The 72,089-nt window shown below is 38.8% G+C and overlaps 2 protein-coding genes across 3 annotated transcripts; one reads left to right on the forward strand and one right to left on the reverse strand.

Moving 5' to 3' along the window:
• Positions 1–417: 417 nt before the first annotated feature.
• Positions 418–37,617, reverse strand: GK (glycerol kinase). Of its 2 annotated transcripts, XM_056327671.1 has the most exons (20): positions 37,396–37,617; positions 28,928–29,001; positions 28,163–28,269; positions 27,518–27,595; positions 26,462–26,541; positions 25,319–25,456; positions 24,718–24,827; positions 24,055–24,121; positions 21,954–21,989; positions 21,291–21,358; positions 19,695–19,737; positions 18,926–19,006; positions 16,925–17,003; positions 14,971–15,067; positions 13,116–13,200; positions 9,786–9,906; positions 8,740–8,883; positions 7,677–7,757; positions 6,008–6,094; positions 418–2,856 (listed from the first exon to the last, which is right to left on the reverse strand). In XM_056327671.1, the coding sequence occupies exons 1-20, from the start codon at positions 37,471–37,473 to the stop codon at positions 2,843–2,845; spliced, it is 1,668 nt and encodes a 555-aa protein (XP_056183646.1). In that variant the 5' UTR covers positions 37,474–37,617; the 3' UTR covers positions 418–2,842. The 2 variants fall into 2 exon arrangements, with proteins under 2 accessions (XP_056183646.1, XP_056183647.1); XM_056327672.1 differs by lacking the exon at positions 6,008–6,094.
• A 21,485-nt stretch (positions 37,618–59,102) lies between these two features.
• Positions 59,103–68,400, forward strand: TASL (TLR adaptor interacting with endolysosomal SLC15A4). Its single transcript, XM_056329430.1, has 2 exons — positions 59,103–59,307; positions 66,283–68,400. The coding sequence occupies exon 2, from the start codon at positions 66,289–66,291 to the stop codon at positions 67,165–67,167; it is 879 nt and encodes a 292-aa protein (XP_056185405.1). The 5' UTR covers positions 59,103–59,307; positions 66,283–66,288; the 3' UTR covers positions 67,168–68,400.
• Positions 68,401–72,089: the final 3,689 nt, after the last annotated feature.

The raw sequence follows: 72,089 nt of genomic DNA on the forward strand, positions 1-72,089 counted from the left end.
ATAGTGGCTTTTTAATCTGCAGCAATTACCAGACAAAGGTGTAAGACCAAAACCCCTTTGGCGTATTGGCGCCACCAAGCAATCATGTTTGAGACCTTCGGATCAAACCTGTATTACGACTGTGTTCCTTCCTGTTGTTTTGCTTGCATTTTCCTGCTTTTTCTTGAGTATGGAGGGACTTGAGGAAATGTAATTTCTGATTCAGACCTTGAAACTGATTATACCACTGAAAAGCAGAACACAGCGCTGCATGTGTTTGATCCGCGTAGCTGAGCAAGTTAAAGTGTGTGTCTGTGATACTTACAGAGGGTGCTCTATCATAAAATAAGTGTCAATGTGTACCAATGACTCATGTAAAAAAGATTCCTGAAAATGTGTTTGAAAGGTGATGTGCAAGAAAAAAACTGACAGCTCACATCAATTTACTTATGGTATTTTAATACCAAGTTAACGCATTTCTCAAGTAAGAACTTATAAATCTGGTAATTTATAGAAAAAAATAAATCACAGCTTCACAAAAAGCTAACTTTCAACAGTTTGTCCCCTCCCCGCCAACACACAGTTTACAATATATTTCAACTATGTTGGTAGAAAGTTAACAGTAGTGTGAAATTCTTTAAAAATATTTGCAACGGCAATTGAAAATAAAATAATGAATTTTACTCAGTGAAAAAGTAATAGGAATTGCGTTTCCCAGTATAAGATAAATCAGAAAAGCAGCAAAAAACCTCCCTCCTACTTGCTATGTGCTACCTTCCCCCCCCAATACATCACTGGCAAAGGCAACACTTCAACATTAATCGTTCCCAGGTTGAGTACTTTTTGGCAAGAAGACACACTCACAAGTTCAGTGTTTGAGGTGTGTGCTTGCCCTCACCCTGTGTGCTGCAAAGGCTGCTGTCACTCCTGTTCCCTGGGGTCAGGTGGGATCAGCCACAGCTCTGAGTGTAAAGATTTTTTCATGGGTTCATGTTCATTTTTCACTCTTTTTCAACTCTCCAATACACTGGAAACCCCAGAAATTTTAGTTGCCACACCTCACCTTCGAGTATTTACAGGAGATACAGGATTTGAATGATGTTGTTATATTTTCACCTGTGTAAAAGAACCCCCTCTGTTAAATTTATACATGCAGCCACCGGACGAAAAATGTTCCTTCTCTAACTTCTTAATTAAAAGTCACATTTTCAAAGGTCATTGCACTTGATAATAAAAAGGCAATTAATATGCATTTGATATTAAATATATTGTACAGATCTGAACTTCTGTGCAATCCATTGCTTCAGACACACATATTTAACATCTTTTTAAAAACTAAGCCTCTAATCATAATGTAACAAAGAAAAACAAACTTTGTTAGAGACTGTATTTTAAAAGAACTTTAACAACAAACGCACACAAAAACCGCTCCCTTTAACTCCTAGTGCATTTAAACACATCTTTGAAATTCTCCATGTCGTTCCCACACTTCACCTCGCTATCATTCTGTACCATTCGAATGACGCTATACAAGAATGCATTTTCTCTGACCTAACCAATAAGGCTGGCATTTGTCACACTGTTGGTACAAAGAGGAAAGCTGAAGATAAGATTATTGCCTCACTCCTTCACCTGCGGAAGACGAAGTTTCCAAGTGGACGCAACTCAGCTGTCACACACATTGCCTGTGGACTCTAGTGGCCCGTTTCAGGTGCCAAGTGCTTACTCTTCCAAGTCAGGGTTTTGGGTTATCCCAGTATATTTTGCAACAACTTGCTGTTAGAACTATGGACATGAAAACTCAGTGGAAGATTTTGGTCCCTGAGATATACTAAATGAGATTAAGAACTGAAGCACTGATACTTAATTTGGAGTGGACCCTCTTTAAGGAAAACTAGGTTAGCTTCAACTTTCAAAAGTTTAACAAATAGTGACTAAAATATCCTTAAGCAGGATGACAGAATATATGCAGTATTGGTCAAGAAAAGTGCACTGTACAGAGCAGTTTTAAGTGTTATCAGCTGCTGAGGACCAAGAAGCTGTCCTGTCAACAGCATGCTGCATCAAATCTGTCTTTCCAAACTAACAGAAAAGCACAAGAACATAAAAGATGGCCTTAGCCAAAACATTTAGTTACTCGTATCTCTTTATAGCTATGGAACTTAAGTGTCTTAAATACAACCAGCAAACTGACTACGTCAGCCAGAGGCCAACCCAAACTTTCTAACTTTGTAACTGATCATTTCAAGAGTGCTCTGTGGACTGTATCAGCAGCGTCTTCGTTGCCAAACCAGTGGCAATGCATGCTGCTGATAACAGGCTTTGAGCTAGTGTTTAAAAGGTTTGTACCCTTGAATGTGTTTCAGACCAGCAGCCACTACAATAAAACATCTTTGGCAACCACAGACATATGAAAGGTAATTCACAGCAGCTGGAAGAATTGTAAGATGCTTACAAAGTTCTATAGCACATCATTAACTTTCTGCAGGGTGTTGTATAAAGTACGAAACCCCTGAAAAGGATAGCTCAACATCTGACATTACCTCAGAAGCTTCAGGGGTTTGTTATACCAACACTCAAACAAATCTAGGGCTTGTGAAGTTTTAGAGGATGATATGCAATAGTCCACACAAAGGCCTCCAGTGCAGTAGGAGCTGATGGGGAAGGAAGCAGAGTAATGAAGGGTCGAAAACTTAAGTTTCAGTGTACCACTGGGAGGTTACTCAGGGGCTGCCAACAGACGGATTCGTGAATGGATTTAGTCACACAAGTAGTATAATCACATTGGTGGTGGGATCTCTTCAGACACAAAACAAAACGAAACAAAAAAAGCAGTTGCATCCAGAGAGTCCACTAAGCAGTCTCATTTACCAGTACCTTAAATAAGAAAGAATATGCATTAGTAACATAGAATTTACTCTGAAACATTAATAACATTCTGTAACACAGCTGAGCTATTAGAGGAACCGAGTATAAACACATTTTGTTTTCAATTACTGCAATTATAAATTAGTTATATCTTGTGGCACCAGATAAACCAGCAGTTAAGTGTGTGGGATGTGCATATAGTAGGAGAGAAGAGACCACACTATTAAGATGGGTAAATTTTTAACAAGCAGAATTGACGAAAGGTACTCTAAATTAATTTTTTTCTGAATACGAGTTCAGGTTTCAGAAATTTGGGAAACACTATTGCAACCAACTATTGCAGAAATAGTGATACCTGTATGTAAATTAGTATGCAATTTGGCAGTAACTCACAACGCAAGAAACTAATAAGGAAAAACAGAATCTTAAAAAACCCCTAAAGCATATTTAAGCAGGAAGAATATAGTATTACTATCAGTACTGACCCCTTATTCTGTGAGAATAAAGTCAAAGAACTTTATACCCCAGTACTTCAGATGTCACACAAGATCCTGTAGAGAGCAAACCCCTGCTTACACCTCACTTCAGAGGTGCCAATTTAAGCATGCAAAGGCAATTGCTTAAATTTGAGCCTGATAAAGTACAGTACTGCTTTCAGTTAACTCCCAACCCCCACAAAAAGCCAACTACAGAATATGTTGAAATCCCTCAGATGCCCACGTCTAAAACTAGTGTGAAAAACTTAGCAGACTCTTAGCATAGGGACTCCAGCTACTACACGCAACTCACTTGACTAGTGAAATAAAACAAAATACTGGTCCTTTCTCCCCTGGGATAGAAGAAGAATGAAGATAAGCTACAAGTAACTGACTCAATTTTGATAACATTATGAAATGACACCATAAAATACAGCGGTTTTTCATACTCAGTCATCAGGTGCTGCATGAAAAGGCTGTTAGTTTAATGGTTCTGTAAATGGGTTTTTGCCATGTTAGTGTTCTCTCTTCTGCCACAGCAGATTTTTCGTTCGCATGTCAGTATTTGTAAAATCATGGCCCTGCCCTAGAGAGACATGCTCAACAACAGCACTGCTGCCATGCAAGACTTACTGCTGTTCCAGCACATGAAGGATGAATTCAGTCCTCAGTAGATTCAATCCTCAAACCTACTATACTGATGACTGCGTTGGAGTTCCAGTGTTTCATTAAAAGATAAAATGTAACAAATTAATTAATGGAGCTCCTGTATTGAATTAGAAGGAAAGTCTGGTCAGCTAGTTCCAGCTTTTAAAAGCAAAAGGGTATTTGTACCAGAGTAAATGTCTAAGGGGGAAGCAGCCCTGCTCCAATCAGCCACACAAATTCTATATATCATGTTCTACCCTAACACACAGCTGAGCAATACAACTTGTACATGGTCATCACTGACGCTATTCCTTTTTAGACAACATCATTCGTAAAACAAGTAAGAGCTGGAAATTACTTGCAACTTCTCCTGTTCCCAAGCTTACCAAGTAAACAATAGGCCCATATATTGGTATATAAAGTAACTATATTGGTATATATAGTAAATATATATATATATATATATATATAGTAATGGTAACTATACCAATAGTTACTGTTATCTGAAAACAAGGCCAAAAATGGGTTCTGAAGGGCAGAGTGAGCTGAGTATGTTTTTCACCTGTGGGTCAGAAAGGCAATGACAAGCTCAGGGAACGGAGAAAAAACCTCACCTTTTGTTAACAGTTCCAGCAGCGCAAGTTTAGATATTTATATGCAGGTTACTGATTAGTTGTTTTTTAAAAAGCAATAAACCCAGAATTTAAGTTGCTTATCTACCCACTTAGCAGTGTTCTTCATATTATTTTAGGTATCCTCTATGTGGTGAGAACCTGACCTGTAATTAATACTCAAGCTGCTTAGTTTAGCTTGTTAAAAATTTACCCACTTATTCACAGCTGGTTTTATTTTATTCTTCATAATAAAGATTGTTCTCCTTCCCAGATAGATACATTACAGAGTTAGTAAATCAATGTCAATCCATTTGTTCAGTTTCATTTTTGCCTAGCGTTTGTTTAGTTTGATTTTAGTTCTCCTACAAGCTCAGACAGTCTCTTCCATGCAAGTAAAAATACAATTGAATAGTTAATTCAGGCTGAATACTTAGAAACAAAATACAAACACATCACAGGAGCATGCTGGAGTCCTCAACTGTCTGTTTAATTAACATCCCCCACCCATCCCGCCAAAACCACAACCAAGAAAGAAAACTAAACAATCTCCTCCAAAAAGCTTACTAAGCAGCAACAATGGCTATACTGTAAAATATTTTGACATGAAATTATGAAACACAACAAAAAGACCAAAAGACATCACCATATAAACTTCTTTTTCTTACCGTAAGAATATCTTAATGAAATGTCTTACTTCTGGCATAAGTAACTAACACTGTCTCCCAGATCAAGAACTTTCTTTTGAAATAAAACATATATTAATAGGTTGAAGATGCATCTTCATTGCATATGCACACAGTCCCTTTCCCCAGTTTTGCAGATAGGCCTTTTAGGGTCTCTTCTCTTTACACAAAACGAATTCACTTATCCATCAAAAGCAAAGTACAAAAAGAATATTCTATAGATTTAGCAGATGAAGATTTCTAACCATGCAATAGTTCCAAGGGGACCAGAAAAATGAAGGGGGTACATGAAGCCTTTCAGGAACAGAAGAAAAGTCTTCATTTTATTTAAACAAGAGACTCAAAATAATTTTAAACATTATGAGAAGAAATACAGGATAAAGGACAGAACCTTATTCTAACTGCAATGCACACTGTTATGCAGGCAATGCAAAACCTGTATCACTTTTGTAAATCGTGTACAGTCTGCAGAGCTAGACAAAGGGAGGGAGAGTTCAAGGTTTCATGTGCATCTAACAACTATGAATTTCATGGCACGTGAGGATGAATTCAAGATGGCATTCTCTTGGTTCCCTTAGGTACCATATGTTTAATTCACACCCTCAAACACTCGTGTGCATGGACAACAAAAAGCATCAGTCATTTTTGCTAAAAATAAACAAGATGGAATACAAAAAACCCCAACACTTAAACTAGTGTAGACAGCTTTTAAAGTGATCTAGTTCAAATAATAACTAACCTGAGACGTACTTTGCTCCGATTAACATTATCATGCTACTCATAATAAAAAACCCCAAAGGCAGACTACAGAAGATACTAGTGTCACCTGATGTCATCCAGGGGAGGGTGTTTCCAGTCAAGCAAATCAAAAGAGAAATATATATATAAATTGCAATATATATTTTTAAAATCATATGAACAGCAAAAAGTAACAAATATAGTGACATTTGCAGAAAAACTAAAAAAAGATTATGCATAACCCCCACAATAATTTTAAACAGGCTCTCAAAATAAGAGGTAAAATCCAAATTCCACTGTAGCACTATCTAGGTGGAGCCCATTTCTAGTATTCTTCAATCTCAAAATACTCCTAGTAGGCGGAAGACAAAGTTTCAAAGCAAGAACTAAGGAAAGTAACATTTCCTCCCTGACAGTGTTAAACCAGATAATCACTGAGGATGTTTTGATAAACATACCCTTTTTCACATCACCTGAAGAACAAGAGCTATTTTTATATTCTGCAAGGCAGAATTTTGTATCCTTCAAAAGGAGATAAAGACATGTAAGTAGGATAAGCATCAAGCACTTGGGATTTTAGGATACATAACAGAGGGTTGGTTAGATGTAATGCTACTAAATCATGGTGGACAATACTGAAGTGAATCTTATTACTCCTGCCAAGTTACCTATTTCCCTTCCAAACAGCCTTGATGAAATTGTTTGTATAACCATGATGTGAAAGGAAATAGTTAAATCAATTTATAAGATGGTAAAAAGAAAATTTTAGCTTTGGCTAAAATAAGCCAATACTTTACATATATATATATATATATATAATGTAATAATAAAGTAAGAGACTTCACGCAGCCTGAGGGCTGCAACTGTGGATTGTTGGGGGAGTTTACATTTCAAGGATTCTTTACTTAATACTTTTCATTCTAATAGTTTTTTCAACAAAAGAAAATGAAATGAAGATAAAGCCCATAAATGATGTGTTGTAGGATAATTCAGGACTAAAAACTTATCCTGAAATATAAAATTACAGATCATGGAAGACTGCAGGTTTTGTGCAATTCAAACTTGATGGATGAAAAAGCCCTCTACTTCACAAGAAAGATCTTGTTCAGTCTCTCAAAAGTGTTCGTATATTTTCTGTGTGTGAACAATAAGTCTGCAATTCTTTACTTCCAAGATAAATGCTCGTTCTTAGCTCTTGTGGGTCAAACAGATTTTGATGTGGCTATCAATCCCTCCTTCCTATATAGCAAATAAAAAAGGCAAGATATAGCAAGAAAAATCACAGGATGAAACTCTTCTCCTTTGCAACATGAGGTTATAGTATAAGAAAGTTTATGAAATCCCTGCACTGTCATAGAATTGTGCTGTATCTATTCTTCTAGGTAAGACTTTTGTAAACCAACGCTATTCTGCAAAACCAGAAGTTAGCCTTGATTTCATGTCCTCTGTTTTTAGAGCCCTGCAAGATACTGCTTCTGTCCTCCTTTCAAGATGAAGACCTATCTATCTACTTTCCTACTTTGTTTCCACAGTGGTTTTAAGTAATAATTTTTAGATCATTGGAATAGTCCAGAGATGGCATGAACAGAAAAGGTCACCAAACTCCAAATTAACTACCTAGGCTAACTGTCTAATTATTAATACTTGACCTGCATTAATTTCTGGTTTACCATTTGAAGGAGCTTCAGATGTCTCCCAGCCCATAGATTTCAACACAGCTTTCTTCCATCTGGCATAGCGAAATTCACTTTCTGAAATTGAGAAATCAGCAAACAGAAAAACCTCTCAACGGATATGAATACAACTACAAGTATTTAAGCAAAGACTACAATATTAGCTTTCTACTCTTTTGCACAGTATAATTTGTCTGGACAGAACAAGTATTATAAAATGCTGTTTTGAATACCAAAAAAACCAACCCAAAACAGACCAACCCCAAACTCCAGAGTTATGCACAGTAAGGAGAAATAAACTTTAAAATCAATTTTCTGCTTGCTCACCAATAAGGAGATTTATAAGTAGAATAATATGAAGCAATTGCTATTCATGTAGAAGCCCTTCAGTGTTGAAAATACTGTTTTGAACTAGGGATTATATCAGTATTTATACACAAAACAGTAAGACAAAATTCTGTACCAAAAGTTAAGAAAGAATTGCTAAGACAAAAATGTATTTGTCTCGCATATGGATTAATTATGTCAAGTAAATACTTTCCATCTCTAGAAGCACTTAAGTACTGACGAAAAAGACAGTTAGCTAAAAAATGGTAATTAATGTAGGCTTTTTAAAGCCAAAAGTCCCCCCCGAAACAGTCAGTCTGTCCTTCCTACATCTGTGAAAACTCACAAATGCATAGGAGCTTTAGCAGACATCCTTCTCAGAAAAACTTTCAAGATTTCTTTGATTTTACTTGCTATAAATCAAAAGCTACTAACTGCAATGCCCAGTGCCAAGTTTCCTTCAAAAAGAAGAAAAAAAACCCCAAACACATTCCCCTATAGTTATGCTGTTTTAATCATTTTCCAATCTTACTAGTCAATAAGTGGAGAAAACAGCAAGTGAAATGCACTTTTCTCTAAGCCAAACACTGTGAAGCTGATCTTCAGCATTTGTGAAGATACTCATATATAGCAGTTTTTATATCAATGTGAGACTGCAACAAAGAAAACCCCTAATTTGTTGGACACTAAATATTAAGTTTGCAACTTCTTAGACAATATGAAAGTGTTTTACCTTCTGGGTTGATCTGTGGTTCAAATCGTTCACATGTCACTGCTGTCAAATCTCCAGGATTCAGACTCCAAATTCCAACTCCTTCCGCGGCTCCTGCTGCCATAGCAGCTCCTAGAGCTGTTGTTTCAGGCATTGATGGCTTTACTGAAGTAAATGACAGAGGTGGCCATGATGATTTTTAATGAAAGTCACCTTGATGACATCAGAACTAAAGACTTATATATCTAGAATGATACATATTTTGTAGAACTGCTATATGTTTCCTTTAAGTTTACCAACTGCAAACCTCATTTTATTGCCATTCACATGGTTATGAAGTTAACTTCACCTATCAGTCATTCAAGTCTTTGAAATATCTCAGCTCACTACTTCCTTCAAGACAGAATTATGCAATTGCACACTTTCATACCATGTGCAGGGCTGCTGACCTCAGCCATGTTTCCCTAGAGTACTCCTGTTAACAATATACTATTTTTTGTCTTCTCCATCCCTCCTCAAAGCAGTGATCACTGGCTAAGTTATCAGTCTTGTTCCCATGCTCTAGATACTGTGTTATTAAAAGCATTTCTATTTAAAAGAGGCATCTTAAGAGTGTACTGACTAGCTTGTTGGCCTTCCACAGATGATATGGAAGACCATCCCACCCCACATGAGCAGTGGAGGTGTGAAGTTCTGATTTATCTCTGAGCAAGATTCTCAGGGCCAACATGTTGCAGGAGACCATTAATTTCACTGATTTTAAAACTGTCAAATGTTTAGACATTGATATAACAACTTCAATACCATTATAGTGCTGTAATATTTCAATAAAATAAGGAAGTCAGTGATACTCTATGAAAGTGAATCTCAAAACTGGATGCAAGATCTAGAAACTTTTTCTGACTACCCCCCCAAAAACCCCCAGCAAACAACACAACTTCCTCAAGCAGCAGCAAAAGACCAGCAACAACAACAAAGCAAGCCATCCAGTTTGCCCTCATTACCCATTACAAACCAATATTGTTTTCAGCTTTAAAAAGAAAATAGGAGTTGTAATTTCATCTTACCTACTGGAATACAGAGAATGTCTGACTGGAGTTGCATGAGAACTTTGTTATTGGTCATTCCTCCATCTACTTGTAACTGATTTAGTGGTATCCCACAGTCCTTGTTTATGGCATCTAAAATCTTAAGAGTAATATATGTTACGATTTAATTGCAGAGAAATCCATGATACCTTCTGAGTATAAAATACAGATAATTCAGCATTTGCTGAAGAAGAGTGTTAAGTAGATAATTCCCCTCCCCTATACATCACGAGGGCAAAACAAAGGTAGTGACAATACAGTTTTGCTTAACACAGAGCAAATGCATTCTGTTTATTACAGAAATTGTACTCTAGGAGATGGTTCTCCTCTGATGCTCTATATCTAGCCTGTGTTGCTTAAATGGTCTGAGAAGAATTTTGAAGAAAAGCTGATGACAACTATAACATTTATCAAAGCTAACAAAGGAAGAAGTAACACTAAATGGAGTCCTCTAGCTCATTACAGTTTGTCTAGATACTTTCTCTAATTTGACGTATTAAAGAACTGAAAAATTAAAAAGTTTGAACTAGCGATCTGGAAGACACTTCAGGAGGAACTGCTGAATGTTTAACTATTTTGAAAGAGCTGCCTCTTTTTCAATTAGCTGTTGAAAATCCAGAATTTCACATTACACAAGATAGACTTCAAAAATAAACAGTGTAATTTTTTGAAAAATTATGTTTCCTTCTTTTGGGCACAGTGGATAGCTGAAAATAAATGAAAAGTGTTAAAGTGTTTTCAAGGGACAATTAATCAAGAGTGGAGCATTTAATTCACTGATACCTATCAATACGGTTTTTAAAGGGTTTCCTAAAAATGTAAGATTTGCCTCAAACCTTAGCTACTGGTAACATCACAGCATTATCCTACAAGCACCTACTAAATGCAGGATAGTGCGGTTTCTAGGGTTTTGTAAAAGCTGTTAATTAAATGTCATTTACCTTTTTTAAGGTTGGTGCATAATTTTTGTTGACAAAGTTAGGCATTAACTAGTGCAGAATGATTTGCTCTTTCTAATTTTTTGATTTATTTGAAAAAAAACACAGAGGTGTGCTTTTTTGAGCTTTAAATGACAAATCAACATAGACCACAAAAAACACTAAAGGTACAACACATTCTATGCTGTTTTGTAGTCCATGAAGTACTCAGTTATACAATCCTTACTGGGAAAAATCAATGTTTTTTTTAAAATGGAAGAAATAAATTTTAGGTTTGTAAGGTAGTAAAAATTACATAAAGATGAGTTGTCAAGTAGACTCTACCCACTCTCAGAAAGTAAGTCAGCAAGGTCCTTTATCAAAAAGTCTTTAAAAGAACTAAAGAAACTGCCACAGCATAAACAATGGTTAAAAATCTAGAAGGTAAGAGTAAGGCCAATTTTTATGGTGGCAGCACCTGTCCATGGGCCTGCACTGTCCAATAAATTAGAAATAACCTGGAATACAGGATTTGTAGCACAGCAGCAAAGTTTGTTGGCACTACTAAGCAAGTACTGCTCCCCACCACTTATTTCCTTCTCATGTATCATTTTACATTTGTCTATGCCGATTTCACCTGCCATTTTCACCATTCAGAACTTCAACAGTGCCTCATCATCTCAGCTTTACATACATGTACTGTTGGAGGCTCTGGCTTTGTTTACCACTGTGCAAGGGCATGTTGGATCATACCATGCACTCAGCAGAGATTAAAAAAAATGAAAAGAATGCTAGAAATCAGGAAGGGATGAAGGAACAAACCAAATCATGATCATGCTGCTACTATCTCTATTGAGGTCAGAAGAAGGAACAGAGACTTAGATGGATTGGATGGCACAACAGAAGAAGCAAGAACTCCAATGAACATGAAATTTGAGGGTTTGCCTGAAGGATACAAAAGAGTTCCATTTTAAAAGGAATTAAGCCAAAAGAACTTTGTTTCTGACAACACAAAACTAACAAGTATCTTTGAAAAATGTTTATGTATTTTATCTGTGTCATAAGGACTTAATCTGTCAATTTATGTGTCCAGAGGCCTGATCAGGCGCTCCTGTCATTGTGATAAAACCACACTGACTAAAGTATAAGGAAGTATTAGATCTAACAGTTAACTTTACTCTTACTCAGCCTGCGAACTTTATTCCCCTCCCTCCTACTCCCAGCCACATACTCTGCCTCTTGTTCTGATATTTGCTACATTCGTGGTGAGGCAGTTGAGGTCATTAATCCAGCAGAAAAAAAGCCTAGCAAAAAGAGGGATAATTTTCTGCTGGAAAGTTCATTGAGCTGTCACATGAGAGGGAATGGATGGGAAGAGGGACATGGAAAGAGGAGCACACAACAAACTAGACTGTCAGTTCAGTTCCCTGTAACTTTACCCTGACTTCTAGTAGCAGAATTAGAGATATATCCTACTTCCAAGCTCCTTCATGACTTTCTGAGGACTCAGAGGCCATTAGCACAGCTTCAAAAGCAGACAGCTGGGTGAAATCTCTGGCTGTCTTTTTCCACATGAGTACCTTTTATTCTGTCACTACAGAAACAGCAAGCTGCTTTCCTCCTCTCACAGTTTTAGCTGGGTGTTATTTTAAAACTCAGTACATTTAAATAACAGCAGTTTAAAAACATGCAATCAAATTCAGGTTTGACTGTTACCCTTTGGGTTCTATGGATTTCATTTTCTCCTGTATTTGTATGGAACACAGGGAGCGTAAATTGACAGTAGATGGTGACATAAAGATTCTAAAGCTCAGATACTGATATAAACCCCTCTGATTTGGTTGGAGGATTAAATTCTTCTGTGAGAATTTGAGTTTGCTGTTGCAGAACGCCAGCTAAGGCAATACAAAGTATAATGGGGAAGAAGTGAATTCAGATTACCCTCGGTATGTTTGCTGCTGTCTTGCTCTAACTCATTTTTGTTCTTGTTTATTGGAAGCACCGTAAGCCACCCCCATCACAGCAGACAATATAAAATGTAGTTTCCTACACAGATGCAACTTTTTAGTTATAGCACTGGCCTTGTCATTTGCTGTTTCTATGTTCTGTCTCTCAAAGCATTCACAAAATACATTCACCTTATTTCAAGTGCTGATAAAAAGCAGCACTGCCACTCCAAAATAATGTACTACCCAACCACCTAATTGTAGCTAAACCCACAGGAACAATCTTTCAATGTTAGCACCACATAGAGAAAAGAATAGCATCTAAGTACAATATAAAGCATATGATTAATCTTCATTAAATCTTTAAAATCTTCTCTCTTCCTGAAGAGCTACAGTCCCTGTTATCATACTAACTTAAATGAGTTTAGGAGTCAATTTGCCTTTACCTCTCGTGTTTGAAAGCAGACTGCTTCTAGTGCAGCAAAGGCGATGTGGTTTTTATTTGTAAACTGAGTAAGGCCACAGATAATACTGTTGAAAAGAAAAAAAGAAACCAGTTAGGACATACTTCTTTACCAGACATACACCGTTACTTCAGACCTAGGCCTTCTAATTCAAAGTTCATCAGTTCCATTGCATGACTGCCTTCTAATATTAAAAAGCTTGTGCCTCTTTAATCTAAACTTTCTCATCCTTATTTTCCTGACAAACATGCTTTCAGTGACCAATTGATACAATTGCTATAAACTTAAAATGTATTGCCAATCTGCATGCAGATGGGTGCATATTCACCCATAACCACACAAACACACACACAAGCTCCAGTCTTTCTTTAAGAAATGGAAATGCACGATCAAGGCCGATTTTTCTTTAAAAAATAGTATTGCTGATCACTAAAACCTTAAGAAATTCTCTAGTGCTTTCAGTTCTTAAGGAAAAGCCCAGCTGGGTCAGTGCTGTGCTCTAAATGCTTAATGTCATTTTCAGATCTATTCTGATCATTAGTTGCTTCTGCACCTTCAAAGAGATTTTTGGATATGGAAATTATGCTACATGTAACCACGAGTAAGCTGAATTCTGCCAATGTAGTCTGAACTGCAGAGCAAATAATCATCCTTTCATTCTTTTTTGACATCTGAGGAATAGTAGCATACTACACAGAAATGCTGCTGTATTTGCTGCTGGATACATGCAAGTTCAAAGATACTAAAGGACATTTTTAGTTGTTACCACTCCAAATATCAGCTTTTAACAGTTAAAAAGTTAAGCACTGTGATCTGAAAAACTAAAAACATCCATATCAATGATTTATTTCTTCCTGATGTACAAAATGCATCTAAGTTCTAAAGATCCAACTACTTGAAACCTTGGAAACTAGATATTCTTTAAGATTTTTTTTTCTCACTTTAGGCAAGTTATTTTATATTCAAATTTGTTATGCTTCTGTGACTCCCATGGCATGTTCTGATTCCAGCAACAGTAGGCAAGCTCACAACAGCAGAAAAGACGAACAGAAGGTTATTGATTGAACTAGTAGCTCTAACTAGTAGCAGCTAGTTAAGTCTTAACAACCAGGAAAGGGAATGGCAGGAGAGGGGAAAAGAGTGTTCAACAGACTGGAAAGAAAGCTGAACTTAAGAGGAAGGAGAGGGAGAAGAAGTGGGTAGGAATTAAGTATATTATATATACATGATTATTTTTTATATATATATATAATATTTTAATATATGTGTGTGTGTGTATATATATACATATACTTATATATAAAATATGTATAATTTGAGATAGTAAATGCAGCAGCCACCAGAAACTGAGCTCAAAAAACACCTATCAGCACTAAATTCTTCACTTTCTTTTGTTGCCTGATGCCTCACAGTATGCAGACCTTCTTTTCCTCTTTAGTGAGATGAAAATCTTTTCAGAACCAGAAATGTGTGAAGAAGAAAAGTTGGCCTCATTAGGGCAAGAATCATAGAACTATCTTGCACTTGTCTTTCGAAATGCACAAACAAGCCCATGTGTTTTCCCTGCCCACCTCCTACTTTATTTTGGAGGGCAGGGAAAGGCGTGTGAGTAGCTGAGCTAGCTAATCCTTCTTTCTCTCCCAGAAGCAGTTGCTGGTTTGAACAGCAAAGTACAAAGGAGAAACACAGCACTTGCTTGAAGATACCACAGAGAATGATCTACCCAGACATGTCAAAGGAACAAAAAGAACAATTTCACATACCTGGAAGGACTAGTGATATTATTTGTAAAAACATTAAATCCCTCGGCAAATGCAGTGGTTAGTTAGATCCTTACCCCCTTGCACTGGGTTCCCAGTATGGTGCATACAGTCCTGAAAATGCTGGCACAAAGTAGCAGCCGTAAGAAGTCCCCACTTCCGCGGCCAGTTTTTCTAATGCACACACACAAACAGCCTTCGCTTAGCTCTTCACAACTGTTCCAACATGTAAATATGACACTTAAAGGTGTTATCATTTAAGTAGGGAAGATACTCAGAATATGTTAGGTAGCTACAAAAATAATCAAGCCACACACAAGTAGAAAATACAACTAACTCTGGCACACCCTGCTCCTCATTAACAAGCTTTCCATTTGCAACAATATAAATGGAAGATGGGGCATAGGGAGTTTGAAAAATGTACAATGTAAAATGAAAAATTAAAACTGAAAACCAAAATCGTGTACTCAATATTCTGACCTAGATACTGTGAGGTTTTCAAAGGGTACCCTGTGGGTAAAGAATGTACCCTTCAAAGCAGTCCAAAAGGTCACATTTTACTTGCTTTTAAGTCAAAGTAAGCAAGGGAAACTGGATCAAGACCAAAGGGATTTAAGAATTAAATTCCCATTAATTTCAAATGGATTTAGAGTTCTAAATTCTTGGCTTATGTATATAATCACAAGGTCAGCTACAAGAAAATCTAAAGTTTCTCAATATCTGAGTAATAACTTTAGATATCAGAAGTCCCCAAAATTAAAATATTTTAATTTTTAAAATTATATTAAACCACCTAGAACTGCAAAAGAAGTAATGCTAATGTGCAGCTCCTTCCTATAACAAGAAAGTATTTTTTTTCAGCTTCTGTAAATTTCCTCTGTTTGTATTGATCAGAGAAGCATAGCAATAGAGAAAAAAAGTCTTTTTAAAATGGCAATTTCACACAGGCTCCACTTAAAAAAGGAGTGAAGGGAGAAGTACGAACACATTAAAGGTAAATAGGGAGAGATGATGAAATCCCACGGGACTTCAAAACCACTGACAAGATTAAAGTTTTTGAAACTCAGACCTTCCAAAGGTCTAGTCAAACGCGTGAAGCCAAGAGGTATTACACTGTTTCAACAGCTGGCTAATTCATGTGACGGTAGTTTATATTCTTCTGTATCATCTGTAAGGCTTTCTTACAGAGAAACAGATTGACATTTTCAGTTTTTGCTTCATCTTTGAAGTTCTACGTAAAATTTGAATTCTAAATTTTTTCACCTTTGAATAAGACATCAAATTATTAAAATATGTAATTAATTGCTTTTTAATCCTAAATCTCATTAAGTCTGTCACTTTGAAACTGTTACACTTGCACGCTTCCACCATTTTCTCCTTTTTCAAAGTTTGATATATTCCTAGTTTCTATGCCACACACCAGCTTGTTTCAGTTCAGCTCAAGCAGAAAACATCAGCTACCCAAATGCTAAAGGATTACTGTATTCTTAGCCAAAACAGATTACCATCCTCCCCGATTCCTTTAAGAGGGAGCTGTGCAAACTGAGGTTCTTAACTCAACAGATATGAAGCCTTTACATAAACAATTGCACACATACGGCTTTAGGTTCTCATGTTTATGACAGGAATGAATATGTAGGTTTAGGATCAAATATGCTCTAGCTTCTGTAGTAGAGACTTAAATACTCTTGGTTCTGGAAAATTCATTGTTGTATGAAACTAGGAAATACACTGTAAGTATAACATCTTCCTGAATATCCGCTTGCTAGGGAAACTACTAAAAAGTACAGCTTGCAATAGAACAAAGCTGATGAAGGGTTTCAAAGACTATTGATATGCTATATGAAATACATGTATCAATAAACAGTAATTTCATGGATGCAAAGCAAATTGTTCAAACACAGCAAAATATATGCATCTTCCAGCTTTTCTTTCCTTGAATATTTTGAGCTTTCATTCAACATCAGAGACGTCAAGACATTGGTAATGAAAACTTAAAAAACTGAACAGCTCCCAATTGTGAATACTCACCAACTTCCTGTGAAGTCTTAACGATACCTAGATTGTCCCTCAGCCAACGAACAACAGCACCAGCTATTGCAACAGATCCCTGAAGGAAATAAAATTACCACATTAGGAGACAACAACTGGTAGCTTCATGTTCCTTTTTACAAGACTGCAGAGGAGGGGTACCTGCAGCCTCCAATTGCAGGCTTATAGTCACAGCTTAAAGTACTCCCAAGAATGCTCACAAACAAAACACACGTTTCTCAGCAGCTGGAGACTGCCATGTAAAACCAGCAGTCTGTTACACAGGCTCCATGTAGGAAAGGTGCATATTACATGATTTTTTCCATAGGGGGGAGTTACCATGATATTTCCTAAGCATTCTTCTTGTCTCTCTAATTTCGCCCTTCTCCTGAATATATCGTTACAAGGCCCAGAAGCCTCAGTCTTCTTTTTCTGACGAATTAAGATTTTTATGCTTTGATTTAAAAACCCAAGACTGATTACATCTAGATTCTAAATACAGAAGCTCAGACAGAGAGAAAATTTAGGCACTTGCATTTGCCAGAAAAATTGCTGTTGCCTCAGCAAATGGCCCTGAATGGCTCCACCATATCATAGATGGCTCCCATCTCACTTCCAGGTCCAAATGGACTTCTCTACAAGTCCCAAGTCTGCCAGACCAAGCTTCAAGTAAAATGGGAGCAGCATCATATTTTCATTCAAAGCCTTTGCTTGAAGGAGCAGGGGTGTTTTCTACCCACCTATTAGAGTTACAAGACAGGGGTTTGATTAAAAGAAAAGGCTGAATCCACATTTTTTGACTCTTGGGAAAGTGTCTTAACCAGCAAATTATAGAAGATTCTAGCATGGACACAGGAGAAAGGACACTTAATATCTTTTGTGGAAGCCATTTCTTCAGACAGTATCATTAAAGACTTGGAGATGAGGAAGAAGCAAAGTTACACATGCACATGTTTCAGCATGCAGAAATACAAACCACTCTCAAGACAATTCCAGTTCTTGCTTTAAGAACATGGGTTAGAAACAAACGAAACCTCTCACACACTCTCACAAAGTCAAAACCCAAAGTTTGCCAGAACATGGCAAATGCAACATCAACTTTCCTTAGGGAAGGAAAAGGAAATGAAGTCAGCCTCCCACATTCTAGTAAAGTAATATAAACCACAAACTATTCTCCCAATGAAGAAAATCCTGTGTGTTGTCTTTGTGTGTTTCACATGGAAAACAGGCTCCCTACAAAAGCTCAATAGCAGCAGAGAATTCAGTATGTGTGTTTTGAGAATAACTATTAGATCAAGCCCACTAAGCAGCGCAGATGGAAGAATTCTGTCATTCCTGATGAAGCTTTGGTGCCAAGTAGATGTTCAGCTGATCTGTGCTTCAGAAGCAGAGCCTTAGAACAATAGACCCAGAAGTTAAAGTAAAAATACCATTTTCTACAGAATTTGGATGCCCTCAGAGTTGTGTGGAGAACTGAGGAACTAAATTCTGGAATTAAGCACCTAAGTCTTAGTACGTAAAAAAAAAGCTCAATTGTTAGAGGATTCTTGTCCCAGGAATTTGATTCAGATTTTTAAAAGTTAGAAGTAAAATGCATTAGAATGAAATAAAACCCAAAGCATTTCATTATGACTTTTGTTATGAAAGGATAAGTGAAACACTAGTACCTTTTCCCCTCTCTCTTAAACCCAATTTTAGTATAAAAACTTTTTATTTATTTATAACATTTATTAAAGATTTGAAAGACTGTGTAACAGAAAAATGTTTTAGCCATCATGCCCCCAAAATATAAATAATGCAATGTAGAAATACTGTTATTAGATTACATGATACAGATTAGAGATAGGGATAACCAAAACCCCACGTAAGCCTTGAGGCACACAAGCTACAACACAAAGCTATTTTCATTTCCATACAACTGAAGACAATATTAGGATACTAGAAAACAGGAGTAAATGAGAACATGTATCATTACAAAGAGGAAGAAATTATTGGACTTACCTCTAGTGCATAACAAACAGGTTTGTCTCTGCCTAGTTTGTAAGCTATTGTGGTTAGAAGACCATGCTCAGAAAACACAGACTAAATGGGGAAAAGGAAAAGAAGAGGTAAAGCATGAACAAAGGCAGAAAATATTTAAATAAAAATATTCAAATGATAATAAACAAGAGACAAAACCTTCACTGGCAAAAAAATGGAATATGGAAAGTTTAACAAAGTAAATTATCAGTCACTCTAAATAAACACCTAAGATAGAAGCCTCTCATCACTGGTGTTAATTCTTGCTTCCACAAGCTGCCCCAGGTCTCTCCATCCTCCTTATAGCAAAGAATTGAGGATCTTTAGAAGGAGATGTGAATGAGAAGGAAACTAAAGCTTTGCATTATTTATTCAACTAGAACTACAAAGAAATAATGGGAGAATATGAAGGGAAGAAATAAAATAGCCAAGACAAGGAGAAAAGCATATGGTTAAGTAACACAACACTCAGCACTTCTGGGTGCATTTTAGGAACATACACAGGGAAACAGCAAGAAACTTGCTATGAAAAGTTATTTTTTGGAAACTTAAGGAGCTAGGAAATGGAGTCTTACTGAAACACCTTGAACAAATTATTACTTTCTATTCTTTCACAGTTCAGTATGAACTTTTCCTTATCTGTAGCAATAGAATTGTTGTTAATAAGTTTAAGAAAGGCTAATATTTTGTTGTACTCAAGAACGTAAATATTAAGATTGTAAAAAAAATTGAACTAAAAAGTGCAACTGACCTTCTGACCTGTATTGCACAGCAAGAAACATCCTGTTCCATACCTAACATGAAAGCAAAGTTAAGTTAAAACTAGGATGTTTAAAGGATAACCTGTTACTGCAATTCATGAATCCATGACTCCTCTGTGGAGAATCAAGGCACCACTTTTTGCCCTTTGAAGGTTATGTTACCATTAACTTGATGATAAAACCACCCTTAAAATTTGATTTAAATGCAACCTGCAGCTGAAAAACCTAGTCCCACACCTCTCGCTCTAGCTGTTTCTTGTATAATACTTGATCAAGGAGCAGATACAGCTGAAGACTAAGTGTGAATTCCTCTTTGGTCACAGTATTTACCTACTTCAATTTAAGCTGATTATGAAAGATACTTTATAAAATAAATATTTCACAATATTAAATTCAAGCTTTTAAAGGGGAAAATGCAAGGAACTTCGTTCCTGTCACAAGGAAAAGGGTTTTCTTTAAACATACTCAGTTCAAAAAGTTCTAAAAATGGTATGTTTCTCATTCAAAGACCACATCACATGTATGTGTGCAAACACACACGTAAGGGCACAGTTTAATAAAAGCAGTACAAAATACTTATAATTCATTCTTATTCTAAGAAAGTATGAGTTCCCTACCTTTTTAATACCCTGAAAATTAATAGCTCAAAATAGTCCCGAGATAGTCTTCAGTTAAATTTGAGAGAAAAAGGCTAAAGCAGTTACACATATAAGTTTAAAAAAATCTCACTTTTACCATTTGGTTTAGCTTGTTTTATTTCAAAAGGTCCCTTGTGGTATAAGAGTATTTCTTACAAAAATTAACTGTGATAATATTACTTAGAACCATGTTTGTTCTACTAAAATAAAAGGCCACTAACTATTAAATTTGTGTAGAAATGCAAAAGATAAAGTGAAGGTTAATTAGCAACAAGTATATATTAATGTGTAATTAACTCTGTGAAAGTCCCATACTGTGCATGTACCTACATGCTTAGTTAAGCACATGGTGGTAAATGGAACAGTAAGTCATTTAAGCAGAGAGCTTTTCCTCAAATGAATGTTTGATTACACCAGTTGCCTGATTTAACTGATCAGCTATTTTAAACAAGGGACACTAAGAGACTGAGAAACAGAAAAAAAAAAGAGTAGAATTCTCCACACTGAGCTAGACACAGAAGCAAAACTAGGCACTGCAACTGAAGTGAACCTTTCCCATCTACAATTCTGTGGGTTTTTATCATTCAAGTCTATGCAATCTAACACACATTTCCTGTATTTGTTTAACTTTAGGTCACAATTTAAATGAAACTGCAACTGTTTTAATCTGTGTTTCAGAGATTTTTAAAATGAAAAATCCGTCACAGAGATCTTTCCTTACAGTGACTTTGTTCCAAAGTATACCTCACAAACCATGTAACTTTAGTAACTTCAATACTTTATATGAAAGTCAGGACACTGTTTACTTTGTAGGTCCACACAGTCAAAAGTTAGAGCTGTAGTTATGTGGTAACTACAAAAGCATTTGGCAGTTAGCTTGAAAGAGAATATAATACTAAATTCAAAACAGAACAGTGTGTTTACCTTACAACTTTCATAATAACTTACGTATTTTTTGCCTGCCCATTTTGAAAACACATTTGCCCAACAAGAGCAGCAGACTGGTCACCCAAGCACTGAAAAGGGAGATTTTTATTTTAGCAAATGGGTGCACATGAATCATATGCATGAAAAAGGAACATGAACAGACACATTTAACTATAACTAATCTGTTAGCAACACACAGGTAACTGAAAGTGAGGAAAAGTCTATAGAGAGAACCTGTACTTTTTACTGCTGTTCCCCTTTGTAAGAACTGCCAGTAAAATGTGTCATGCTACTTAGGTGAACAATTTAAAGAACTCCAAACAAACATTTACTATCTCTATGGATATTGTATTGGAAAAAGCTGAGAATCTGCCCAACACTTCCGGATTTTGTACATACTGAACTCTTTTTATATATAAAGCAGAGCTTGCTTCCATTTTGTAACATTACTCATTTACTTAGAGATCCTAAGTTTCCAACACACTACAATAAGCACTACACATATGCAATAAAGCTGTCAGACCTTAACTTAATAATGAAGAATCTAGTCAATTAATAATTCAACTTCAAAAGTTTACTTCGTGAACCTCAATTTGTAGCAGGATTCACCCATGTAAAAGCTTTTCCCACTGTTCATGCATTATCAAGTTCTCATGACAGAATCAGAGTTGAAGTAGGACTTACCCCGGAAATTGGTACACCTGTCAAAGCTCCAGATTTCTGATTTGCAAGAAGAGAAAGAAAAGCTCCAAATTAGCTTTCCATGACTACAATTTAAGGCAATGAAAAAGAAGCTAAACTTATAATGCTCAAAGGAAAACAAGCATCACAAAAGCAACATGGTTCAGTTGAGGTGTACGCTGGACTTCAGCTTAAAGCAGCTTATGCCTAAACTACTAAAAAATAGCAGGAAACTTACAGGTGTACTTTATGTCACCTCAGCAGTTCTCAACATAAATTTTGATTAAATCATAGTGCACAGAATATTAGGTTCAGTGTAATCTGTGCAGTCAGTGTAAAGCATGAAAAGCAAAAGTGCAAAATGGTGAAGTGACTAGAAAAAAGGTGAGAGTGACGACACAATAAGCAAAGACAGATGCCTCATTTTTAAGATACAGCATTTTAAGTCTCATGTAGTGTTTCAGTTGCAACAGGTATCGTAAGAAATTTACACTTCTTTAAGTTGTTTCTTTGTGCAATTGTGAAAATGCATTTTCAGTGAAGCCATGCAAATGCATTTCTGATTTGAATACTTTTTTCTTTAACACTCATTTTAATTAACTGGATTTAAGGTAATTCAATTTATAAATGCATGGATTTTGTGTTTCACTATAATTGAATGAATATTTGTAGACAGAATGGCCTGATTTTCTCATTTATAAAATGAAACAGCTAATGTTTACTAGCCAGTAGCTGGTTTTTTTCACTTCACTATAAAAAGAAATACTCAACAGCTTGCAAATTAAGGCAAACACATACATCAAGATTACATTTTAGAAACACCTTTGGCATGAACTCTAATTGTAGTATCTCGTATTTGGAAATGTCCACTCAATTTATCAGTCTAGAAAGTGTGCTTTTGCTAATCCTTAAACCAATGGAAATGTACAGCATCTGAACAGAATGGGTAAGATATAGGTGGTCAGCCTAATGGAAGCCTCTTACTCACCAGGCTAGGACAGATTTTCTACAGCCAGCAAAACGAAGAAAAAGAAAAGGATAGGGGAAGAGAAACAGAAGTTGATTTAAAGCGACCAGCTATTCTGTTTCAGTTGCTAGGTAGTGTCTTTTTCCATTTACCTCACTCATTCAGCTTAATACAACTCACTCTCATCCGACCAGCACATTAATGAAAGTCAGCAATGACTTTCACAATGAGTGGCATCTCCATTAACAGAACAGCAAAAATACTTACATTTCAGGCAAGTTAAGCTACATTTTAAATAAAAATCACATAACTTGTCTTAATCACAAAATGCCTGTGTGTTCTTAGTAAACAGAGCAAACTATGAGGGAAAAGAATGCAAAATTACAACATCCAGTTTATCTGATTCTGAAGCTAATAAATTAGATGCCACTGTATCAGAAAAGTTGGTACTGCATCAAAGTAAACTTGAAACCTCAGCCTCATGACAACAATTAATGATTTAGTCCTAAGTAATATTCACAGTTGCACTGGGAGCAATGTGATTAAAAAGACATCACAATTATTCCAAAATATTTTTTTTTACTGAGTGTTATGGAAATATACAGGGCAAGAGAAATGTATTTTTCAAAAAGCAGGCAATCTACGGTGTCACTTATGATTTTCCATTTCACAGAAACTGACTGATCTTGCCTTCAGTTATTTGGAAATAAGACATTACACATCTTGTCCAGTCTTCTTAGATCATGAAGACTTCCACAGCGACTTTCATCTCTTCTTTTCAGTTGTACAAGAAGTAAAGAAGTAACAGCCGTCTCAATCTTTTTATCTACTGATTATACATTGCATTCTGATGGGTAGTTTCTAAATCAGTAAGTGACTGTAATAAAAATCAAATTTTTATCCTTATCAAAAACCTCTCCCATCTTTTTTGTGTGTTTGACACTTAAAAGAGAAAACAACAAATATTCAACTTCATATAATATTATACAACAGTAGATAATGACATACTAAACATAAGTAAAAATATATTGGTCTAAAAAAAGCTGTTAGTCTTAATCTATGGCAATTCTGTCAAATCTATATTGGTATAGTTACATTTTTACAAGATTAACTTCATACATACACAAGTAAACATACCATCAGCCCATAAATCTCAGAGGAGCTTCGTACTTTTGGGAGTATTTCCATAGGAATGTCAAAGAACCTGAACACAATACAAAATAATATATATGGTCAGTGCTAAATCAGAAAGCATTTCGCTTTTGTTTTCTTAAATAAGTTTAAGCTATAAAGAAAAAAAACACTATAAAAGGAACTTTCGATTTCTATGGTTTAATCCATCACTGTGTTCTTCCACTTTTTACAGTACATGACACTGAATTATGGAGTAAAGCATTTGAGTATTTTGAAGACATATCCAACTCTTCTACGTGGGAAGTCATTCCTCTTCCAACAATATCTTTATAATAATTGTTGCTAATAAATTTAAACTTAAAATAGAGACACTGTCATTGTAACTGTCTTACAAATTTGGTTAAGGAATAAAGAAAGTATTAACTACCACCGTTTCCATGAACCAGTCTTCCAGCTACAGAACAAATCTGCTACTTTTAATTAATCTAGACAGCTGTAATTTGGACATCTGGAGAGCAATGAATCTTAATTACCAATGGTAACAGTAAATAGAACAGTAATTGCTGATTGAAGTCTAGGTAAAAGATTCTTGCTATTAAATGCTTTCTTCACACATAATGTATAGAATCCATTTAAATAACAGTATTACTGAAAAACTGAGCTTACTGGCAGAGCTCAGGATCCCATTCCAAGGAATGAATGTTGAACAACATTGTTCTACTGGCATTGGTTACGTCTGTACAGTGAACGCCTCCATTCTTTCCACCTGTCAAACTCTGAACAAAAAAAAAAATATTATTTGCCAAGAAAAGATACAGGTTTACTTCAACAAATTACAAAAAAATTTTCTAAATTCACAAAGTTTTGAGCTTGGGAGTGAGAACTCTGACATTTCTACAACTAAAGAGGAAGACCTGTTAATAATGGGAAAAAGGCATGAAACAGAAAATAAAGGTACAACATGGATTCTTTTATTGCGAAGGTGGCTAAGACACCTTTCTAAAGCCCAAGATTTTTCCAAAGCATGAGCAAAATTTTACAGCAACCTATTAATGGTAAACTACACATAAGCATAAAAAAAATACAGTGATACAGGGTCAATGAAAGTTCATCTTGTAAGGAATTTTAATGGAATTTCTTTAGTTCCTTGTACTCGCATCACTGTGTGATCAGGAGGCATCATGGGTCACACAGTACTTTGCACAGAAATTTGCAGGATATGGCCATTCATTTTAAAAAGAGTGATAATAAACTCACAAATACATACCCATATAAGCCATGAATCGATAGTGCCAAACATAGCTCTTCCATCATCAACTGCTTGCTTAATCTCCTCCACATTATCCAAAAGCCACCGAAGTTTCACTGCACTAAAATAAGTGCTAAGTGGAAGACCAGTCCTAAACTGTAAAATAAATTTTAAAAAAAGTAATTAAACACTATTAAAGTATCTTTTCCATGAATACTGTAGTTATACATATAAAAATGGTCATAGTAAGTAAAAAAACGCAGACACAAAACTCAGAGAAATTACACAATCTTATTTAAATAAGTACTAAGCACACAATACACAAGTCTGAAAATACCAAAACCATTAATGGACAAAGATCAAAGCTGATGTAACTGCAGTTCAATGACCATTTATGTGGAAATAGCTGTTTGCAGAAGTCCTGTCTTATCTAGGTTATCTCTGTAGGACTAGACAGCAAGGGTCAACAACGAAAATGAGCAGCATGACACAGGAAAGATGGAATTTGTATTCCACTAGAACTGAAAAATCAAGTAAGTTTATATGCTTTTTGACATCCATTTCCTGTCTATAAGAAAATATATATAATATATAAAATATATAATATTTATCCAGTCAATCAAGGAAAATAGAAATCAAAGAATTACGACACCTTTTTGCAAGCAATTACTTTCCAAATTGTTATATATGCCCATATTAAAAAAAGAAGTAATTTGCTCTTTATAAACTATCTTCCCAATTCTCAGAATGCTTACAATTAATTTCAATATTAAGATGAGAATAGGCATAAGATGAGAAAGGGTAAAAAAATTCACATCAATGAATTATTTTCCAAGTAGTTTTTTTTCTACTTGCTCTTGATTTTTGTGTGTGATCTTTACCTCTCATTGGATAGGTAGCACATGATTAAGTCTCACTAACGATTACTGGTTTAACTTCTCCAGTGAGATAAGTAAGGAGTGTTAACCACTTATTTTGAGGAAAATAAACATTTTGCAGCCTCAGATTGGTGTGTAGCATTAAGCAAATTTTTTATTATTTGACAAGGTAAGAAAGGACTAGAAGCTACAACTGACTTACTTTGTTTTGGGGAATTTTAAGCACGCATCTCCAGAACATTAGAGTTCAGATACTATTTAAATGCTTTGCAAAATCTCTTACCTTAAAAAAGGCTTTATTTTTCCCTGGAATTCTTTTAAGAAGCCGTTCAACTGTTGACTGGGTTCTAAGGTCAAGCCACACTAAAACCACAAATAATTAAGTGATCAACTAATTTAATACACAAAAAGTAACATGTAGAAGCTGCTTCTACAAAACTAGAGCTCTTGTCAGTAAATTCCTGTCTTTATTTTTAGCTTTTCATGTAGCTGAAAGAATATTGTATTGCCTTTGTATTTTAAATGCACTGTTGTAAAAATTAAAAATGGTTAGATAAACTGATTTAGAAGAACAAATGGTATGAAAAATCAAACAGGATTTTCCACATAACAGGATATATACTTTTCTCAATCACAGCATAAGCAAAATACTACTTCGTTTACAGTGGATGACTGTCATTAAACTAAGAGGTTAAAACAAATAGCAGGTTGATTATTTACTATTCCTATGAAAACTTTGAACTCAAGTGCTATGTCAGAGTTATCAAGGTACAAGCAGGCTTAAGATAAAGCTGTTAACATATATTTGAATATAGAAGAGTCCTGATTTTTCAGTGATACTAAGCTAAACTAAATCTGGCACTTGACATGACTTATAAGAGTAAATCTATGCAATTACCATTTCTCAGCTGACATGATCTGAAAAGCTAAGTTAGGTTAAAAATTAAGATCCAAAACAATATTTAAACCTACTGGAAATGCTTTTCCTTTAAAGTTAAATCAAAAGCATCCTGAAAATTTAGTAGGCTTTTTAATTTAGGAGGAAGTGATTGGGGTGCAAGTAAAAGCTTCATTACATGTCAGGGATGTACAAAACCCCTCAGGAACGGTTTTTTTTATTAAAAGCCATTAAGTGATTTATTAAGCAATAATTTTAACAGAGTAGGTTTTTCTTAGTTGCACTGGTATATATAAACACAGAGCTTATGACACAGGTATCAAAAAATCAAGGAAGTGAAGAGGCAAGGCCACAGTGAGATCTGCACAGAAAACTAGGAAAGCATTTTTCTACAACATGCTCATTTTATGATTTTACATATTCAGAAAGCATAGTAGTTACCAATAGCATTATAAAGAGGTTCTCCAGTTGTCTTGTCCCAAACCACTGTTGTTTCTCTCTGATTGCTGACTCCAATGGCTTCAGGACAAAATAGAAAGAAGTATCCTTTTCAGAAGGTTTGTTTTCCCCTTTTGGGGAGTGAGGGAGGGAAAGGAGAGGTGGAAAGGAGGGAGGAACAGGTAAGGAGAAGAGGAAAGTAAATGGGAAATAAAAAGATTCCAACTTTTTCATGCTACAATTTAGAAATGCTACTTCTAAAAGCTCATCATTCAACATTTGCTGCTTAACTTAGGTGCTCTAAATCTTTTTTTTTTTGCTACAAATTGAGACAACACAAGCACCGACAGGGAAACTAGCTTTTCCCAATAAATCCCAATTTAAATTTCAGAATCTCTGAATTCATCACTTGTCTCTGTGATTTTGCAAGATTAGATTAAGTCTACTTTGTAGATTCTGCATTGCTAATCTACACAAAGGATTTGCTTTCACATTGCTTCAACCAAACTGCTCTCAATGCCAATTTAGCTTTTCTCTGAGGTCAGCACATGCTGCCACCTTTCTATTTATTGACTTAAAAACTAGAGAATTTGACTTGCTCAACCATGAGTATGTTAAAGCCCTCAGTTACCCTTAAGTAAGGAATACCTCTTATGTTAGTGATGTCTATGTTCAGTTGTTGCAGTTTCTCACAGGTCCTCTCCACACATTCATGGACAGACTTTAGTATTTCCTTTGGATCTTGTTCCACCCACCTTTAACAAAAAGTAAACACCAGTTAATAAAAAGACAAAAAATTACATTTAGGGGGAAAAAAAGAAATTATACTCTGAAAAAACAGCTAAGCATTTTGACACAAACATTAACTACAAAGTATGTTTTACATATCTGGAAATTGTGCAATGAACTTCAAACCCTTTTAAAAGAGTAAGTTGTATTTTCACAACAAAACCATCTGCAGAAAACAAAGAATTTTGCTTTGTTTTATTCTATACTTCTGCTTTGGCAGCAAATGGCAGGTCAGTTAAGAACAAACAAAAAAAAAACCCACCTCAGAGAACAAACTAATCAATTTCTATGGACTAAACTGAAGACTACGATTAAACTGTAAAAATGTCCAGCTTTACCACTTTAAAAAAGACTTTAAGTCTCATTTAAACTTTAAAGTTTAAATTTTAAATGTGTTAATGAGTGGTCAGAGTAAAATGCTAAGTATTTTTAGTTTACTTAAATCAGAGCACATGCCAGACACCCAATGTGAGTTTTTTATGCCACTTTTCCGACTACAGTCTTTTATAGCAGATACTATGTTCTTAATGATTATTAATCAACTTCACTTTTGATCATTCATAGATAAATATACATAAGCTTTACCAATATGTACACAAATTAAAAACCACCGAAAATTCATACCCTTCTTTAGGGAATTTCTGCTGTATCTCAACTTGATGGTGACTCAAGAGCTCTGCTGTTTTTGCATTAAAAACCTGCAAATAAATTACATGACAGGATTTCCTATGAACACAGAAGTTTAAACAACAATAAATGAACATTTATTATTTTGAATAAATACAGTGCTGTGATAATTGATAGTAATTGTCTATTATCAACCCAAATATCCATATAACCTGGGTTCAGATAGATGATTTTTGTAATTAAGGTAAGCAAAGAATATTTTAGTAAGCTTTGCTGTCCATTATAACTGCTGTTTTTTCTTGATGGATTGGGAAAGAACCATATTTTTTTCTTGTAGAGGTTGTGGAAATTAAACTGATGATGCATTTTAGAACACACCTCCCAGTAAAACACCCACTGCTAGTCATAATAACATTTCTTTAGTTTCTGCACTGATACTCCAATGCCAGAACTATGCCTTTTCTTGGGTTAGCTCACATTTAGGAAGAGTGATTTTAAGAGACAGACAATCACATGTAGTTTCAAAATGACAAAGGGGACCAAACTGAAGAAAGAAAAAGCACCTAGGCAGAATCCAGTTTATTTCAAAACAAACTACAAATACAGAGCTTGTGAACTATCTGACAATAAAAGAATGTCACTGCAGCAACACAATACATTAAAAAAGAAGAAAATGCAGAAGTGACTTAGATTTGAATACATTGCAATAAAAAACAGCAGAGAATCCTGAGGACTATACTAATGGCTGTTCTTAAGGCATCACAAGTTAGAGGCTCTGCCTTGCAGTAAAAGCTCAGCTAGAATACACAACAGTCTTAATTAACCATCAGTGGCCTGTTTCCAAAAGTAATCTACTGTGGCCAAGCTAAGATGACACCCAATAAAACATCCAACTTCATTGTACCATGAGTAAACCAGCATAACTGACTGGGCAATGATGAAGTTCCTGTGAGAACAGCTCTTGCTCACTAGCATCATGCAGAATCTTTTGAAGAACACTCAGGGACCTAGAAAGTAAAATCTAACAGCAGCTTCAGGTGAACTGCAAAACATGCCAGTGGCACACCATCCTGTCTTTTTTTATGGCAAGCAGAGGAGGGTTGGCTTTAGAAACCACTCGTGCTAAGGTACAAAACTCAGTTATACCCATCCACTCTGTGGGACATAACTGAAGTTTTTCTAGACTTCCTTGGTAATGCTCTCCTCTCATTCCACAAATTCTAAGACTTTCTCTTAAAGCTTTTAATCCATAAACTCTTGATTTCATTTAGAAAGTACAGTTTACTCTGAAACTATTAGAACAATTCTGACAAAGTGCAGATGAAAGTTCCAATTCTCCAGTTTCTTTGAAACTTTAAAGTGTTATCTTTAGAGTGAAACTTTGATGACTAGAAACATTCTATATATATATATTAGAATCATAGAATAATTCAGGCTGAAAGGGACCTTGAGAGATCTCTAGTACAACCTCCTGCTCAAAGCAGGGTCAGCTGTGAGATTAGACCAGGTTGCTCAAGGATTTTTTCTAGGCAGGTATTGAAAACCTCCAAGGATGGAAAGACTACAACCTCTCTGGAAAATACTAGAAGTTATTTTTTCCCCTCCACTGCCAAAAAGACAAGTTTTTAAAAGGTACTAGTTTGTCCTTTTCTGTTGTCAGTTGGAAAGATTAGATAGAAAAAGCACCACTATTCTTTTTACCATATTTACTTGTACAAATTTAATCTACACCTCAGGCTTGACATGAAGATATCCTAACAAAAGGGTAAGCTCTGTCAGTACTTAGATGTTTGGAAGGAATTAGTATAATGGGATACAGGTCTTAAAACACTGTGCAACATAGTTAGTAGGAGAGATAAGGTTTTGCATGTACGCAGAAAAATTTTTTACTTGAAACTGCTTTTCTGCCTAAAGCATAGTAACATTTACTAAGTTTTTATAATAAAGATAGCAGAAGACTTTTTATTGAACCTGTATGTATCTGCTCTACTAGCAATGTCAAATATCGTTCAGTAATCATTCACCATTAATCATTCAGTATTCCTTGAAACAGAAGGCAGTACATAAAGATTCCTACTGTTAGCAGGAAATAAATACAGATTCAATTAGACAAGGTCATTCATTGAACCTGGAGTGTGTGGCCTGCTCTAAAATAAAAATAAATATATATATATTTACATATATAAATATAAAAATAGAATAAAATAAAAAAAAGGTGAAGCTCTAGCACAGCAAAATGTTTTGCTTCCTTCTAAACAAGCTGCTCAAATAGCAATAAATTATCAACTGAAGCAATAACACTATAAATGCATAATTTTTTTCATGCCCATCGAGAAGAACTAGGTAAACATGCTTTCCTAATCCATCAGGAACAAAACTGCAAGCTTCTGACATCCTCAACAAAAGCATCAGACATTCCCTGTACCTCAAAGCAAGGGATTAAAACCTTTCACTGGGAACAATACCATGTTCTACACTGATAAACAGAATTCTGATACACAAAAGAATGCCAAACATAAATGAGTCATTACAATTAAACCTAGAAGACGATAAACAAAGTAGGGAATAAATAGAATGCGACCTGCCCTCCTTCCCTGCCCAAGTCTTCGACGAGCGAGGGGAAGCAAGCAGCCGACTCAGTATGAGTGATAAAGCAAGCTCCGATTTATTACGGCGCAATTATGATATTTATACATTTCCAGTTAATTATGCCTACTAGTCATATGTTGATAGGCTAAGCCCTAACGGTTACGTCTTCATACGGCCTCCTACTTGCGGTTTCTGCGGTTAACTGGTCACATAGCTCAGCTCCGTGCTCTACGTGCCTTCCTCAAAGTTAGTTGCTACATCTTCTGCAAGCTCAGCATTGACCTTTTCCTTATCTTCCTTGTCCATTGTCCATTATTGCAGTAACTTTTTTACTGCGGCCTAGTCTGGTTCACTCCAAACTCATGTCAAGTGCTGTGTCACACAGTCCTTCCATGGATCCGTGGCCGTTTTCTCTCATCCATTCTGCAACACAAGTCCCCGTCCCCTGCCTGCCCCCCCTCTAAAAAAAAAACAACAACCGACAACAAACCAACCATAGCCCTGATGCCAAAAAAAAACCAACCCTAAACAATTGTTTCTCTCTGACAGTGGTAAGAGAGATAAAGAGGTGACAATGGGTAATTCAGGTAAGGTCAATACATTCCTGTTGAAACAAGTTTGAGGTGTATTTCTGTCAGTGCTTTCTTTCCTTTCATATCCATTAAGAACTGGTTCCAGTTTATGGTACTGATCTCTCACTTTTTGTAGGGGGGATGGAAGTCAAAGTCAGTTTTGCCCTCATTTTATGAGCAGTACTCACAAAATAATTGCCTAGGTTATTCGGACATGCAGAGCTATCCGCAAAGACTGAAAACCACCAGATATGTACTGAATTCTTGGGTGACAGATTAAAGACAATAAATAAAAAACATCCTCCTTCCACTCCCAACAAATTATCATACAAAGAATTAGAGCTTGAGCATTGAATCTCAAGAGTGAAGGAGAGAAGAAAGACCTATTTAGCTATGCTGTCCGTAAGCAAGCACACAAGCACTGGGCTGATCACTGAATTTGAGCTCTTTATAGGGTCTCTAGTGTAACACATGACATCATATGAAGGGGTGCAAACAGTTGCATGGTATTACACCAAGTCTTTATGACCTTAGTGGAAAAGAATTCAGATCAATCAGCTGTAACAATTTTCAAAGAATGAAAAGAAATAAGACAAACAGAAACATGAGGCTCAGGGAAGTGATGCAAGAAGCTGCACAGCTGAAATTACAATAATGAAGACAGATTTTAGAAGTAACTTTCCATGCTTTGCCAGGTAACTGCCTGCAGAAATGCTACTTCTGTTAGTTTATGCTATACTTTCATGAGCTCCTGTTAAGCTAGAAATGTTACAGCTTTGCAGGCAAGCAAGCTCAGAGCTGGAGTTCTGAAAACGCACTGAAATCAACCCAGCTGGGGGAAGGATGACAGACAAACGTAACTCCACCTTTAGCATTTAACTAGAATTATCAGGCAATCAGAATTTGTGTACGTACGTACAGTTTAACAAGTCTCCTAGAAATTATCTTGCTTGGAAGGCTCCTAATGAACACACCTCCCTCCCCCCCTCAAGGAGGCGCTTATGATTATGGGAATAAAAAGTAAAAATTGCAATACATTTTAAGTGATAAAAACTAAGACTTAGGGAAAAACTGAAGTATTTGAAATATTTTCAACCCTTCTTGTTAACTATACAATCAAGTTTTGCTTTTTCCCAAAAGGTCATGTTACCTCAGTAGAAGAGTGAAATAGATTCCCCTCTGAAGGGTAAGCTCAATGGGTACACCAATTTTTTCCTTATCTAAACCCAGGTTTTGTTTCCTGAAAAGAATGCTTACAGTGTGATATAGCTTTATTGGGATGCTTCTTTGGGAAATGAAGGAAGAAACACTCCACTCAGGTGGAAAAAAAATTGTCTGTGGCTGACTGACAAACCTAGGACCTGAAGTTCTGTACATGTATGTGTACACTGTATGTGTACTTTCGATTCTTGCTGTTCCTGGATAGAATGCCAGAAAGACTTCAACCCGCAAATAGCTTTCAAGAGATCAGGCAGTGGCTCAGCCAGCCATTAGCTTCTGATCCCAAGACTTTTAGCAAAAGAAGTTAACAGTGGATTTTTATGATAGGATTCTTGAAAAAAATAAAATCAAACACAAGAGAAGCACGTATTTGATGAAAATATTTGGCCAAATATCTAGACCAGAATTTATTCACGTGGGTACACTTGTTTAGCCTACTCAATTTATTTTCCTGCTTGATATCTTACAGAAAATGAGCCTTAGGCAATTGGACTGGTACTCAAAGCACTGCACTCTCCCTGGTAACTCTGAATCTGTTATCCAGGTTCAACCTAACTTTACAGGAAAGCTGAGATCTCAAAAATAATTACAGCTTATTTTGCAAAAGCAAGTAGCTTAGCAAAGATCCAAATTAAGGTTTCCAGAGGGTAAAACCACAGCACAAGCTAAAACTGTATGTGTATTGTGTGTGAGAGGCAAGGATAAATGAGGAGTGACAGTAACAGAAATGTACCTACATTCTGGTGCTTCTTTATCATCTATCTGTGTTCGTACAGTCTCGTTCACGTAAGCAAGAGAATCTCTCAAAACTTGTGTCTATATATAGCATAATTATTTCTAAAAGGAATCTCTGGAGGTTGTCTAGGCCAACTCACTGCTCAGGTAAGCTTAAATTTAAAGTCAGACCAGTTTGGTCAAGGCCTTTTCTCATCCAGGTGTTGAGTATCTGCAAGGATGGAAATTCCACAGGCTTTCTGCACCCCTGATCCGGAGCCCCTCATAAGTCAAAATTTTTTTCTTTACATCTGTTTGAAACTTCACTTGCTGCAACTTCTGTTCACTGCATGTTGCCTTTTTCTGTGCATGTCTGAGAAAAGGTTGGCTCTGTATTCTCTACAGACTGTGGTTAGACAGCTGAAGACACTGCCTTAGACTCCCCTATGAAGAAACAACCCCTGATCTCCCAAGTTCTCCTCGTGTGCCTTGTGCTACAGCACAGTGATCATGTTAGTGACCATTTGTTGGACAAACCCCAGTTCTTCCGATTCTCTCTTCCTCTGGGGAGGCCAAAACCAGCCACAGCGTTCCAGATGCTGCCTCTTACGTGCCATGCAGATGGCAATAATCACTTTTGTTGATCTGCAGTCTGTACTTTTCTTCATGTGGTTAATCTTCACCACAAGGACGCGCTGCTCACTTATATTAAACTTGCTGTCCAGCAGGCATCTGGGTCCTTTTCCAACAAGCTGCTTCTTAGCATTCTGTCCCAAGCGCCAAACTTTGTTGAACTTCATGAAGCTTCTGCCAGGCCCCTTCTCCAACTGGAATTCCAGTCAACTGCTTCTTCTGGTCTGTAGTCACCTGTAAACTTGAAAGGGCATTCCAACCCATCCCCCAGGTGGTTGATGAAAATACTATAGTATATCAGCCCTTTTACAAGTGGAACACCACTTGTAAATTGGCCACCTGTAACTGTAAGTTTAGACTGAACTGTTGACACCACCCTTTGGCCGCAAAGGAGAAGCCAGTTTTTCACCCAGACATCTTTAACCCAGTAAGTCTTCCATCTTAAAAAACTAGGTAACCGTTGCACTGTACTACTGAACAGACATGTGCAAAGTAACCAACACTTTGATTCTGACTGGTGACTTGGTGAAGATTAAAATTGTTGGAAGCCCTGAAGAAAAAAAATGTAGAGAGATCAATGAGAAAGGTATGCAAAACAACTAAGACAGTAAAAGATGGAGAGATAGTAAGAGAGACAGGGAAACAACTCAGGCAAAAAGAACACCACATCACATTTTGGCTTAAAATAATTCAAAGCAAAAATCTCCCTTCTAACTGTAGCAATCTCTTTCCAGCACAGAATTCTCCAGATATATGTGCTATTATCTGTGTAATTGATGCAACTTGTAGTAGATTCCTGCACACTTTGCCCTTTTCCTCCCCCCACCCCATGTTCTGATTCAGTTCAGTGATGTACCTTTTTTTCTCAAATCCACATACCTTAATTATCATACTAGTTTGATCAACTGCCAAGTGTAGGCCAGCACTGTATTTTGAAATTAATTAAGAGAAAATGAGATGGATACAAGAAGAACTGAAGAATGACAGACATAATATACTTTTTTAAAAAAATAAGGAAAGAATTATGGCCTCTTATTTATTTGTGTAAGCACCTGAATCCTCAAACAGAGGAAACATATCTCATGTAGACAGAAAAAAACCCTGACTGTATACAAGCCATTGATGAATGCATCTGGTATAAGAAATTCCTTGTCAGAAGAACTTGTAAAAATACCTGTAAAAAGAGCTTGAATATAAATTTAAATCCTTCAGTGTCTCTTTTATTTCTACTAGTCTTATCCTTTTAGGCTAAGAAAAAAGGTAACTTGGTATACACGTAAAGCAGATAGAATTAATCTTCAGGTGTTACAGGGAACTTCTCCAAATGCTTTTCTGAAATGGACTCCTGACTGGCATTCAAGATAGTCCGGTGGTGTCATTTGTCAGTTTGAAGTTTCTCTCCACCCCCAGATCTGGGTTTTGTCATTTGACAATCCCATGAAGGTCGTGATATTGAGTAATAATGGTAACACATGTCAAGAAGATATTCTAGTCTCCTGCTTCATGAAAGAACATTCCACATGGGGGATGCATTAAAAAAAAAAAAGGAAAGCAAAGGAAAAGGGAAAAGAAAAAAAAAGGAGAAAGAAAAAATGAAAAAGGAGAAAGAAAAAAGGAAAAAAGGGAAAAAAGAAAAACGGGAAAAAAGAAAAAAAAAAGCCAAAACATTTCTCTTCCCAGTTCAACACTGTATATTTGACAACATTTTTTGTATTTAGTCATTATTCCTCTTCCATGATGGAAAACGTCACTGGGATCTAAATCAAATTACCATGACTTACTGACTAGGCGACTGGACATTTGGAGAGATTTGCAAGCAGGAAGTTTACATAGTAAGTTTCATATATAATAACAACATTAGTTACTGTCTACTGCATAATATGGAAATAACTAGATCCTTAAACTAAAAGGCTTTTATATATATCTGATTAACATAGTCATTGCCCCATCCTTAAACAATCTTCCTCTAGCATTTAAACAAGCCCATCTTTAGTCCCGTCACCTGAAGTTGTGTGCAAGTGCACGGGATGCACTGACAATTTGGGATGTAGCCTCCAGAACTGCAGCAGTCATTCCAACAGGCCCAAGTAGGTTTTAGAGGGAAACACAGCAGTCATTGCATTGTCTGAACACTAACTAACCACAGCCACTGAATTCACAGGGATCTGTTCCTCCCGTGCCTGAGCACTGCGCCCACTTGATTCGGTTCAGGGCGAGATATCCGGCAGATTTAAAACACAGCCTGCCCGAAGGAGCAGGATTTTGCAGCCCCCTCAAGCAGCAGCTGCCCTCCGGCTTGCTCTGGGGCCGGACGGGCACTGCCGGTCCTGCCGCCGGGCCCGCTCCCCTTCGTTCTGCGCGGGCCGGGCAGCGCTGCTCGCCCCCCAGCGCGGCGGGAAGGCGACGGGGGTCTGATCGCTGGGGGGACACCGCCGGCCGGCGGCCTCGCCACCCCAGTACCCACCAGCACCCGCCTCTCCGGGCGGCGCGGCAGCCCCGGCCCGCCGCGGGGATGAGGGATGCCGGCCCAAGGCAGCAGCCGGGGCAGCGGTAGCACGGCCCTGCGCGGCCCGCCCCCCTGCCCTTCCCCAAGGGCACAGCAGAGGCCAGAGGGACCCCGCGAGGATGCAGGAGAGGGAAGGAGCGGGCGCAGCGGCTCCCTCAGGCCGCGGGGCCGCCGCCCGTCCCTGCGCGCCGCAGCGCCTGAGGCCACCCCAAGCCCCAGGATGTGCTCACCAGGAAGCGAGTGGAGCTGGTGCCCTGATCGATGGAGCCCACCAGCGGCCCCAGCACCATTCGGTCCGACGCGGCCATGACCCCGCTTAGCCGCCCGCCGGGTCCCCTCAGCGATCCCGCAGCGATCCCTCAGCGAGCGGCTAACGGCCGCGCTGACACTGCCCCGGCCGCTCGCGGCCAGCGGCTCGTGGCTGCCGGGTGAAGCCGGCGGGGGGGCGGGGCAGGCGGGCAGGCGGGGCGGGGGGCGCTGCCGCGCGCATTGTCAGCCCGCAGCCAACCAGCGCTCGGGGCGCGGCGGGGCGGAGGGGCGGGGGCGGGGCCGGGAGGCGCAGGAAGTGGGCCAGCGGCGGGGGCGCGGCGGGGGGGTCACGTGGTGGGTGGTGCACAGCACGCCCCCCGCCCCGCCCCGCCCCGCCCCGCCCCCGCCCCCCCCCCCCGCCCGCCGGAGAGCCGCTGGCATGAGGGAAGCTGTCGGCCTGAGGGGGGGCGCGGGAAACCTGAGGTGTTTCCTGGGGGAGGCGTGTGTCGCTTCGGGGCGAGGGTCTTCGGAGGGCTGTGCGGGACTCCGGAGGGAGTCTGCTGGACGAGATTTCGGGGCACCAGTCTGGGGTCATCTGTGTCCTGCGGCGGCGTTCCCCGGAGCGAAACCTGTTTCGCTTGTAATCGAGGAGAGCGGAAAGAAACCCCTCGAGGGCCCGGCCGGCTTTCCCGGTGCGGCCGGCGGCGAGGCGGGATCCAGCCGCGAAGGGTGCGCGCTCGGAAGGCGCCAAGCCGAGATGTGCTCTGGAGACTTTTTTGTTCAGAGCGAATATTGCCGATAAGGCGTTCAAAACTGAGTCACTATAGCTATGATATTGGCTGAAAAATGTTAGCGGCCCCAAAAGAGGCTTGTTGCAGCTCTCAATGCTTTACCCCGTGTCAAGCAGAAATACTCATTAAATTTAAAACTGGGATTTTCCTTACGGTGTCCTGGTAACTAGTGCTTCAAGAAAAACTGCTGGTGTTGCAAGACCAACGATAGAATTGCAAAAGCTAATAATGCTGACTGAAGCACATGAGAAGTTACCCAGTGACACACATTGCCAGCAAGTCAACCCCCACAGACGCCACTAAATACATTTGTCTTTGTTGTAACTCCCCATTAGCGGTAGTTGACCAAACTCACGGTATTTTGTCAGTATTGCTTCCTGATAAGCAAAATATGATTACTGCTGCTTGGTAATGACTTGCCTGACATCTTGCACAGCACTTCTGACATACTTTTTTTGGTTAGTACTTCAGCTGCCATGTAGGAGCCTTGGTTGGGATGTGAACAGCACTATCTGCTACTGTGTAACACATAGCAAGTGATGGAGTTGCAGCCCATAATTACAAAATCTGAAATTAAACAAATACAGTTTAGTAAAAAGATCAATATTTTGAAAATATGTGTGAGAGTAATGAAACACTGGAACCACTTACACATATTATGAAGGATTCTCTATTATTCTAAAATTTTAGAACTAAGTGTGGTATTTTTTCTTAGAACTTAAACTGTACTACAGAGATCCATTTTCTCAGGGATGTCCTGCAACCCAGAAAAGGATCCACAGCAGGTCATACTAGAAGGTCACAACAATCTCTCCTGGCTTTGCCAGAGACCACCCCCCTCTACTTCCTTCAGTTGTCAGGGCATATGCTGCAGGCAGCTTCTACTCCAAAGCCATGGGCAACAACCCCAGTTGGCTTGAAAAGCTTATGTAAGACTACAGCATCTCCATGTAGATTCAAGGAATTAATCTTATGGGATCTTAGTTAAGTCTGAATTCATTAGTATAATTGCTAGGAAAAGTGTGGGGCTTGTGTTATTTCTTTTGTTTCTTTTAAAAACTGCCATATGGTGTTTTGAATGTATTTTAACTCAAGATAAAACATGACTATTTTCAGCAAATGTTGAGGTCTCTCACAATCTAAAAAGGGAGGAAGGAATATCGTGACTGATATTTAGGTAAAACATGAAATGTTGCTGCACCTATGCGAAATTTATAAATATCACTGAGTTACAGAAATTTTCTAGGACTGGCAGATCTATCATTTTCTTGGGTATTCTTTAGCAGTGCCTGTGCATTTTCATAGGCTGGGAACAGGAGGGGTGGCAATGACAACCTATGCCGTTCTTTAATGTGCAACAGATAGGCAAGCACGACAGACAGAAGGGGGAAGAATTTTGTCTGAAGTAGAAAATACAGAATCAGGGAGAATACCTCATTCTTCCTAGCTCATTCAGCGTACTCTCTCTTCTTTTACATTTCTATTAAGTGTTTGAAGTGAACATTTTTTTTTTTCCTGTGGTATTCATTATGCAATACATGAGTGTTACTATTTGCAGAGTTATTAGTACAGATAGTGGGCACCGTCCCAAGGAAGCTGCCGGCAGGGGAAGGAAGGGTGGAGCTGTGGCCGTGCCCTTACAGTAAGATGGTGTGAGCCTGCACTTTGCTGAGATAGTTTTAAAGGTATTAGCTTCCTTTAAAGGAAGGAGCATGGATATCTGTGTGGACTAATTTCTTCTGCTTCTGACTCAGACCTCACTGAGGCATGTCTGCACTATGCAGCTTATGGTGTTAGGTATTCCGTTCCCCTACTGAAGAACATATTTAAGGGGGTGGGGGGGTGGTGTGTATAAAAATCAAGCTCACATGTAGCAAGTGCTGGTTGGGAGCCTTGTATATATTATTCATGATAGAGGAAAAGTTTTTGGAAGTTAGGTATACTTACTATAACAATCTCAAGCCCGGCAGATATAATGGAGACTCCCATTGATAGCGAAGAACTTATTTACAACAAAGTTGAATTTGCTTCCCCAAAATATTACCGTTATGAAGATGGCACTTGTTTTCAAATACCTGTGCAATTTGGATTCCTGGAAATGGTGTTCTGGTTTCATATGGAGCTTTTGACCCCTTGTTCTGCAGACTGAACTCAAATGAAAGTTTTTTTCCACCTCTGAATATAGCCCCACTGTTTTTTTCAGTTATATTTTAAAGTAGTGAACACATTTGAAACACATTCAATTATGCTCATAAATATTTGCAATGCATTTTTCAATGCCAACATAATTTGGTTCCTAAAACCTATTTTCAATAGTAAGTAAACCCAGTTGTTTACTCCTGGGTTGTTTTTTTTGGTTTTGGTTTGGGTTGGGGTTTTTTTCCCAGCAGAATGGAGGGATGTTCCTAATCGCATTCTCCTGTTTCTGGCTGATTCTTTTTTATTGACCTCAAGTTAAGGACAAAATGTGACTGTGTCAGGCTACTCCAAGCATGTGATACAGTGTGAACTAAAAAGTAAATGCCAGAGGTCCACATGTCTTTCCCTTCTGCCTCTTAGTGACAGAAGGCTCAGCAGTTGAATCCTGCTCTTCCTTACTGATGTCTGATCTTTGTGTTTCTCCAGGAAGAGCTGAAGTTAAATATTTTGAGCTAGCGTGGAACGGGTGTAGGTATAAAGTGTACAGTGTGCCAGGATAATGAGTCACACTGTCACCTATACCCTTTTGCCTACTGGGAAGATGAGTGGTATGTGTGAGAGCGCATATGCCTGCGCACGTGGATAAACTCAGTCTCTCTCACTGGCTCAGGGAGCAAACACAAACAGATCATGACCTTGGCTGCCAATGCCCTTACATGTATGTAGATTGTCTGCAGCACTCGTACGCAGGGAACCTTTCCATAGATCCAGATGAAGGAGGTTAGAACAAGCAATTCTATGTTCTGTCTCCTAGGTTTGTTTTGGAAAGTGTCCACATGCAGTACTCTGTCACCATTTGGCAAGAACAATTTTATTGTGAAGCTATGACTGTGGTGATGCAATGAATGTCTAGCAGGATGTGTTTTACTTCTGACCTGATATTAGACAATAGTCTTCCCTGAATGACATTTTATATTTAGATTCACTCTCACACTGTTCAAACCCTGAGCAATCATTCAGTTGCTGTCTTTCTCGTAGACAAAAATAAAACTTAGGTCAAATAAATTGACATTTTAAAGACAACTAATACTAAGTACTTTGAAAAGCAGTTATTAAGTCAGTAAATCTTTACACGCACAGTATTATTCAAATAAAAATGGGGAAATTGGGGAAAAAAATCCAATAATTTTATATAGACAAAAGTAAGCATTCTCAGGAATTGAATAATTCAGAGAGATATAAATATTCGTCAGTGGCATAGTAGATACTCTGTGCTTCAAAATCCTTAACTCTTGAAATACTTGTTCTTCTAGCTTCCATACAAAAATATAGCAACTTACTGCAAAATTTACTCCTGAAGGAAAATGTACACCACACTGAAGAGAGGCATTAAATCTGAGTTAGTTTTCAACTGGTTTCATAGTAGCTGTATTATGCTAGCTTTTTTTTAAAAAAAACCCTTATTTTATCAAATAAGTTAGTCTCGTTCGTGCTCCATAAAAAAAATGATAGGGCAAATTCTCATAGGCTCATTCTGTCTTTTACATTAGCTTACAAGTTAAAAGAGGCAAGGCAAATACTGCTCATACGGGACATCTTTTCACATGCATCTTTTTTGAACTGGAGAGTGGATATTTCAAAAAAGTTTAAGTGAAATTTCTATGTATGATAGTAGGATTAGAAAAAAACTGAATTGCTCTAAATACTGATATTTGACACTTTTATCTCTAAATCTTAGCTCAGGGTTGAAAATCTAGTGATACACAGTCCAGGCTCTGGTTTCCATATGTGGTGAATATACTAAAAACAGAAACAGCAGTGGAATTGTATGAGAGCCTTGAGACTGTCATTACATTGGATTTAAACAAATTGTATTAATCCTGCCCTAACCCGAGCTCTTACATCATGCAGAAGAATGAAAGCAAAGCAGAAAAAAATACTTTTAAGTGAGATGTTCCATATATCCACAGAGACTACAGGAAGATGGTGTTTGTTAAAACATACCATCAAATATATGTTCATTTTGAAGAGATATATTTAATTACATTAAGGAGAATACACATGCAGTATACTTAAGAAAATATATCCCATACTTCTGGTTTTCTGTTTGAGTTTGGTTATTGCATGCTGAATTGCTGTGCAATATCCTCAGAAAGATCACTGAGAATTTAGAACTGATTATTATATAGTGGTCTGGTTGTTTACTCTAAGTAATTAGATGGCCCCAGGATCCATAATTTTCTCTGTCTATGAATTTCAAATGCTTTTGATGTATTACCTCTATAAAACCTCTTGTGGAGGTGTAATGCTTCTTGCATTTTTTTACAGACATGTGGAAGGGCTCAGAGCAGCTGAATTACTGGCCAGTGGTCACGCAGCAAGTCCTTAGCAGAGCAGAGGTTAATGACAGCTTTCTCTCAGGTCCAAAGGTGCTGCATTCCTTAGCCACTGCCTTTCTCAGGAATCAGTAACTGCATTCCTATTGACTTTAGAGACAACAGGACTGAATGATCTAATAATAACCAGCAGAGGCAGGATTACACAGGGTAAGTTGATCTAGCCACACACAGTCCTAAAAGATGATGTTTTTACCACTACCATCCTGATCGCGGCTGTGGACAGTTTCTGAATATTGTGCAATGAGTCTGGTTTTTGTTGGATTCTTTCTTCGAGTTGTCTGAGCTCATTAATATGGCAGAAAACATACCCAGACAAAATAAAAGCGGATTGTTTTCTGCCAAGAAGCTGAATTGACTCACTTACTGTAATGAGTGCCAGAGCTGGTGCAGAAGAGCTTTCCACTACTAGGAGCATGGGAAAGGTTAAGAATAAGTAGGAGATGATGTGGAGGGGACTAGGAACAGCATGAAATATTCAGCAACTGCAACCTCTTATGTTGCCTCAGCGGCTCACAGACCTTCAGCCTCCATATCCTCAAATGTTAGCTGTCTGTTGGGAAATTCTGGAGATATTAATGGCTATGCTACTGTCATGAAAACTAAGTATACTGTCTGGTTTTTAGAAGAACTTTAATACATCGCTGTTTTCAATTTTACATCACAAAACTGGTGTATCTCTCATAAAACTGATTGAAAGCTCAGCTATATAGGGGTCTTCTGGTGAGTCTTTATGCTCTGGACATACCCTAAGGCAAAATTATGTTAGCCACCAGAGGCTGGAGTTCTTGGGGACTGGGAGATAATGTACAAAGAGTGCCTGAGAGCACCATGTTTGTTCAGCCATAAGAAGAGAAGGCCTAGGGGATATCTTACTACTTCCTATAGCTACCTAGTTGGAGGGCGTAGAGCAGATTAATCCTCTCTTTTCTCAGAAGTACATGATGACAGGACAGAAGGGAAGAGAAAACAGTTGGTACATGTATAATTCTGAATGTAAGCTCTTGACTTGATGTCAGAAGTAGCCCTGCCCCATAGGCTTTCCTTTCTGAAGGGACCACTATCAGTATTTTCCTAAAAGGCTGAACTGAGAGTTGTAAAGTTTCAAGTGTGATTCTAAAGGATTCCTGGAGACTGTGTCCTACAGAAAGCCTAAAATATTTTCTTCTTTTTTTTCTTCTTTTTTTTATTTTTTTGTATTCTTTTTCTTTCATCAGTACTGCTGATGTGTCAGGAGCTGTAAACGGTTCTGGGGGCTGTATCAAGCCAAGTACTTGGACCTTCTTTTTTTACTTCTTCCAGGCCTAGAAACTCCTGAATTGGCAACTGGATATTAGGAAAACAGAGTTCCTTAGACATCTTCAGTCAACAGTCAAGAGCTAGGAGAAGTTGTGGAAGGAGATGTCAGATGAGTAGGTCTTAGTTTGACCAGTGCTTCCGGGGAGCAGGGTGCGAAAGGATGCCAAGGTCTGACAGTGATTTGATGGCATGCACCAGCAGGAGCTCTCTGTTTTGGAGTGTTCTAGGGGCAGAGGAACAGAGACAGACACATACAATGCACAAGTTTCTTCCTGAGTCAGAAAACTCATTTGCTATGTAAGCTGGTGAATGCAGCTCACTGGGGACACCAAAATGAGCACCAACCTTTTTGAACTTCATAAAAGATACCTTGCTGTGTTTGAATTGAGAATTGAACTGGACTTGAAATGAATTTGGAAGATATTGCATGTATTTCATGTATTTCTGGGATTGTCAAAGCAGAACCCCAAAGCTACACTTACAGGGGAAAAACAACAAGCCAGCTCTAGGAAGAAAAGAAACTCTCAGCTGGAATGAACTAAAATAAACTACAAGAAAAATACAGAATAATCTAACCAAGCTATCACTGAAGCTGTTAATGAAGCTTCCCAAGAGAAAAGTGCTCTTCAATAGCAGAGAATAACTGAGATTTGAGGCAAAAAATGTAGAGTATCCAGAGGAGTGTGTGAGAAAGTTGAAACATACCTAGTAGATATCATTAGGGCAAAAAGCCTGGTCACCCAAAGAGAAAGCAGATACGTGGATTCATCTTCCAAGACTGATTTTGACATTTTGATAATTTATAGCATGCTTTCTGAACATCTGCTGAGACTACTACATATCTTAGGCATTACTTTGGACAGCTAATCTAAAGAATGTGCTTTCCTGATGGAACGGTGAAGAGCATGACACACAAAAAGACGAAAATCATTTATCTGAAATGGCGACCAGTCCTGCTGTTCTTGCTTCTTTCCTGGAAGCAAGACTGCTCACCACACAGTCCTGACCCAGCACAGGAACCAGCTGCCGCAGTCCAGGAAACCCAGGGTAATGCTAGTGTTAGTACCTGCTTCTGTCAGAGCCAGCTGGATTACAGCCAGACCTGAAGGGCAGGATGCTAGACCAGAGACAAAAGGGGTGTCTTTCCCTGGAGTGACCATAAAGTGACATTTACATACTTAGCATTGCAGGCAACCAGAATAGTCAGATTTGCATACTGGATTCTGAAGCGCAGATGCTTGTGCAACAGGAGGTATTGTTACAGGCTTATATATGCAATGTAAAGATGGCTCCACCTATGCTATCAGTTATGGATATTTCAACAGGTTATTATACAGTTCTGTATGTTGTCAAATTATGTGAATCTTATATACTAGCTAAATGGTTTTCCAACAGCAGGTTCCTATTTTTCTTCAATATACCTCAAAACATAGTTTCCTGCTCATTTTTCCCAAGGTAGGTTCCTGATAACTGCAGCACACTGTATTAATGCTATTCTTTCATATTCCATGGCCTTTGAAATTTCAGTCTACCCAGCAGTGGTTCACTAACAGAATGTATTTATATATTCATATTGAAGCTACTTGTTATTAACTTCTAATTCCAGCAATGCTCTTGGTCCATTAGCAGAACAGCTTACTCATAGGCATTTTGTTCTCTCCAGGTTACAACATTCTTCTGCAGGAGCAAGGCTCCTTAGGGGCAGAATTGAGAGCTAGAGTGGAAACTGCTCCAGCTGCCTTGTTTGTGAGTCATTCTTGTGAGTACATTAACTTCTAGAAGCTGCATTGATTCTTCTATGCAATTTATTAACATTCTAATGACTACAAAAGAGTGATTTTTTGTATATACTCCTTATTGAGACTATTAGGACAAAAGATAATAGAGGCATAGATAAAATCATAAGGCTAGACATTCAGATGATGAACACCAGTGTAGCAAGTGGTAGAATTCATCTACTTATGGCAGAAGTAGAAAAAAATACCTTTCTAATGACATTATAAGGTTCCTATTAAGCTAAGATAAATTCATAGCTGACTGTTCATTCTGTATGGGATTATATTTTTGGTATAATAATACAAAGAAATGTAATTGCTAGCTTTAGGCTTATTTATACATTAATTTCTACTACATTGTTTGAGACAGAGAGTCAGCCTGAGGTAACACTGCTTGGTTTGATTTCACATACGAGAGATGTAGTTTATTCTTTCTGTTCCATGCAGAAATAGTTACCTGGCTGATGACTAAGATGCTGCGCAGTGAATGCACCACAGCTGAATGTTTCAAAAATACTTTAGGAAAATTCTTGCTCCCCCTGCAGTCAAAGGAAGCTTTTGCAGTGAATTTAAGGAGATGTGCATTCCTCCTGTGGGTGCCTTAAAATGTGCTTGATGTTTGTGTGTGTTTGCTTGCTTTGCTTAAGAAAGGAACTAGATTAAAATTTCAACATCAAAATACATTTATTTCGGATATCTTTGCTTAATATCTTTGCTTTCTGTACTTTTGTAAACAGTGAGTAAGCAGAAAAAACTACTTCCATGTATATTTTGTACAAAGTTCTCAGACGATTAATGGTGGAGCATGTGTGTCTGCTAAAACAAACAAGGACAGAGCGTATTCAGAATCTCAGAGGCATTTGAAATATAGGGAAGTACAGTTCTAATTCACAACAGTATTTTAGAGCATGATGTGAACTTTGAAAATAAATGTTATTAACACGAAATAATTATAATTATTACATATGTATATATTATATATGATTTAGTAAATTTCTTATATATGTGTAATATAAACATATATAAAGTTTTGTATAATAAGATAATATTTCTAGATATCATATTAAAATAATACTACAATACACGTCAAATAGCATAAGGTAGTAAGTGGTTTTCTGAGAGTTTAATGCCATTAATTTTCATAGAATAATTTAGACTGGGAGGGAAGTCAGAAGGTCACCTCATTACCCTCTTCTAAGCTTAAAAAAGTCCACCTTTTTCTCCCCTTTTTCAGTTATGCTATTCCTTAAGTTCCCAGATGACACAATATCCAAATAAAAGAATTTTTTTCTGTACATTCTCCTGGAAGGACTGATTCTTATTTTCTTTTTGCCTCATCCTGTTTAATGTTTTGTAATAATTAGAAGCCTGATATAAACCAAGGAGCTCTTCTGTGGCTGAAATGCTATGTTCCCCTTATACATGTCGGCATAAGGTTTTACTTCTTACTGTTCTGACAACTGAAATAGCGTATGTGAAACAGGTGATCCTGGCTGACAAAGCATATTTCTCATGACAGCTTGCTGGGTAGGAGAGGAAGGATTTAAAAATTGCATAACAGAGAATTAAGCACTGAATGTTTCAGATGCTTTAAATTCAGTTCAGAGCTATATATTTTGGCAAATAGAGGAGAGCTTTCTTCATCAAAATGGATTAACTCTGAGAAATTATTTTTAGCTTGGAATATTAGCTTTTCTCCAGACCAGTCCCATAAAATTTGAAGACCAGATTTATACCCTTATACACAAAATACCTCCTGAAAGAAACATCCTATCTTTTGGGTATGCAAAAAGCCCGCATCAGGTAAACTTTAAGCAGCCAGCCTCCCAAAGAAATCTGATACGCAACCATTCATTGAAGAAGAGGCTGTTGGGGAAGAAAGGTGAGAAGCGCTTTTCCCTGACTTGTGTTGTGTCCTGCATGTGGAGTGGCTGGTGTGTGGATACTGTATTTGTTACACCGTCACTCTGCCTCTCTTTTGTTGACGAGTTCAGAGACTTGTTTATAACAAATTTTACTGTTCATGGGAAAGTTTATTCTACAGTTTTATAAGCGATACTCAGTTCATTTACTTCAGGAGGCAAAGAATGAGGAAGTGGAATGTGCTCTGCCAAAGAAGCAGTTGAAGGGTGGAGTGTCTTAGCAAATCTTGTAAAATGTGCCTTATCTCACTAATGCAAATCTTGATGCCCAAACTCTTCCTCTCACCTTTGTGCCTTTAAACCTGAGCCATACCACCTGTGGCAGGCAAGTAACTTTTTTCTGTGGTTGTGGGCCTGAGGACTGGAGAAGTGAAGAAAAAGATAAAGAGATGATTTCTTCCAGTCTGGAAGTAAAAGAGCTTTTCAATTCCCAAATGGTTTCATAACAATATTTTTTTTAGAGGACAGGAAAAAGTTCCCTCCTCCTTGTGCTACAAAGACACCCATTGTTCCTCATTTCAGGCTGGTGTTCATTGCATTAACATTTCACCATTTCAGAGGTATGTCCAACCTCTTAATTATAAGGAAATTACCACTTAAACAGCAAAGCAGGTAACTTAGACACTTTGAGGCAGATTATTCTCTCTCCCCTTGCTTCTCCTCTTCTCTTCTCTTCTCTTCTCTTCTCTTCTCTTCTCTTCTCTTCTCTTCTCTTCTCTTCTCTTCTCTTCTCTTCTCTTCTCTTCGCTTCGCTTCGCTTCGCTTCGCTTCGCTTCGCTTCGCTTCTCTTTGCTTCACTTCGCTTCGCTTCTTTCTCTTCGCTTCGTTTCTTTTCTCTTCTCTTTGCTTTGCTTCGCTTCGCTGTTCTCATCTCATCTCATCTCTCCTCATGTTATTTCATGAGGACTGTAACCTACCAGTACAGATTGGATCAATCTATAGCTGCCACGGTTGTGAACCAGGGTACTGGTAGTTTTTCCTCTTTCCTGGGCTGCTCTAAGAGCTGTATAATTGATGGGAAGTGCCCTTCAATTGCTATGCAGAGCTTGTCAGACCTCCTTGGTTCATCCCAGAGGTTGCATTTCTTGACAGAAAAGCAAGCAACGGAAAGGCTGGTTACCTCTTCCCTATTCTCTCCTTAGCCACAGCTGAAAGGCAGCAAGGGAGTGACCAAGCAGCTTCTGCTGTTCAGGAGAGCTCATGCCTCATGCTGGAGATACGGCTGTCTGTGGAGATGTGGGATGTAACTGGGGAGGTATGGAGATATGACCCCCTCCCAGTCTTAGAATGCCATAGCTGATTCAAATACTTAATGTTTTTTTGAAAAAAGCCCAACCCTTCAGGGTAGTCATCAGAGACCAGGTCTTCTGTTTACACAGTTGACCTTAGCAGTCATACTCAGCTACCAGAAAACATTATCTATATTGCTGTGAGTGATCAGCAAACAACCTGCTTTAAGCACAGCAAGTAGCCTTAATCCTGAGTTTTGCCTAGGCATAATAGTACAGGGTTCAAAGTACTGTGTTCTGGTACAACGCTAGATATAAATTTCCATGACCATTGATTGCAACACGTATTGCACACAAGTGAGTCAGGGATATTGTGAAATATTTCCTAGTTACTTGTAACAGTAAATCCATAGCAAAATGTGAATTATGCTGTGATGCTAAGTGTTCCTTATCATGGCATCTGGGTGTGTATAGTTATTTTACAAACTTCTATTATTTTAGTTTGCCTTGGCTGACTTAACATGAATGGCTCGCCAGTTTGATGATGATATGGATGTCTGTAGGGTCACTGTAATTTTTAAGTTGCAATTTCTGTAACAATGTGCAGCTTCATGAGATGTGAGGCCAAAAAAACCAGTTAGAAATGGCACAAATACTAAACATCTTTATTTTCTGATGATTTGTATATTTCTTTCCTAATAAACAGCTTTATGAAGTCATTAAAAATGCCAACCTAACACAAAACAAAAGATAAACTATTTAAAGGGGAAAAAAAGGAAATAACCATCCAAAGATGACAGCACAGCCTACATTTTTCAACATTTCCAGAGTGCCCAGAAAGATACAAACATTCTTTAATACTGACTTAGGAGTTAAACTTTTCAGTTTAGTAGGTGCTATTCATACTTTTCCTGGTTTCATAACTGCTTTTAAAAACAAACAAAGAAATAAATAAAAACCTGTCACATCCACATTGTCCTGAACTCTAAGTTTCCTACCTCTTGTTGATTTTCAGAAATCTCGCTGCTTTTAGGATTCTTGATGCCAGTGTTTAAACTTGTTCCAGTAATAATTTTTAGTGTGGAAATGTAATTACTTGGCCTGTGGCTGCCTTCCTTGGTTAGCTTTCTCTTAGTTTCCAGTTTTGCTTAGTCGTCACTGAAATCACTTGAATTTGTTTCCCTTTTGTTTAACCAAATCCACGAGGTTGTCTTATTTTCCTGAAAGCGTTATGTAAAGTAATACTTGGTATTAAGTGTTTTTATGAGTTGAGAGAATCAGTCATGTAATATTTACAGATCTCATCCAGAAACATACAGGATGTTGGCAGTGTTGGCAATATGGCCCAAATTGTCAGATAGCAGAAGTTGCTTTGAGCACAAAAATCTTTCTTTACTTACTCTCCATTTTTCTCCTTCATGGTTATTCTGTTGCTTCTTTGTCTAGTTTCATATCCAGCTTTTATCTATTGTGTCATTACATATTTGCTTATTGTATTGTATTGATGTGTTTTCACATATCACTTTTTATATTGCTGTACGTAGCAAAAAACATTCACAAACAGGTATTTTTTGTCTTTTGTACCAAATACTATATTTTCTATCTTTCCTATGTAGAAACACAGACCATCTGAGGCAGGAAGGCACCTATGAAGATCATCTGGTCCAAACATCTGCTCAGAGTGGAGTCAGTGAGAGCAGGTTGTTCAGAGCTGTGTCCAGTTGGGTTTTGAGTATCTTCAGGGATGGAGACTCCACATCTTCTCTAAGCAACCTGTTCCTGTGTTGGACCACCTGCACAGTAAAAAAGTGTCATGTTTGCTACATTTCTTGTATTTCAAGTTTGTGTCCATTACCTCTCATCCTGTCACTGGGCACCACTGAGAAGAGTCTGGCTGTGTTGCCTTTAGTCCCCCCATCAGGCATTTATGCACATGGATAAATCCCCCTGAGCCTTCTCTTCTCCAGCTAGGCAGTCCCAGCTCTCTCCATCTTTCCTCTTATGTCAGGTACTCCAGTCTTTTAATGACCTTTGTGGCCCTGTGCTGGACTCACTCCAGTCTATGTCCATGTCTCATAGTGGGGAACCCAGCACTGGACCGAGTGCTCCGTATGTGTCTCACCGGGGTGAGCAGAGAGGATGGGTCAGCTTTCTTAATCTACTGCAATGCTCTGCCTAATGCAGCAAAAGATGATACTGGCCTTTTTTCTACACAGACACGTTGGTGGTTCGTAATTTCAATTTTTTAATTTAAAATATTCTACCTTATTCCTGCATCTTTGTATAGTTTCTGTCCCAGTCGTCCTGAATTTGTATATGTATCTTCAGTAAATCCTCCAAGCACAACAAATATATATTTTTCATTAATTCACTGAGTTCCACCTTAAAGCAAATATATTCGTTGTTTTCAGAAACCATGGTGGATCCACTGTTCTCGAATTGTTTTCCTCTTACTTATTTAACTAGATAACCTTCTTCTTTAAGTTTTCCTTGCAAAATTTCAGTTTCAGCTTCCATCTGAAAAAGCTTCCTTGGTTCTCTATGCCTGTATAATTGCCTGTTTTAATGTTTCTCTGCCCCTTACCAGCAACCATCTCTTTCAAAAAATGAACACAGTCAGCCTTAGCTTTAACTCTGGTTTTCAGAAACTTGCCCATGGTGCCATTCCTCCCTCTCACCCCTTCTGCCACGTCTCATGCCTCTGGATATTGCTTCAGCAGCAAACTTCAATGAGCATCATTTCTTTATTAGCAGGTGGAACTGATGATTTGTCCACAGTCATTCCAGCCTGTCACATTTGCTGCTTTTCCTTTTTTTTTGTGTTTGTTCATGGCATGGTTGCCCAGGAATACCTAACTTGTGAAAAGCTGCAGGCAGTGGTTTCTTGGCATCTGGTTTGTATGTACCAAAGTGCAGGAGGATTTTCTATTATTATCTTGTTAAAAATACTCAGCAAATTGACTGCTTTTTCTGTTGCTGCTTCCAGATTTCCTCGATCATCTCCCATTGCAAGCCTCCTGAAGACAGTGCCTGAATTCAGACACAATTTTCAACTGAATGTTACTGGCAGAGAATTTGGGATAGCTGAAAAAGTTTGTTGCTGGAAAGGTGAAAGAATAACAAGTGAGGGGTGTGGAAATCCAAGTGAAAGTAAGAGACAGTACTTGAGAAAAGATAAATGAAATTCAGCCATTTACCACTGGATGGCTCTACCTAGAAATTATAGACGTGCCAATACACCTAATGTAAGCAAACCTCTGTAATACCTCTTGGGTTTCTGCAGTTTTTATGGTATTTTGATACACTGTCAAAGAAGTCCCTTCTTAGTAGCCTGATAGAATCATAGAATCATTTAGGTTGGAAAAGACCTTTAAGATCATCAAGTTCAACCATTAACCCAGGACTGCCACTGGGGGGGGGGGGGGGGGAGAAAAAAGGAAACCCCCATCTATTGTTCAATTCTGTTTTCCAGTTTAAAGCTCTTTGCCTGATATTAAAAGCCTCACCACTAGTGACTAGTTGTCACTGAACCAAAAAGTACATTAGCAGCGTGACGCATGATTTATTTTTAACAAAGACTCGATGCAAGCATTGGAATTAGAATATGTATCATATGGCAGGATTTTATACAGGTAGGCAGTGTTCCAGCCAATCTGTATTGCCTTTGGAAATAGCATTTGAAACTTTTGTAATATAATTAACTAGTTCCTCCTTTGGATTTACACAGAAAATCTTGGCTTATCCCAGAGAGTCTGTCTAGCCACAGTGGGAATCTGACAGAAAGCCAGGAAGAAAACTGCCAACATTGTACTGAGCTAGCCCTGCAGGGATGGATAGTCTTCCTTGTCCTCAAGATGCAGACAGGTGAAACAACAAGCCCTTCCTCTTATCAGCTGGGATTTGCTGAGGCTTAGAGTTTATTAAATCTGGAGACCTGCTGAGAAGGGAATCCAGAGCTCACCTAGAGGTAAAAAAGCAGAAAAAGTTTCCTGGGGAAGAAAGCCAAGGGGAGGAGAGAAAGGTAGGTTACGGCCTGCTCTGGCAACATTAGTAAAACAACTTCAGGCTGTGCTGTCCTCTTCCTAGGATGACGTGGGCTGCTGGAGTCTCTGCTCTAGACACTGCATATGCAAAAAGACTCCTACAATAAAAGGTGGAACTATGTTCAAAGCAGCAAAAATATTTCCTCCCAGACCTAATGGTTAGTCTCATCACTAATCCAATGATGTGCCTTTCTGGTACATAGCGTGTAATTAGTTGCTACTTAATTAAGTGAGCATAAGTGAGTAATCATTTCAGACTTGTGAAGCCAAGTGTAACATCCATGTGGGATTCCTGCAGTAGGGGTGATCTGATGTAACTAGGGGCTCAGGCACTTTTTTTATTCTGCAGAGAGTGCTTTGAAATGCAGGGATCTGGGATGGCTGATTTATTTGTTTGCCACCTGAAATACTTATTTTTATCACGCTTATTTGCTATGCTTACTCAGGTTTAAAAATAAAAATAACATTTAAGATTTTTTTTCACATTGTTTGCTGAAATAGTTTGTATGAATTTCAAGCATTTAAAGATGTTTTTAATGTATGAAAAGCATTAAATGAAAATAAAACCTGGAGAAAACACCAACCCTTTCAATTATATACGCATATTTTGAAAGTTTAGATACTTACAGAGGAATGATGCATCTTGGGGAAAAATCCAGAAAAAAACCTCACTGCTGAATTTCCGCTTTGAAAATAGACTTTTAAAAAAGCTGGATGAGGCCTACCACAACATGGAATCTATGAAAGGAGCAGAACTGATGTCTGCATCCCAGAAAGCTTGAAAAATGACCCCAGAAGACTCCCTAAAAAGATCTGGCAGTGGAAAATGTAAGCAGGGTTATAGCTGCTGATAAACCCTTTAGCCAAGCTGTCTGGTCAGATGGGGAAGAATACGCTTCATTGCTTGAAGAGTTGTGGTTTGCACTACCCAGCATACTGCAGTTTAAGGCTCCTCTCTGCTGCTGACTGAAATGTCTCCTGCCCTGAGGTATTTCAGTCAGAAGCAGAGACAAGCTGCACACAGTATTTATGGTGTACACCAGTATTTCAGTACATTGTGGACCGCCTTTTATCCTCGTCATTATTTGAGACTAGAAGGGTGTTAAAAAGTACATGGGATTTAGATTTTTTGTTTTTCTTTAAAACCATCCATTTCTAAGTTATCATGCTACTAGGTTTTTGGGTTTTTTTTTGTGAGTTTGTTTTTTTTTTTTTTTAACCAAACAAAACCAAAAAAAAAGGAGGAAAAAAGAAGTTTTTGCCTTTTGGCTAGACATTGACAATGGAAAGAGGGCAGCCCGCCCAGTTCACTACCTTCTGATGCTTATAGGCCATTTGTGATTCATGTGCTGCAGACCAAATAACAGTGCTTATACGCTTATGTGCCCATATGTGGTTATGCACGGAAACCACAATATGCTCTGCCATCAATGAGATTACTTGTACAGTAAGGTACTTTATTCGGAATACATTGGTGCAGCACTATTTATGACCTTCGTTTAAAAAATATAGGCAGAACAATTTGACCACTAAAGGTGAATAAAGGATCATAAATGAAGTGAGTTTGAGATTGAAGGGAAAGATTTCTGATCTGTGACCAGACCAGTCTCATGGTTTATGTAAATTAGAGAAAGGAGAAAAGAACATGAACTGAAAGGACTTAATTAGCTGGCTGTTCATTATTAGAAAAGACTAATGCTGGGAACATAATGTAGAACGGCTTTAATAATGCTATACTCAATACTGCTGTCATTTGTCATAGAAAACTCCCTTTGGCCTTGGAGATTTTATTGGAGGGTGTAAGGGTGTTTCTTGTAATTTTCTCATATCAAAGGCCTTGCGGGTTTTTTTTGTATTTTCACATAGATTGAACACGTAAAGATGACTGGATATAACTAAAATATTTATATGAACTACACAAGAGAAATGAAATTTAATGAGAATAAATTGTATATTTTATTAACTAGAAGGAGCATGTAAGGCAGCAAATGTTCCCTCAAGACCATTGTCACTCAAAGTACAAAAAGCATATTATAATGCAACAAGAAATCAGGGAATTCATGACCCTTGCCTCTGTAGATAACTGAAAGGTTTAGAGGTCATTTGTATGATGAAATGACTATTTCATTTTGAAGTATCAAACTCTGGGTGCAAATCCTGATTGATTTAGCCATGTGGAAGGTGCTGTGCCCCCTGACTTGGGTTCTTGGAGGTAAGGCTCTGGGCCCCAAGCGCAGCCAGACTTCTTTGTGCTGCATGGGTGAGTACTGGCCATGGGCAGCTGGAAACAGTAAATACAGGTGGGCACTGAAGCTCCCCCACCCGTTTCCAGAGCAGCAAGGCTCTCTGTGCATCCATGCCCTTTGCGGAAGCACTTGGCCAAGAGGAGAACAATTCCACCACCACCTTTCCTTCATGTAACAGACAAGAGGCATCCAGGAGACTCCCTTCAGCCTGACATGTTTCAAAACCAGGCTTGCCTGGTACTCATTTGGAAGATGGGAATACTCAGATTTTACTTAGAAAATTATATTGATCTATTTTCTACCACCAGCAATGAAGAAAGGGGCAGGAAAACTGCATACAATGGAGGCTTCATTCCTGTTTAAAGACTGATATTTTACTCAAATAATTGATTATACTGGTGTAATTAATGCATCGGAAACTGCATTTCAGGCTCTAATCAAGTGCAGCGTACATACTGGGAAGCTTGAAATACAACTGATTTTGCAACTGTAAGGAGCATAAATCATTCATGATCATTCTTTATGATGTCCTGGATAATGTGCTTATCGCCTTCCCATAAACTCTTCCCTTTCAAAGATCAAAAGGATTCAAAATATCCCCTTTGTCATATTGCACAAAGTAATTATAAACTAAGTGATAACGTTAAGGTGTTATTTCAAAGTTCTTAGTCAATGGTATAGACACATCAAATGGGGGTAGAACTAAAATTGTTTGATTACTTGATAGAGCTTATTGTGTACATACCTGCTTGAATAGTACAGGAAAATTGATTTATTTTCTGCACTTATTCCTACTATTAATTTTAACAAAAAACTATGAATATTGGTCCTCTCAAAAGCTCCCTATTTATAATTTCTAGAATACAAACATTTCACCTGTAAGTGACAGGCAGCTGCCTTTGCACTATTTGACAAAACAGGCCCAGGCTAAACAGATATTTATTTACACTGAACCTCTGTGGTGGAGCCTGTAGCTGTACAGAAGGAACTTCAGCTTTCTCTTGTGTTTATGGCAGTGTAGCATTATCAGTTAAAACATATTGAGACACACTAGTTGAAAGGCATTGGTGGGCAAGGGTAGCTTGGTGCAGAAGTGATAAACTGTCTAGTACTACCCTATGGATGTGTTCCTTGACAGCACTGTTCTGTTCTGCTTGCATCAGCCAATAGTGCACCACAGTCAGAGCAGATGTGGACAGCGAAACAGCTCATGCTGAAACCCTGCCTCCATGGGTTGAATATTCTGGAGTGGTTATTTTGGACTTGCTCCCCTGTGGTCTCATGAAAGCCCATGAGGAAACTCGCACATGGCAAATTTCAGGTATGGCCTTGGTGTGTGTCCTTCTGCTGAGTTTCATCCAAATGGAATTTGCTTCACATGCTTCAAGAGGCAAACCAAAGCACAGGGAGGGCATGCAGCTGGCAGGTTTATTTTGAAAATAAACTCTTGAACTGAAATAAAAAGCCAAGATAGATGTACTTGGTCAAAATTAAAGCAGTTTCCTAGAGGAAACCCTGGGACTAGAGGGAACATGGTAGGGAAGGGAGCGCGTAACTGTGCAACTTACTGAAATGTTTTCCTTTTCTTTTTGGGGTGAGGATAGAATATTCTTGATGTGTTGGACTTGCCATAGCGAAGTACACTGACGAAAGTAAGCTGGCATGGCCTCAGACAATATCTGAGCTACATTCACAGATGAGGAGGCTAGCCAAATGACTCCCTGAGGTGCTGAAGCTTTCCCTCCCTTCTCACACCAATTCCAGCAGCTGTGCGAGGCACAACACACGTGGGGATCTTTGCAAAAGGGTCCAGGTGCCACTATGTTTATGTATAGTCTCCCAACTCGTTCAGCTCTGAATATGGACCTCAGAGTGCTACAAAGAGCAGCTTTTACACCACAGCATAAAAATTCATATAGGAGAATGCTTCTTAGCTTCTTACAGAGAATAACCCTTCTGAGGTCCTGAGTGAATGTGGAGAAGCTCACTAGAATAAACAAGTATCCCCAAAGCCTAGACTGTCAGGATGTTAATGTGCAATATATATGACAGAAATGACAGTTCTACATCTCCCTTCCATAGGCACATATATCTACTGTGCAGAAATGCAGACAGTGTTTGACTTCCTCTAGAGCACTAAAAACATTGCATGTGCATGACCAGGGAAAAAAAAGGAAATTTATTTTTTCTAAATCTAGGTGCCTGAAGGTAAGTCTTAAATCCATATTTAGGTATCTATATGAAAGTAGATTGATTTTTCAGTGGTTCTGGGGAGCTGTGCTTTTCTGGCTGTAGAAGCACTTTTTACTTTCAAAAATCTGGCCATTTGTATCTTGCTGTTTTTACATAGGTTTAGATAATTTAAAATACATTTTGAAAACTCTCTGGGGATCTTGACAGAAATGCTTTTTTGTATTACCAAATTTATTTTGCAACAGTTTAACTTGAAATATTGAGCTTCTGTGTATATAGAGCTCTCTGAATCTAAAGAAGAGGTAAAACTTATTTCTTCCTTCTCTCAATACTATTTTAACCAGATGTGGAAACACTGAAAAAAGTGTTGAAGCAGTATAAATTTGACAAGGCCTGAGATTGGTCCATAGTACTGATGAAAGATCAGAGGAAAATAATGCAATAATGTTCATATTAATATTAATGTTCAGCATAAAAGAGCTGCCTGTTACTACAGTAACTTTGTTTCTGCAGGGAGCACTTTCACAGCAAAGATATCTGTTGAGATTTGCATTAAACTACCAATTTTTTCCAGTTTTTGTGCTTTTTAGGTGCTGTTGATCCTAGTATAGCATATGATTGGGTACAATATTATTTGATTAAACTGTTGTATGAATTAGCTAGGGATGTGTAGACAGGGCCAGACTGAGGTATGTACTTTTTCTATGCCTATGCCTAAGATGACTTTGGATACAGTCCTGATCATATATCACATCACAGCAAACGTTTAGCAAAATTATGTTGATAGAAGCATTTTACCAGAATACATTTTCTGGCTGACAGAGTTGGAGGCTTCTGAGAAAAAAAAATATTTAAAAATGGTTCCTCAGTAAGGAAGTTAAAATACACTGAGAATGAAAAGAAATTCCTTGTATTATTGCAATGTATGGATGGCTGATGATGTCTCTTTAAGTAAATTCTGTACATCCTATTGGGATCAATTCAAACAGTCCGGTTACATCCTTCAAACAGTACTTGTCCTCTGTGCTTCAAGGAATACTCCCACACCAATCTCAAAGCCATATTCACTGCCCACACACCTCAAGCTTGGAGGATGAACTCCTGCTTGCCCAAGGTATCTTCATACACTGCCCTTGCTAAGACAAACTGCCTGCCTGGGTATGGCAGGCACTGAGATACTGAGTGCACCTCAAATCTAACTTACCTAGAGACAGGTTTTGCAGATGCCAAGCAAAACCCAATAAACCAGCTGAGCCGTGCTGTTTGGTAGAAGCTGAGAGGTATGAGGGTCTGCAGACAGCAAAGCAGGCCTGATGTGAAATGCATTTCTGCTGTGGCATCTCACTCTTCCTACCTATTTGGCATGACAATTTTGACACATCTAGATGTCTTGCTGTGTCAATTAAAAGGGGAATGATAGCTAGTGATTGAAATGGGGTACACTGTAAGTTGCCAGCAAAAGCAGTTTCTCTGTGATTGTTCTAGCTGTTCAATTCACCAGGGTTTTTTTGTATAATAGTTAATAAAGGGAAGTTTGTCTGCCTGGACAGAGTGTGTTGCAATAAGCTATTTTAGCAGTGCACAGTTTCATAACAAAGTTTCATTTAGACATAAAAGAGGAACCAAGTTCAGTGTGTAGCAGTTCAGTCAGTTATAAAAACCCCTCATCTCCTAAGGGACTGTCTTTCTATACTTCTGTGCTGTAGAGGATTAGAAATAAAACACATGTCATCTTAGAAGTGTATTTAAAAAGGAAATAAAAACAGAACATTGCATTTTGGGTAGGACAGGCTCACGGGAAACTTCAAACTGTTTAGAAGACAAATTTTCTGTATCTGGTCAGCTGCTGTACCTTTGGAGGTAAGAACTAAAATATACTATGCATTATATAAATATATGAAAGTGTCGCTCTTGCTTATCAAAGCGGCTCAGTTCTGTTTGTGTGGGATCACAGCCGGTAGCTGGTAAAATGAAGATGTACTTTTTCTTGTTTAAATGTATGTGCATGTTTGCAGTGTCGGCCACTGTCCACATGCGGTTTTTGCTGCCTTAAGAAGTGATGAGACCGTTTTAAAAGGGACATCTTCACAAACCCTGACTGGCCACAATTGCAATGCAACTTCAAAATGCAAAAAACCTTGTTCTCTGATATTTCTGAAGTTTTCCATAAAACCATGCTAAAAATATATTTCAGGATACTTTTAAAGGGAGTCATAACAGATGTGTTGCTTTTATCATAATTATAGTATTTTTATTGATGTTTTTTGTGCACGTTAGTATACTGTCTAAATAATGTCTTCAAACTGGAGTACTCTATTTGTTAATTGGAAATAAAAATAGGGACCATAATAGATAAACTTGGGCAACATGTTAAAAAAAATCATAGAAAAAAGCTGAGACTTCTCTGAAAACAAGATGATGTTAAAAAGTATAAACAAAGAAACTATCACTGTATTTTCCTGATTCACAGCAAATTTCCTGCTTCACTGCAAATTCACAGCTTGACATGGGTGTACACACACACACAACATGCACCCTCCCCCTTCTCTTTTACACTCTACAGCAGATGTGACTACTGTTTCAATGCTCATTAGTGCACCATTTCCCTTGCTCCTCCTGGGAAACCCCCTTCAGCCTTTTCTGTCTTTCTTGCTTTACCATTTATTGTCATCACTTCTAGAAAGTGTATTCTATAAGAGTTCACATGAATTTATTTCCCCTGTACTTCAACTGCTTAGACAGAAAATATTGCAATCATATAGTTCAGTCATGACAACAGCTAACAACTCATTAAAATAAACAGAGAAATCTGAAACATGAAATAATTTCTACCCTAGAAAGACATAAAAGCACAGTGTAAAAATATCATGGAGTCAAGTCATCCTTATGAATGTGCAGCTTGATCCTTTCCTGCCTTACATTTCATATTTTTGCTTACAGCTGCGGCAATGAGATGTAAAATGCTATCAAATCAAATTAATGGTGTCCTAAACCAATTTTGTATGGGTATAGATGATTAAGGAAAGTATGGAAGATTATGAACCAGGCTTGCTCTGTATGAAGTTTCAAGGAACTTGAGCTGAAAAAATAGACTTGAAATATAAATATAGCAAAGCTATATCTACCCACGTAGAGTTTTCATTATTTGTCCCGCCAAACTCCACTTAAAGATACAACAGCACTCAATCATATAGTAAGAATGTATTTTTTTCTAAATGAAAGAAACTGGATGCTTCTGAAGCTCACTGCCATCCATTTAGCATGATTAAAAATGGGTAGGCACTTGTATAACAAAAACATTCAGCAGTACAGTGGACATATAAAGTGTAATGTGTTCCTGGGAAGATGTCTCTCCTCACTTGCTTCATTCAGCTCCTGCAAGGAGATTTCCTCATACTCTTGGAATACAGGATTATTATACTCTCAAACCTACTCCACTTGTGCCTCCCAAGACAGCTCATATTCCCCTATGGAGGAGGTACTCCTAGCTTTCCTGCATCTCTTGGACTGTTGAGATGTGCATATGAGCAGGGCTGATGTTTTCTTTCATGGGAAGACCAAAAGGTCAGAGTGAAAAGAGCTGTGAGGAAAGGACAAGAGGGGTTTGGCTCATGACTGCTGGTGAAGGAGCTTCATGGTGCAGTCCTACAGGTCGAGATCTTCCAAAGCAGCAGTGGCAGCAGGGAGAGGAAGTTGCGTTTGCAGTAGGTGTCTTTCAGATGCTTGTGCAAAAGCACCTCTTAGCTATTCCTCTTCTGCCATGGGCAAAGTGGACCAACTGCTAGCTCAAATATCAGCCACTGTTATCATAGAATCATAGGGACATAGAACAACCCAGGCTGGAAGGGACCTCGAAAGATCATCTTGTCCAACTTTATATGAGAAAGGGAGCCTAGATGAGATTATCTAGCACCCCATCCAATCATCTTAAAAACCTACAGTGATGTGGATTCCACCACGTCCCTGGAGAGGTTGTTCCAGTGAATGATTGTTCTCACTGTAAAATTTTTTTTTTCTTAGATTGAGGTGAAATCTCCACCAACACAACTTGTACCCATTGCCCCTTGTCTTCTCCACATGGCTCCCTGTGAAGAGAGAGCCTCTCTCCTCTTTGTAGCTGCCCTTTAAGTACTGGAATACTGTGATGAGGTCCCCCTGCAGCTGTCTTTTCTCCAGGGAGAATAATCCTAACTCCTTCATTTGTTTCTCATAGGGCAGGTTCTCCATCCCTTTAATCATCTTCGTGGCCCACCATTGCACTCTTCCCAGTCTGTCCACATCTTTCTTGAATTGTGAGGTCCAGGTGTGGCCTGACAAGTGTGAGTAGAGTGGGATGATCACACCTCTATCTCTGCTAGTAGTGCCCCTGTGGATGCAGTCCAGGATCCAGTTTGCCTTCATTATTGCAGCAGCGCACTGCTGAGCCATGTTCAGCTTGTTGCCCACCTGGACCCCTAGGTCCCTTTCAGCAAGGCTGCTCCCCAGCCACACAGATCCTAGCTTGTACTGGACTCTTTGGTTATGTCGTCCCAGGTGCAGGACCTTGCACTTGTCTTTGTTAAACTTCATATTGTTATTGCTAGCCCACTCTTCCAGCCTGCCCAGGTCTTTCTGTAAGATGGCTGTCCTTTCTGATGCGTCCACCTCACCATACAGTTTAGTGTCACTAACGTTACCTTTACCCAAGCGAGCCAAGGGCACTGGAGATAGTCCTTAATCAAATGGGGTTCAGATACCAAAGATCTGTGGGTTTCAGGCATTAAGGAGAGGCTATACTCATCCATACGCACAGCTCATTGTATTACCTTCTTCACTCTCCCCATTTCCCTGTGCTGGCTGCACTGGGGCTTCCTGGGAGCTGTTTCACACCAGCCCCAGTGGAAGGTGAGGTATGGGTCCTGCAGCATATGCAGGCTCACTCTCCAGCCTAACCTGCTTGCCAGGTGAACTCCTGCATGCATGTCCTGCAATCTGGGGTGGATCCCAAACCTCACTGAATGGATCTGTCTGTATCTCCACAGCCTGGAAAAGCATCTATTTAAATGGGGGAAAAAGTACAGAAGGATCCACAGGATCTGCGTTCCCTCAAGGCAGGGAAACATCATCACCTGTGGTCCCATCTAGTAAGTCAGCTAGAATTTAAGGTGTAACCTGTGACAAAATGTCAACTCCAGCCACCAGCAGCACAAATTTAGTGCCATTCAGATCCTTGCTCAGGGACCTGAAAGCCAGACATATTCAAAACAAGCTTGTCTCTTCTACGAGTTCCCATCCCTTCCTTCTGCAATGCAAAAGAATGTCCCTTTCTCCATTGAGCTGTGATCCCAGCTGGCACCATGTTCTTTCTGTTCTCCCTAGCAACTTTTCATTTTGCTCAGGTTTTTGTATAGGACACAATTTATCATATCTCTTTGTGTAAACTTCTTGGGCTTTCCTTAAGTGTTTTGCTTATCCTGAGCCAAGAACTGGTGTACTGTTTGCCTGCTCCCAGGCTGTAATCTGAGGTCTTTATGCAAACATTGGCTCCATCTCCAAACATTGTAAGGCAGCAAATTTTGCCTTAAGCACTCACAAAATACTGGCAATACCACTGGATTCTCCATGTGGCTTTGAACGTTCATCCTGCCTTTAGGCTTTTCTTCTGTTGAAGAACAGAACAAAATCCCTAGGTCAGACATATGAGTTTTTGATATCATCTGACAGTAATAAAGACTATGCCAGATATAAAAGATGGAAATGTAAATATAAACTGGAGACCTCTGTCTCCAGTAGCTCTAGATAGAATGTGGTCAGCTCTCATTGCCAGTTCAATAGCCATACAAGGAAAAATCTCTTTGTTCACCTCACATGCAAAATGCATCAGATCAGAATTGTAAAAGGGATTGTTTTTCCTTGTACAATGGAAGTTATGCAGTTATTTTCAGGAAGAGGGAAGTGAAATCTGAATTTAAGGAGCATGAAACCCAAAAGATTGAAAAACATTAGATATAATCCCTGTGCTCTTGGAATCCTGGTTTATTCGTGCGTGTGTGGCATGGAAGGGGGAAGAAAACAGGCACAAGAAACTAGAATTAATGAAAACTGTCATCCTTATCAGAAGTAAAATGGAAGAATTAAAGGTGATTCAACTGTGTGACCAGCCATTGGTAGCAATGGAATAACAGCTTATCAGGGGTATACATTAAGTACTAGGACCAGAGGTATAGGCACCTCTCTTTTGATTCAAGCTCTCAGCACTGCCTATCAGAACTGCAATCAGATTTCCTTGCAGAGCTGGGAATAGTCAGATTAGTGTGACAGCCCTTGCCAACTTCGGAGGGTAAGCTTGTAACCCATTCAGCAAAACACACAACTCCTGAGCATGACGGGAGCCTAATATTTTTGAGTTTGCCAGTTCTTTTTCTTTTTTCCATTCCTGTCTCAGTGTGCTCTAAAACTCTTAAAATAAGTATCACAGAACGCAGTGCAAAGAAATGAAACCGTTGGTTTCATTTCCCTAATGTATCACCTTATGACAGAAGCGACATACATCTGGGTAGTAGGAAAGACAGAAGCGTCACATGCTACCTTTACAGACAATGGTTGAGCAGTGAACAGGCCATATGTTATATTTCCACTTATTTCTCAGAATCTACATTAAAAATAAGCATAGGAATAAGCAAAGAACAATTCCAGATCAATGTCAGCTGAAGTCAGTGGTGACTTTGCAATAAAGCCATCTGGGCCATGGATGACTGGGGGAAGGGAAGAGCCTTTGCACTGCAAAAAGTGCAAATTGAAGCAGAAGAGGGGGGGTGGGGGGTGGCACGGTGGGGGATGAGTTGATAACCTGAGCAGCTCTAGCATTTGGATAAGATCTCTGTGGTGGCACCTTAATCACAGCTAAAACCTAAAGGAAGACAACAGCAGAGTATGAGGAATGCCAAGCCCCAAACGTGATTTTTTCCCCCTCTTGTGTAAATAGGTTGCTTTTCATTAAATATTACCTGCCTCACACAACTGGCAGCAGCAGAGAGAGGATCCAGGGTCACCAAAGCAAAGTTTGGACACACTTACTTTCCACAAATACTTTCTTCTGAAGAAAGTTTATTTTCCCTCCAATCTTCATACTGTGAAAGTGACTTCTCTGTGCCCCAAGGAAAGCTTTTTCTCATGCTGTCTCCTTCCTGACATTTGTGTAATGTCTATATCCATGCTTAGGCAGGATTTAGACAACATTTATTACTAGTGCAGCATTTTGCACTAGCAACTGTGACACGTGAAATACTTTGCGAAGAAATGAGACTCCTTTCACTCTTCAAAAAGATAAGTCAAGCAGTTGGCAGCAGCATGGGGTAGTGCAGCGCATGCCAGAGATGCCACCTCCCCATTCACAGTTTGTGGGAAGATGTTCCCGTTCTGGTGCTCCTTCACAGTGGGTGTTTTGAAATAGACAGGCAAACTGTCAAATAACTGGGACACAGTTCTTCTGTCTTCAGAGACAATATTTGATAAGGACTAAAATGATATAATTGGATTAAATAGTAAGTGAAGAAATGTACCCACTATTAAAACAAAAGCAAATTATTTGTTCCTCTATCATACAAGATATTTTGTACTATAGAAAGAAAACCCCAGTTTTTATTTAAATTATTTTTATGCAAGATTTACCTTCTTTTCGCTGGTCTACACAATTGCTTTAGAACATCTTTCCCATTGATCATCTCCTTGACACCTATTAAGAAAAAAAGATACAGAGGTGGACTTAAGAACAATTATGTGGTAGTGGGGCTGCTAAAGCTTGTGTAGAACATTTACTGATGTGCAGATGCATGTGTGTCCTTCTGAGTGAGTCCTGTCTTTCATTACTAATGTGTCTACTCAGCTTTTGAGACTGAGTTGCCTGCTCAGAGATTGGAGATAGTTAGTTGCTGCTGGAACCTCATTGTGCCTTCTTAGAAATGCAATGGAAACTGATTTCAGAGCTGGTGGTACTCACAACTAATCCAACAGTGAAGGAGCTGGACTACCTCTGAAATGTGCACTTTCCTATGTGTTGCACTGAAATGCAGCTCTTCAAAAGTACACTGCAGATTTCTGAATCTAAGGTAGTCATATAGTAACTGGAGAGTGATAAGCAAATCTAGGGCACAATTAATCTCATTTTTATTTAGGTGTCTAAAACAGGTCAGATGAATCATGCCTCCAAAAAGCCTTGCTTTTTTCCACTGACATTTTCATGTCTAAATGTTAGAGAATTAATTCCATCCTCCTTGGCATGCAGAAGTGCAAAGTGCTAATTTAGTGGTCTGAGATTTTTTAATGAAAAAGGAACCACACCTACAGTCATTGATTAGCTGGGAACAGAAACTGTCAATATGAATCTCAAATCAACGTAGTTCAGAGGCAGCTGACAAACCACACACAGCAAGAGTTGGTTCAAAGCATATGAGAAAAAGGGGGAAACCCCCTGGCTTCTTACTGAAGTCAAGGGCAAAAATGTACATATTTAAGTGCAAGCTATTACGGCAACTATTACCACAGCAAACCACTTCTTGTTCCTCTTTTCCCAACTCACTTGTTGTTGGATGTATCAGACATGCCATTTATTATGTTATAGAGAATATACTTTGATGCAATTGAGTTAACACCACAACAGGGAGACTAGCTGATCACTTCACTCATTGACTCAAGTCCTCTAGAAAGACAGAGACACTCTTGTTCGTGTCCAAACTGGAGACCTCTCTCCAGAGCTAGTAACAGACCTACAAATGTAAGCACCACTCAATGACTTTGTAATGAACTAATAGTTTCTTCTTGTCATTTTTCTGCCCGCTGGTGGTTCCTTTCCTTTAGTGAAGGATGCTGTCGGAAGGTTACCTTCAGGGAATTGTCTACCTCTGTGAAGACCTGAACCCTGAGCTCTACAGCAAGAGTCTGGCTGAGGAAGTGGTGTATGAAATGAGGTCCATTAATTATTCTTCCACAGATGAAGCACAAGGAAAAAGCCTCCTTCAGAGATGCAGATCTGCTGGCAAGTGCATTTCCTCAGGCCGCTCTAGAGGTAGCAAGCACAGCAGAAGGCAGAAGGATAATCTCTTACAGCCTACACAGCACCCTGCGCCTGCAGGGCAGCCGTCGCCAACTATGCATGTCTGTGAGGGGCTGACAAAAAAAGACACCTACTTGGTTCCATCTTCCTGCAAAAGCATTTGCAAGAACTACAATGATTTGCACATAGCTGGGGACTACGTTGTGCCAATTAGCTCAGTCACGACAGATTTTACCTGTGACAGCGGCATAGGCCCCTTCTTGGAGTCCTCGGAGATTCCTCCCCCCATGGAGTCCGTGAGGGTGCCCCCCTCTAGTGACACTAGCCGCAAGCCACTCCAAGGCTACTCCTCATGCTGGCGGCTGGCAAGCTTAGTGCCCCACCAGCAGCCCCTCTCTGACTCAGCCCTGAATGACTACCTTGAACAGAAGCTGGTGGAGCTGTACAAGCAGTACATCATGGATAGCACAGCAAACAGAGCATCCCCTACTCAGATCCTGGCCTCAGAGCTTATAATGACTAATGTAGATCAAATCAGCATGCAGATATCAAAGGAAAGGAATATGGAGACCACCAAAGCCAAAGACATTGTCATTAGCCGGTTCTTACAAATAGCCAGTGAAAAAATATCCTCAGAAATTAGCACACCTAGTCTGTGTATTTCCCAATATAGCCACACTAATGCATAATATTGGAATGTCTGCCCTTAGAAAGTTTTATGTTCTGTGAAGTAAATTTTTAGTTTCTTACGACATTTTTCTGCTTCATAAAAATGTGTTTACCATTGCCATCTAAATTAAACCTTCCAGTACATATTAAATAGGTAAAAATATTTGTACTGTACAGCCCCTATTGTTGACCAGATGATTTTTTTATTTTATTTTTTATTTTAAGTTTTTCCCTAAAGGGTTATTTTAGTGAGCCTCAGACATTAAAACAATTTTGTAGAAAAGTGATTAAGACCAAGGGACACTCTTCCAGGTGCTCACATGTTCGCTTTCTTCCCCATGTGCTTGACATATAATTTCAACTTTCCTCTGTCTAGAGTCTGCCACCCCTACCCTGAGGGCTGTGTGAAGTGAAAGCTTACACCCACACAAGCACAAGCACAGCGATGGCAAAGCCACAGAAATACAGAATTTAGGATGTCTAGTTCATCTCCCTGCCTCAAATGGCTTTACTTATGACATCCCTCACAGAGGTGTTTATAATTCATTCTTAAAAATCATTAAGGGACAGATACTCTACAGTTTCTTCTATACTAACCCAAATGTTTAATTTATATCTTCCCGTTCAAAAGTTACCATCCCTTTCTGTGAGGCACAAACTCTGTTTCCAAACAGACTTCATCAGTGGGAGCGTGCATATATACCAGTTTGTTTTGCACTGAGCTGAACTATCACAGTGGACAGTGGTGACCTGTGATCACAAACAGATGCCACCTTTGCCAGCTACTTACAGAGCTACAGCTGTGGAATGGTTGTGTAGGGACAGTGATGGTAATAAAGAGGGAAAAGGAAAAACAACTCAACTTTGTTAAGAGAACTGCACACTGAAAAATAAGGGTTAGTCCAAAGCCCATTTGATTAATGCGAACGGTTCCTTTGAACACAGAAGAAAGCTGAAACGGACCACTAAGCAGCATGGCTAATCGCTTCTGTTGTTAGGACAAGGTCATTTGAACCTCATGTATTTCTAACGGAAGGTCCTTTATTGTAAAATTTTACTAAGTCTTAAAATGAGAAGAAAAAGAAAATAAAAAAAAAAGAGCTGCCTTGTGGCAAGGATGGCTACCTATCTTGAGTCTGTAAAACGTATAACATATAGTCAATGCAAATCCACCACTGTTTGAGTTTAAGTATCAGTATAATATAAATACTAATTTATAATAAATATTCATTAAAATGTCTTCATGTTATTGATTTCACAGTGTCATTTTGATTCTGCTTTGGGTTGGTTTTTTTTTTAAGGTATGCCGTCATGTATATTTAAAAAACAAACGTGAAGTTGTACGCATCAGTTTATTCTATTGATGCTGTTTTTCCAGAGATTACTGGGATAGCTCATAGTGCTTATGCAATGAAGGGGTATCCAAAAACCAGTTGCCATAAGAACCCTTGATGTGTGAATCCAGAAACTACATCTGTTGCTATAGCAGCCTACCCAAATACTATTAATCAGCAACTCAAGATAGATAATTTCTGGCATATAATATTTCTAGACTGTGATCAAATGCAATTTACAAATAGATAAAAATGCTATTTTTAAGAGAAAATAACATTCATGGTAACACATAAGCACAGACGTGCTCTGCATGCAAAATCCATTACCAACAGATCTAGCTCTTGAAACTCTCTCAGAATAAAAGGATACACTAGAATCTATGAAAATAACTTGCAGAGGACAGCAAACCAAGCAAATACAGTAACCTTTATGTCCTACAGATACAGATTCAGGCTTTTCAGAGCACAGGGTTCATGCCTACTGACATTCATGTTGCTGTATTTTAGTAGCAAGAGATGTAGTAGAAAGCAACTTGCAGAACTGAATGAATAAATCAATACCATTGCTGAAAGATCTGGCACCTTCAGCAGAGAACATAATTGATTCTTACACTCAACTCTACCCACTCCACAGGCCACGTCCTGTGCAAACAAAACTGCATTTTTCTCAGAATCCAGATCTTGCTTTTTCCACCCAGCTGGCAGGGCTGTGACGGAGACCTGCAGGCAGCACCCACTCACCGCAGCCCTTCCTTCCCAGAACCGACAGAGGAAAGAGCAAGGGCAGCTGGGGAGCAGGGGCTGAACATCTGCCCAACCCCACGTGAGAACACCCTCCCCTTTACGGGGCTCGCTCCACTGCTGCTGTGCCAGGGGCTCAGCACCCAGAGGACAGCGCTGTTACAGCAATGCACTACAGAGTAGTGGAAAAGACAGACAAATCTTAGGGGTACAAAAAGATGGCTTGTGCACACGGAAGGCATGTTTGGTACTTACATTTGATTAATCAATCAACTACAAATCATTCCGTTCTCATGCAGCTTTCTTCCAAGCAAATCACTTGCTATAGTCATGCCTATTTTCAAGTAAAGGTCTTATTTTGTGTCATCAGACCAACAGTTATGAATTTCATGAAAAGGTCATAATCATTGCCGAAGTTGATTTATTCCAGAAAGACAGCATCAACTGGTTCTTACCCACATAGGATTATTTTCTTTTCTTTGCCTAAATATAAATCCCCATTTTGAGTCCTGTAGCATACCTGCTTCTCACACAAATTGCATCCCATTATCCGAAGCAGTATGAAGTAGCTTTTAGATTTAAGGCAGTTCCAACATAAACAAACAACTATTTCTTACTTTCCACTGTGCTCAGCTGAAAGTGCATTTATATCTCTGTCCTTCCTCCATTTAAAACTAATCTTCCTCTGCACAGGTGCCTCCCTAGGTGTGGGCTGTTTCCTGCTAAAAGCACTTGGATAGCAATTAGGCTGCTATTACCATGAGTCAGGTTGTTATCTAAAGCGATTATCATCTTCTCTCTCCTTCTCCCTCCCTCCCTCCCTCCCCTCCTCTTCTGCCTCAGGGTCAAACGTTTAAAGAGAGAGATCCCATTTTTTTAGTAGCTCTGTTAAATAACTGATTTTTAGCCACGGGCGCATCGTTTCTTGCCATGAGCTTATCAAAATGCTGATGGAGTCCCTATGGCTGGGGAGTGCATGTCGGAGAGGAGAGTTTCAATTCTGCTCTCACTATACTTGGTAATAATATGGGTGTTTTAATATGTTTAAGATCACTTCAGAAGGCAAGGAAAATTGTAATGAATATTTCAGTAACTGTTTGGTTGATATTTTGTCCAACTATCAAGAAACTGATCTCAGAAGGATAATTTATAACCACTTTCAGCATACTCTAGCAGCTTCCTTAGGCATTTTTACAGAACATAATGCTGATAACATGATTATAGCAGGTAAGAGTTTTATTGTTTAGGTGTAGTGTGACTGTGCCCCCAAGAGTCCAAGCCCATCACTGTGGCAGAAGAACATGACCTGTGTGCCTCCAGGTGGGCTGGGTGTGCAGTGTTAAGAGAAAAAAAATCCTTGGTGGGGGAGAAAAGGGAGGGAAAAAGATGTCAGATTTGTTGCAGCCTGCAGGTCCTGCATTTGGGTTTAAGCCCTTTGCTGGCTCTGATTGCTTGTCCCTACCAAGAAGCAGCTGGGGGAAGGAAAAGAGATATAAAGTGCAGGCTGGGTTTTGTGCTGAATGTGAAAGTGAGCATTTCATGCTCTGATCGCTGCCTTCAGATGAAGGCAAAAATCCAAGCACCTAAAACTGAGATCAGTGAAGTTCTACAGCGCTGACTCCAGCCAGGCACGTGGCTGGGGTTTCACCTCAGGGAAGCTGCTGCAGGCCAGGAGCAGGCTGGGACCTGCCAGAATCGCTGGGTTCAATGGAGCACCCTGAGGTTCAGCTAGTTCTCCTTCTACTGTCCTTTCAAGGGCTGAAGCAACGTGGAGTTATTTAGAGCTATCCCTTCCCTGGGCTGCTTTCTGCCAGGGCTTTCTCTCAGAGATGAGATGCTGAGCATCGGGCAGGAGGTGGGTAAAGGGACTGCAGGTTTTGTTACCACGTTTATCAGAATTGCGGTAAAATGTCTTTGTTACTGGTGTGGACAGGGGAGCCATGCCTCATTCTCCTATATGCAGGGGGGACAATTACTGATTTAGGGAGGTCACCACATTACAGTGATTCCTTCCCACAGATTTTAAACCAATATTGAGATGTGGAAGGCCTCCTGTGCTTTTGCTAATTGATGAAGTCAGTAACTTTCCACACGTCCAGTTAAATGCAGCCTGTATGCAGCCTGTGACAGTTGCTGTGTGGCTACTTGGCATCTCCATGTTCACAGAGGGAATCCATCTCTGAGAGACTGATATGACAGCTATGGACAGGGAATCCATCTCTGAGAGACAGATATGACAGCCTCAGAAGGGGCAGGGATTTCTCCAGCTGCATTAAGTACACTCATTGTGGACACAACAGGCAGCTTAAATCGGTGTGTTAACATCTGCCAGTGCAAACTGGTATAACGGGCCTCTGGTTGGTGGAGCCATGGCAGCTAACACGGACTGAGACCTGGCTCCCAAGCTATTTTGTGCTGGGTAAAACCATCACTATCTTAGAAGACCGTTTACAGTTTAGAAATATATAGCAAAAAATTTTTAACGTGAAAAAGACAGAATTTTAGGTCAAAACAGAATTATTCTGTGCATTGCAGCGTTACTTCTGCTTCTGCTGTACTGGGAAGGGCTGACTTGCCATCTGCCCGACATTAATGCTGACAGGATTAGTGTGATTTATCAGAATATTAAGCAGGCTTTCTAAGGGCTGAAGGGAACAATGTTCCTGAGGCTCATTCACAGACCTTCTTACATCTCTGTCAAGGCAAATGTTGGATGAACTACCTTGCCTGAAGTAGAAATTCCCTCAAGGAATATTAGCAGTGCCTCATTTTGAGTTAACATCTGATTATTACTGAACTCCGTGCTGCCATTCCCCCCAGTGTCACCCTCCCAATCTGTCTTTCCACAAGGCTGGTCACTGTGGGCT

This window comes from Falco biarmicus, chromosome 2 (assembly GCF_023638135.1).
Source record: "Falco biarmicus isolate bFalBia1 chromosome 2, bFalBia1.pri, whole genome shotgun sequence".
Taxonomy (NCBI): Eukaryota; Metazoa; Chordata; class Aves; order Falconiformes; family Falconidae; genus Falco; species Falco biarmicus.

Coding starts and splice junctions, on each gene's coding strand:
- TASL (XM_056329430.1), top strand. CDS start 66,289: ATGCTGTCGGAAGGTTACCTTCAGGGAATTGTCTACCTCTGTGAAGAC.
- GK (XM_056327671.1), bottom strand. CDS start 37,473: ATGGCCGCGTCGGACCGAATGGTGCTGGGGCCGCTGGTGGGCTCCATC. Junction 24,122..24,717: donor TGGGATCCTGAGCTCTGCCA/GTAAGCTCAGTT, acceptor TATTGTGTTCAG/GTTCTTTGACATTCCTATGG. Junction 19,738..21,290: donor AATGGGCAGGCAAAAAATAC/GTAAGTTATTAT, acceptor CTTTCATGTTAG/GTATGGAACAGGATGTTTCT.